This window comes from Hypanus sabinus, unplaced genomic scaffold, assembly GCF_030144855.1.
Source record: "Hypanus sabinus isolate sHypSab1 unplaced genomic scaffold, sHypSab1.hap1 H_10, whole genome shotgun sequence".
Classification (NCBI taxonomy): Eukaryota; Metazoa; Chordata; class Chondrichthyes; order Myliobatiformes; family Dasyatidae; genus Hypanus; species Hypanus sabinus.
Window position 1 is genome coordinate 180,831 of NW_026779041.1, and position 71,777 is coordinate 252,607.

Sequence of the window (71,777 nt, forward strand, 5' to 3'; positions counted from 1 at the left end):
CTCCGGGCTGACCTGGCACACAGAGACTGCCCACCCTGTCCCACAGCTCCGGGCTGGCCTGGCACACAGAGACTGGCCACCCTGTCCCACAGCTCCGGGCTGGCATGGCACACAGAGTCCAAATGGGCCACCCTGTCCCACAGCTCCGGGCTGGCCTGGCACACAGAGACTGGCCACCCCGTCCCACAGCTCCGGGCTGGCCTGGCACGCAGAGACTGGCCACTCTGTCCCACAGCTCCAGGCTGGCCTGGCACGCAGAGACTGGCCACCCTGTCCCACAGCTCCGGGCCGGCCTGGCACGCAGACACTGGCCACCCTGTCCCACAACTCCGGGCTGGCATGGCCCACAGAGACTGGTCACCCTGTCCCGCAACTCCAGGCTGGCCTGGCACGCAGAGTCCAAACGGGACACCCCGTCCCACAGCTCCGGGCTGGCCTGGCACACAGAGACTGGCCACCCCGTCCCACAGCTCCGGGCTGGCCTGCCACACAGAGTCCAAATGGGCAGCCTGTCCCACAGCTCCGGGCTGGCCTGGCACAGAGACTGGCCACCCTGTCCCACAGCTCCGCGCTGGCCTGCCACACAGAGTCCAAATGGGCAGCCTGTCCCACAGCTCCGGGCTGGCCTGGCACACAGAGACTGGCCACCCTGTCCCACAGCTCCGCACTGGCCTGCCACACAGAGTCCAAATGGGCAGCCTGTCCCACAGCTCCGGGCTGGCCTGGCACGCAGACACTGGCCACTCTGTCCCACAGCTCCGGGCTGGCATGGCCCACAGAGACTGCCCACCCTGTCCCGCAGCTCCGGGCTGGCCTGGCACGCAGAGACTGGCCACCCTGTCCCACAACTCCAGGCTGGCCTGCCACACAGAGTCCAAATGGGCAGCCTGTCCCACAGCTCCGGGCCGGCCTGGCACGCAGAGACTGGCCACCTCTGTCTCACAGCTCCGGGCCGGCCTGGCACGCAGACACTGGCCACTCTGTCCCACAGCTCCGGGCCGGCCTGGCACGCAGAGACTGGCCACCCCGTCCCACAGCTCCAGGCCGGCCTGGCACGCAGAGACTGGCCACCCTGTCCCACAACTCCGGGCTGGCCTGGCACGCAGAGTCCAAACGGGCCACCCCGTCCCACAGCTCCGGGCTGGCCTGGCACACAGAGACTGGCCACCCCGTCCCACAGCTCCGGGCTGGCCTGGCACGCAGACACTGGCCACTCTGTCCCACAGCTCCGGGCTGGCATGGCCCACAGAGACTGCCCACCCTGTCCCGCAGCTCCGGGCTGGCCTGGCACGCAGAGACTGGCCACCCTGTCCCACAACTCCAGGCTGGCCTGCCACACAGAGTCCAAATGGGCAGCCTGTCCCACAGCTCCGGGCTGGCCTGGCACACAGAGACTTGGCACACAGAGACTAGCCACCCCGTCCCACAGCTCCGGGCTGGCCTGGCACGCAGAGTCCAAACGGGACACCCTGTCCCACAGCTCCGGGCTGGCCTGGCACACAGAGACTGGCCACCCTGTCCCACAGCTCCGCGCTGGCCTGCCACACAGAGTCCAAATGGGCAGCCTGTCCCACAGCTCCGGGCTGGCCTGGCACACAGAGATTGGCCACTCTGTCCCACAGCTCCGGGCTGGCCTGGCACACAGAGACTGGCCACCCTGTGCCACAGCTCCAGGCTGGCCTGGCACGCAGAGACTGGCCACTCTGTCCCACAGCTCCGGGCTGGCCTGGCACGCAGAGACTGGCCACTCTGTCCCACAGCTCCGGGCTGGCCTGGCACGCAGAGACTGGCCACCCCGTCCCACAGCTCCGGGCTGGCCTGGCACACAGAGTCCAAACGGGACACCCTGTCCCACAGCTCCGGGCTGGCCTGGCACACAGAGACTGGCCACCCCGTCCCACAGCTCCGGGCTGACCTGGCACACAGAGACTGCCCACCCTGTCCCACAGCTCCGGGCTGGCCTGCCACACAGAGTCCAAATGGGCAGCCTGTCCCACAGCTCCGGGCTGGCCTGGCACAGAGACTGGCCACCCTGTCCCACAGCTCCGCGCTGGCCTGCCACACAGAGTCCAAATGGGCAGCCTGTCCCACAGCTCCGGGCTGGCCTGGCACACAGAGACTGGCCACCCTGTCCCACAGCTCCGCACTGGCCTGCCACACAGAGTCCAAATGGGCAGCCTGTCCCACAGCTCCGGGCTGGCCTGGCACGCAGACACTGGCCACTCTGTCCCACAGCTCCGGGCTGGCATGGCCCACAGAGACTGCCCACCCTGTCCCGCAGCTCCGGGCTGGCCTGGCACGCAGAGACTGGCCACCCTGTCCCACAACTCCAGGCTGGCCTGCCACACAGAGTCCAAATGGGCAGCCTGTCCCACAGCTCCGGGCCGGCCTGGCACGCAGAGACTGGCCACCTCTGTCTCACAGCTCCGGGCCGGCCTGGCACGCAGACACTGGCCACTCTGTCCCACAGCTCCGGGCCGGCCTGGCACGCAGAGACTGGCCACCCCGTCCCACAGCTCCAGGCCGGCCTGGCACGCAGAGACTGGCCACCCTGTCCCACAACTCCGGGCTGGCCTGGCACACAGAGACTTGGCACACAGAGACTAGCCACCCCGTCCCACAGCTCCGGGCTGGCCTGGCACGCAGAGTCCAAACGGGACACCCTGTCCCACAGCTCCGGGCTGGCCTGGCACACAGAGACTGGCCACCCTGTCCCACAGCTCCGCGCTGGCCTGCCACACAGAGTCCAAATGGGCAGCCTGTCCCACAGCTCCGGGCTGGCCTGGCACACAGAGATTGGCCACTCTGTCCCACAGCTCCGGGCTGGCCTGGCACACAGAGACTGGCCACCCTGTGCCACAGCTCCAGGCTGGCCTGGCACGCAGAGACTGGCCACTCTGTCCCACAGCTCCGGGCTGGCCTGGCACGCAGAGACTGCCCACCCTGTCCCACAGCTCCGGGCTGGCCTGGCACACAGAGACTGGCCACCCTGTCCCACAGCTCCGGGCTGGCATGGCACACAGAGTCCAAATGGGCCACCCTGTCCCACAGCTCCGGGCTGGCCTGGCACACAGAGACTGGCCACCCCGTCCCACAGCTCCGGGCTGGCCTGGCACGCAGAGACTGGCCACTCTGTCCCACAGCTCCAGGCTGGCCTGGCACGCAGAGACTGGCCACCCTGTCCCACAGCTCCGGGCCGGCCTGGCACGCAGACACTGGCCACCCTGTCCCACAACTCCGGGCTGGCATGGCCCACAGAGACTGGTCACCCTGTCCCGCAACTCCAGGCTGGCCTGGCACGCAGAGTCCAAACGGGACACCCCGTCCCACAGCTCCGGGCTGGCCTGGCACACAGAGACTGGCCACCCCGTCCCACAGCTCCGGGCTGGCCTGCCACACAGAGTCCAAATGGGCAGCCTGTCCCACAGCTCCGGGCTGGCCTGGCACAGAGACTGGCCACCCTGTCCCACAGCTCCGCGCTGGCCTGCCACACAGAGTCCAAATGGGCAGCCTGTCCCACAGCTCCGGGCTGGCCTGGCACACAGAGACTGGCCACCCTGTCCCACAGCTCCGCACTGGCCTGCCACACAGAGTCCAAATGGGCAGCCTGTCCCACAGCTCCGGGCTGGCCTGGCACGCAGACACTGGCCACTCTGTCCCACAGCTCCGGGCTGGCATGGCCCACAGAGACTGCCCACCCTGTCCCGCAGCTCCGGGCTGGCCTGGCACGCAGAGACTGGCCACCCTGTCCCACAACTCCAGGCTGGCCTGCCACACAGAGTCCAAATGGGCAGCCTGTCCCACAGCTCCGGGCCGGCCTGGCACGCAGAGACTGGCCACCTCTGTCTCACAGCTCCGGGCCGGCCTGGCACGCAGACACTGGCCACTCTGTCCCACAGCTCCGGGCCGGCCTGGCACGCAGGGACTGGCCACCCCGTCCCACAGCTCCAGGCCGGCCTGGCACGCAGAGACTGGCCACCCTGTCCCACAACTCCGGGCTGGCCTGGCACGCAGAGTCCAAACGGGCCACCCCGTCCCACAGCTCCGGGCTGGCCTGGCACACAGAGACTGGCCACCCCGTCCCACAGCTCCGGGCTGGCCTGCCACACAGAGTCCAAATGGGCAGCCTGTCCCACAGCTCCGGGCTGGCCTGGCACACAGAGACTTGGCACACAGAGACTGGCCACTCTGTCCCACAGCTCCGGGCTGGCCTGGCACACAGAGACTGGCCACCCTGTCCCACAGCTCAGCGCTGGCCTGCCACACAGAGTCCAAATGGGCAGCCTGTCCCACAGCTCCGGGCTGGCCTGGCACACAGAGACTGGCCACCCTGTCCCACAGCTCCAGGCTGGCCTGGCACACAGAGTCCAAATGGGCAGCCTGTCCCACAGCTCCGGGCTGGCCTGGCACGCAGACACTGGCCACTCTGTCCCACAGCTCCGGGCCGGCCTGGCACGCAGAGACTGGCCACCTCTGTCTCACAGCTCCGGGCCAGCCTGGCACGCAGAGACTGGCCACTCTGTCCCACAGCTCCGGGCCGGCCTGGCACGCAGAGACTGGCCACCCTGTCCCACAGCTCCGGGCCGGCCTGGCACACAGAGACTGGCCACCCCGTCCCACAGCTCCGGGCTGGCCTGCCACACAGAGTCCAAATGGGCAGCCTGTCCCACAGCTCCGGGCTGGCCTGGCACACAGAGACTTGGCACACAGAGACTGGCCACTCTGTCCCACAGCTCCGGGCTGGCCTGGCACACAGAGACTGGCCACCCTGTCCCACAACTCCGGGCTGGCATGGCCCACAGAGACTGCCCACCCTGTCCCGCAGCTCCGGGCTGGCATGGCCCACAGAGACTGGCCACCATGTCCCACAGCTCCGCGCTGGCCTGGCACACAGAGTCCAAATGGGCAGCCTGTCCCACAGCTGCGGGCTGGCCTGGCACGCAGAGACTGGCCACCCTGTCCCACAACTCCGGGCTGGCATGGCCCACAGAGACTGGTCACCCTGTCCCACAGCTCCAGGCTGGCCTGGCACGCAGAGTCCAAACGGGCCACCCCGTCCCACAGCTCCGGGCTGGCCTGGAACACAGAGACTGCCCACCCTGTCCCACAGCTCCGGGCTGGCCTGGCACGCAGAGTCCAAACGGGACACCCTGTCCCACAGCTCCGGGCTGGCCTGGCACACAGAGACTTGGCACACAGAGACTAGCCACCCCGTCCCACAGCTCCGGGCTGGCCTGGCACGCAGAGTCCAAACGGGACACCCTGTCCCACAGCTCCGGGCTGGCCTGGCACACAGAGACTGGCCACCCTGTCCCACAGCTCCGCGCTGGCCTGCCACACAGAGTCCAAATGGGCAGCCTGTCCCACAGCTCCGGGCTGGCCTGGCACACAGAGATTGGCCACTCTGTCCCACAGCTCCGGGCTGGCCTGGCACACAGAGACTGGCCACCCTGTGCCACAGCTCCAGGCTGGCCTGGCACGCAGACACTGGCCACTCTGTCCCACAGCTCCGGGCCGGCCTGGCACGCAGAGACTGGCCACCCCGTCCCACAGCTCCGGGCTGGCCTGGCACGCAGAGACTGGCCACTCTGTCCCACAGCTCCGGGCCGGCCTGGCACGCAGAGACTGGCCACCTCTGTCTCACAGCTCCGGGCCGGCCTGGCACGCAGACACTGGCCACTCTGTCCCACAGCTCCGGGCCGGCCTGGCACGCAGAGACTGGCCACCCCGTCCCACAGCTCCAGGCCGGCCTGGCACGCAGAGACTGGCCACCCTGTCCCACAACTCCGGGCTGGCCTGGCACGCAGAGTCCAAACGGGCCACCCCGTCCCACAGCTCCGGGCTGGCCTGGCACACAGAGACTGGCCACCCCGTCCCACAGCTCCGGGCTGGCCTGCCACACAGAGTCCAAATGGGCAGCCTGTCCCACAGCTCCGGGCTGGCCTGGCACACAGAGACTTGGCACACAGAGACTGGCCACTCTGTCCCACAGCTCCGGGCTGGCCTGGCAACAGAGACTGGCCACCCTGTCCCACAGCTCAGCGCTGGCCTGCCACACAGAGTCCAAATGGGCAGCCTGTCCCACAGCTCCGGGCTGGCCTGGCACACAGAGACTGGCCACCCTGTCCCACAGCTCCAGGCTGGCCTGGCACACAGAGTCCAAATGGGCAGCCTGTCCCACAGCTCCGGGCTGGCCTGGCACGCAGACACTGGCCACTCTGTCCCACAGCTCCGGGCCGGCCTGGCACGCAGAGACTGGCCACCTCTGTCTCACAGCTCCGGGCCAGCCTGGCACGCAGAGACTGGCCACTCTGTCCCACAGCTCCGGGCCGGCCTGGCACGCAGAGACTGGCCACCCTGTCCCACAGCTCCGGGCCGGCCTGGCACACAGAGACTGGCCACCCCGTCCCACAGCTCCGGGCTGGCCTGCCACACAGAGTCCAAATGGGCAGCCTGTCCCACAGCTCCGGGCTGGCCTGGCACACAGAGACTTGGCACACAGAGACTGGCCACTCTGTCCCACAGCTCCGGGCTGGCCTGGCACACAGAGACTGGCCACCCTGTCCCACAACTCCGGGCTGGCATGGCCCACAGAGACTGCCCACCCTGTCCCGCAGCTCCGGGCTGGCATGGCCCACAGAGACTGGCCACCATGTCCCACAGCTCCGCGCTGGCCTGGCACACAGAGTCCAAATGGGCAGCCTGTCCCACAGCTGCGGGCTGGCCTGGCACGCAGAGACTGGCCACCCTGTCCCACAACTCCGGGCTGGCATGGCCCACAGAGACTGGTCACCCTGTCCCACAGCTCCAGGCTGGCCTGGCACGCAGAGTCCAAACGGGCCACCCCGTCCCACAGCTCCGGGCTGGCCTGGAACACAGAGACTGCCCACCCTGTCCCACAGCTCCGGGCTGGCCTGGCACGCAGAGTCCAAACGGGACACCCTGTCCCACAGCTCCGGGCTGGCCTGGCACACAGAGACTTGGCACACAGAGACTAGCCACCCCGTCCCACAGCTCCGGGCTGGCCTGGCACGCAGAGTCCAAACGGGACACCCTGTCCCACAGCTCCGGGCTGGCCTGGCACACAGAGACTGGCCACCCTGTCCCACAGCTCCGCGCTGGCCTGCCACACAGAGTCCAAATGGGCAGCCTGTCCCACAGCTCCGGGCTGGCCTGGCACACAGAGATTGGCCACTCTGTCCCACAGCTCCGGGCTGGCCTGGCACACAGAGACTGGCCACCCTGTGCCACAGCTCCAGGCTGGCCTGGCACGCAGACACTGGCCACTCTGTCCCACAGCTCCGGGCCGGCCTGGCACGCAGAGACTGGCCACCCCGTCCCACAGCTCCGGGCTGGCCTGGCACGCAGAGACTGGCCACTCTGTCCCACAGCTCCGGGCCGGCCTGGCACGCAGAGACTGGCCACCTCTGTCTCACAGCTCCGGGCCAGCCTGGCACGCAGAGACTGGCCACTCTGTCCCACAGCTCCGGGCCGGCCTGGCACGCAGAGACTGGCCACCCTGTCCCACAGCTCCGGGCCGGCCTGGCACACAGAGACTGGCCACCCCGTCCCACAGCTCCGGGCTGGCCTGCCACACAGAGTCCAAATGGGCAGCCTGTCCCACAGCTCCGGGCTGGCCTGGCACACAGAGACTTGGCACACAGAGACTGGCCACTCTGTCCCACAGCTCCGGGCTGGCCTGGCACACAGAGACTGGCCACCCTGTCCCACAACTCCGGGCTGGCATGGCCCACAGAGACTGCCCACCCTGTCCCGCAGCTCCGGGCTGGCATGGCCCACAGAGACTGGCCACCATGTCCCACAGCTCCGCGCTGGCCTGGCACACAGAGTCCAAACGGGCCACCCCGTCCCACAGCTCCGGGCTGGCCTGGAACACAGAGACTGCCCACCCTGTCCCACAGCTCCGGGCTGGCCTGGCACGCAGAGTCCAAACGGGACACCCTGTCCCACAGCTCCGGGCTGGCCTGGCACACAGAGACTTGGCACACAGAGACTAGCCACCCCGTCCCACAGCTCCGGGCTGGCCTGGCACGCAGAGTCCAAACGGGACACCCTGTCCCACAGCTCCGGGCTGGCCTGGCACACAGAGACTGGCCACCCTGTCCCACAGCTCCGCGCTGGCCTGCCACACAGAGTCCAAATGGGCAGCCTGTCCCACAGCTCCGGGCTGGCCTGGCACACAGAGATTGGCCACTCTGTCCCACAGCTCCGGGCTGGCCTGGCACACAGAGACTGGCCACCCTGTGCCACAGCTCCAGGCTGGCCTGGCACGCAGAGACTGGCCACTCTGTCCCACAGCTCCGGGCTGGCCTGGCACGCAGAGACTGGCCACTCTGTCCCACAGCTCCGGGCTGGCCTGGCACGCAGAGACTGGCCACCCCGTCCCACAGCTCCGGGCTGGCCTGGCACACAGAGTCCAAACGGGACACCCTGTCCCACAGCTCCGGGCTGGCCTGGCACACAGAGACTGGCCACCCCGTCCCACAGCTCCGGGCTGACCTGGCACACAGAGACTGCCCACCCTGTCCCACAGCTCCGGGCTGGCCTGGCACACAGAGACTGGCCACCCTGTCCCACAGCTCCGGGCTGGCATGGCACACAGAGTCCAAATGGGCCACCCTGTCCCACAGCTCCGGGCTGGCCTGGCACACAGAGACTGGCCACCCCGTCCCACAGCTCCGGGCTGGCCTGGCACGCAGAGACTGGCCACTCTGTCCCACAGCTCCAGGCTGGCCTGGCACGCAGAGACTGGCCACCCTGTCCCACAGCTCCGGGCCGGCCTGGCACGCAGACACTGGCCACCCTGTCCCACAACTCCGGGCTGGCATGGCCCACAGAGACTGGTCACCCTGTCCCGCAACTCCAGGCTGGCCTGGCACGCAGAGTCCAAACGGGACACCCCGTCCCACAGCTCCGGGCTGGCCTGGCACACAGAGACTGGCCACCCCGTCCCACAGCTCCGGGCTGGCCTGCCACACAGAGTCCAAATGGGCAGCCTGTCCCACAGCTCCGGGCTGGCCTGGCACAGAGACTGGCCACCCTGTCCCACAGCTCCGCGCTGGCCTGCCACACAGAGTCCAAATGGGCAGCCTGTCCCACAGCTCCGGGCTGGCCTGGCACACAGAGACTGGCCACCCTGTCCCACAGCTCCGCACTGGCCTGCCACACAGAGTCCAAATGGGCAGCCTGTCCCACAGCTCCGGGCTGGCCTGGCACGCAGACACTGGCCACTCTGTCCCACAGCTCCGGGCTGGCATGGCCCACAGAGACTGCCCACCCTGTCCCGCAGCTCCGGGCTGGCCTGGCACGCAGAGACTGGCCACCCTGTCCCACAACTCCAGGCTGGCCTGCCACACAGAGTCCAAATGGGCAGCCTGTCCCACAGCTCCGGGCCGGCCTGGCACGCAGAGACTGGCCACCTCTGTCTCACAGCTCCGGGCCGGCCTGGCACGCAGACACTGGCCACTCTGTCCCACAGCTCCGGGCCGGCCTGGCACGCAGAGACTGGCCACCCCGTCCCACAGCTCCAGGCCGGCCTGGCACGCAGAGACTGGCCACCCTGTCCCACAACTCCGGGCTGGCCTGGCACGCAGAGTCCAAACGGGCCACCCCGTCCCACAGCTCCGGGCTGGCCTGGCACACAGAGACTTGGCACACAGAGACTGGCCACTCTGTCCCACAGCTCCGGGCTGGCCTGGCACACAGAGACTGGCCACCCTGTCCCACAGCTCCGCGCTGGCCTGCCACACAGAGTCCAAATGGGCAGCCTGTCCCACAGCTCCGGGCTGGCCTGGCACACAGAGACTGGCCACCCTGTCCCACAGCTCCGCACTGGCCTGCCACACAGAGTCCAAATGGGCAGCCTGTCCCACAGCTCCGGGCTGGCCTGGCACGCAGACACTGGCCACTCTGTCCCACAGCTCCGGGCTGGCATGGCCCACAGAGACTGCCCACCCTGTCCCGCAGCTCCGGGCTGGCCTGGCACGCAGAGACTGGCCACCCTGTCCCACAACTCCAGGCTGGCCTGCCACACAGAGTCCAAATGGGCAGCCTGTCCCACAGCTCCGGGCTGGCCTGGCACACAGAGACTTGGCACACAGAGACTAGCCACCCCGTCCCACAGCTCCGGGCTGGCCTGGCACGCAGAGTCCAAACGGGACACCCTGTCCCACAGCTCCGGGCTGGCCTGGCACACAGAGACTGGCCACCCTGTCCCACAGCTCCGCGCTGGCCTGCCACACAGAGTCCAAATGGGCAGCCTGTCCCACAGCTCCGGGCTGGCCTGGCACACAGAGACTGGCCACCCTGTCCCACAGCTCCAGGCTGGCCTGGCACACAGAGTCCAAATGGGCAGCCTGTCCCACAGCTCCGGGCTGGCCTGGCACGCAGACACTGGCCACTCTGTCCCACAGCTCCGGGCCGGCCTGGCACGCAGAGACTGGCCACCTCTGTCCCACAGCTCCGGGCCGGCCTGGCACACAGAGACTGGCCACCCCGTCCCACAGCTCCGGGCTGGCCTGCCACACAGAGTCCAAATGGGCAGCCTGTCCCACAGCTCCGGGCTGGCCTGGCACACAGAGACTTGGCACACAGAGACTGGCCACTCTGTCCCACAGCTCCGGGCTGGCCTGGCACACAGAGACTGGCCACCCTGTCCCACAGCTCCGCGCTGGCCTGCCACACAGAGTCCAAATGGGCAGCCTGTCCCACAGCTCCGGGCTGGCCTGGCACGCAGAGACTGGCCACCCTGTCCCACAGCTCCGGGCCGGCCTGGCACGCACAGTTCAGAGGGCAGGGGGCAGTTCCACTGACCATCCTTCACTCGAGAATTTCAAAAGGTTCTGCCAGTACAGTTACAACGGCATTGCTCAGTCTCTGCATCGGTTCCTTTAAGTTGTTAAAGCCTGTGGGGGTGGTAGTGGGGTTAAGCTCCCACTACCTATTAAATGTTTCTAACGGCGTGAACCTCAGATAACCCCTGACAACCAATCCCAGCTCCCGGCCTTCACGTGTGATTTAGCTACTAAGCCTGGCGGAACTGTTTCTACCGACAGGAGAAGGGACAAAGGCGGATTACTGACGCCTGAAAAACAATCGTTCTGAGCAGATGGGGCCCGTCAGTCATGGTTGGCAGCTCATCTAGAAGGAAAACCCCAATCACGAGCCTCCACTGCCTTGGGGCTCTACCCACTCACAGGGAAGGCCTCGAGAGAGAAGAATCCAGAGCTGGAGTCCCTGAGGCAGTCCCACGTCGACTGGAAACTCCTGCGACACCGCTGGTGCCAAACTGTACCGGTCTCGGCTGTTCCCTTGGGTTCGTCAGCTGCGTGGAGAGGGGGAGCTTGCTACTTGGGCGACAGCTTGTCTCCATATTGTACTCCCCTGACGCACGCGTCTAAACAGTCAGGAAGCAACATCTATCTATGGTCAACTCTGACCAATGGGGGCATCACCTGCACAGAGACCTACAGTGCAAAAACGGGCCATTCAGCCCATTGAATCCACTCTGCCAAACTTACAGAACCTGCCCCCACATTTCCATCAATGGCACCCCCATGTTTTAATCACTCACCTTCACGTGAGGTGGCAGGGATGGGGATACGTCTCTACCAAGGGAGGTGTAAGGTGCTCCTTCCCTCCGCTAAGCCTGCAGGTCACCCCTGCGCAAGGGGGTAGCACCTCCCCTGAACAGGGACATCTGAGCTGAAAGGTCGGAGTTCAACCTCCGCTGCTAAACGCCAGGAGTCGGTCCCTTCTACCCGTGACCGTGTGGGTTTCATCCGGGTGCTCCGGTTTCCGATCACAGTCTAAAAAAGGTGTGAGGGTTGCCAGCTGCCCCAGTGTCCGACCGTAGGAAGGACAGGTTGGATTCCGGCCCCTGCACGCTGCCGAGAACTGCACCGTCAATCCGTGGGACGTGTCACTCAGGGACTTGGGCTATATATAACGTGGGGTTTTCTCGCTCGCTGTTCTGATTCATGTGCTGTGTACGTTTTGCACCTTGGTCCTGGGCAAACACTGTTTCGTTTGGCTGTGTTCCCTTTTGAATCTGGGTTAGGCTGCGTGCATCCTACGTCGGTACCGGAGGCGTGGTGACACTCGTGAGAAGCCTTCAACACACCCCTGGACTGTGTTGGTCGTCGATGCAAACGACGTAGTGCACTGTACAGTTCGATCGGTAAAGGCTGTTCTTTCAACTTTTAATCTCTAGACCTCACACTCCCTCTGTGTGGGGAAAAACCTCACCCTCAGACCACCTTCCGCTCACCTCAAACCTCTGTCCTGTCCTCCTGTTTCCGATCACCCCGCCACGGTCGGTCCCAAGCACGGCTGCGAGAGGAGGAGGAGGGGGGTTGGGCATGGGGCTAGCAATCCCGTCCCATAAAAAACCCACAGTTACAGAAACGCCGAAGACCTCGTCCCTGGGAGGAGAAGGATCTTCAAAGACGGGCCACACCTGCTAACAACGTGAAAGGGCGGCCCAGGACAGAGGGGTCTGCTGTCGGTGCCCCACTTTCTTTCAGACTCACCACTGAGGAAAAGACCATGTTCTCTCCAGTATCTATCTCCTCCAATAGGACATGCGTCAGCCTCTTCCCCTCCAGGGAGAACTAACCCAGATAACCCTGTCTCCTATTAACCTCTGTACTCCAATCCAGGAAATCCCTTGGTGAATCACCTCTGCAGCACATCACCAGGTTCAGGAACAGCTACCACCCTGCAGCCATCAGGCTCCCGAACCAGTGTGGATAAGACTGTAAGATATAGGAGCAAAATCAGGCCATTTGGCCCATCGTCTGTTCTATCATTTCACCATGGCTGATCCATCATCCCCCTCAGCCCCAATCTCCTACCTTCTCCCCGTATCCCTTCACACCCTGCTCAATCAATATTCAACCTCTGCCTTAAAGACTTGGCCTCCTCAGCCGCCTGTGACAACAAATTCCACAGATTCATCACCCTCTGGCTGAAGAAATTCCTCCTCATCTCCGTTCTAAGTGGACACCCCTCTATTCTGAGGCTGTGTCCTCTGGTCCTAGACTCCCCCCGCCCCCACCCCCAGAGGAAACGTCAATCACCGTGACTCTGAGTTGACTCTTCACCCACCAGACTCACTTTCAACGACTCGTTACACAGTTCATGGTCTCAGTGTTATTTTTTTTAATTTGCATAACTTGACTTCTTTTGTGTGTCGGTTGTTTGTCAGTTTATATATAGTTTCTGTACAATTCCATTGTATTTTTTCCCTACCCTGCGGTACTTTGATAATACGTTTACCTTGAACCCTCTCCAGCACAATCAAATCCTTCCTATTGTGTGACAACCACAACTGTACACAACTCCAAGAGGACCACAACCTTGTTGTAGGGCTTGGAGGCTTGTGTACCTCAATGCCCTGGAGAGCTATGCTGGCCGGAGTCAGGGCTTTACGCTTCGGTCGGGTCACCCGTGACAAACCTCAAAGGGTCGAGGCCAGACTAGGAGTGTCCACCGGTCCTCCAGGTTCAGAGATTCAGCTCAGGGTTAACAACCCTGACTGGTAAAACAAGACTGTTATGGAAACAGCAATGAAAAGTCCTTCTACATCCGAGTGTGACGGTATTCCTGAGTCTCCACCCGGGACTTTCATGACTGACTGTAGTGAAAATTGAGAGGAAGTTACTGACAGGATGAAAGAAGGCCTGAACACCGCCAGAGATGGAGGGCCTTCGTTTCTGCCCTAAACGCCAGCAACGTTAACGGGCAGTAGGGAGAGAACTGTCCTCAGGTGTAGCTAGAACGTTGGCACTCATTTCAAGAGGGCTAAAACATAAAAGCAAGAACGTGATGCAAGGGTTTTATAAGAAACTGCTCAGACTGCACTTGGAGTATTGTGAGCAGTTTACGGTCCCTTTTCTCAGAAAGGATGTGTCAACGTTGGTAAAAGATCCAGAGGACCCTCACGAGAAAGATCCTGGGAATGAAAGGGTTAATGTACGAGTTTGTCCTTGGAAAGCCAAACTCCAAGGCAGAGTACAAAGTAAATGGCAGGATACTTGGTAGTGTGGAGGAGCAGAGGGATCTGGGGATACGTGTCCAGAGAGCCCTGAAAGTTGCCTCACAGGTAGATAGGGTAGTTAAGAAAGCTTATGGGGTGTTAGCATTCATAAGTCGAGGGATAGAGTTTAAGAGACCCGATGTAATGATGCAGCTCTATAAAACTCTAGTTAGGCCACACTTGGAGTACTGTGTCCAGTTCTGGTCGCCTCACTATAGGAAGGATGTGGAAGCATTGGAAAGGGTACAGAGGAGATTTACCAGGATGCTGCCTGGTTTAGAGAGTATGGATTATGATCAGAGATTAAGGGAGCTAGGGTTTTACTCTTTGGAGAGAAGGAGGATGAGAGGAGACATGATAGAGGTGTACAAGATATTAAAAGGAATAGACAGAGTGGACATCCAGCGCCTCTTCCCCAGGGCACCACTGCTCAGTGCAAGGGGACATGGCTTTAAGGTAAGGGGAGGGAAGTTCAAGGGGGATATTAGAGGAAGGTTTTTCACTCAGAGAGTGGTTGGTGTGTGGAATATACTGCCTGAGTCAGTGGTGGAGGCAGATGCACTATGAAGTTTAAGAGACTACTAGACAGGTATATGGAGAAATTTAAGGTGGGGGGTTATATGGGAGGCAGGGTTTGAGGGTCGGCACAACATTGTGGGCCGAAGGGCCTGTAATGTGTTGTAATATGTTCTATATTGAAAGGCCTGGATGGAGAGGATGTTTTCAACAGTCTAGGACCGGAGGCCATAGCCTCAGCACACACAGACATTCCCAACCTGGGGCCCACAGACCCCTCGGTTATGGGTAGGCATCCAGAACTCCTGCTTCAGGTCAAAGGTGAGGAGGAAGTTCTGTCACCAGTGGGTGATGAATCTGTGGAGTTCATCACCACAGACAGCTGTAGAGGCCAAGTCATACTTAATGCAGATGTTGATAGGTTCTTGATGAGTCAGGGCTTTGGGGAGAAGGCAGGAGAATGGGGTTGAGAGGGAAAGTAAATCAGCCATGATGGAATGATGGAGCACTCGATGGGCTGAATGGCCTGATTCAATCTTAAACAGTGTTTCTATTCAGCTTTAACGTGAGGTACCAGTGCTGATATTACATGTCCCAGCTACTGAAAGCAAGGATTCTCCTATAAACTTCTCCATCACCTTATCCATTAACCCATCATATTCACAGGATCACCCATATTAATCCCAGATCTCTAATCACTTTCTAGGCGATTCAAGCACTCGTTTGGAAACTTTCTGAACACTGTCCGTATATCTGTTTCCATCGCCCTCTCGGGCACTGGGTTCCAGGTGCCCCCCACACCCTCACACATCTCTGGGTGAAAGAAATTCCCCTCAGACCCCCTCAAAATTAGAATTTATCTACTTATTTTATTAATGGAGATACAGCACGGAATAGACCCTTCTGGTCCTTTGAGTCAGGCCTCCCAGCAATCCTGATTTAACCCTAGCCTAATCACGGGAGAATTTACAATGCCCAATTAAACTACCAACCAGCACGTCTTTGGGCTGTGGGAGGAAACTCACGCGGTCACGGGGACAACCTCCTTACAGGCAGTGGCAGGAATTGAACTCGGGTTGCTGGCACTGTGAACCGTTGTGCTAACCACTACACTACCGTGCCGCCATGTTACTGTCACATGTACTGAGATACAGTGACAAGCTTGTCTTGGATAGCGTTCGTACAGATCAATGCACCGAGGTGGAACAAGGGAAAACAGTGACCACGCAGAATAAAGTGTAACAGCTACAGGGAAAGTGCAGGGCAGGTAGATGGGAAGATCATAACGTGGTAGATTGTGAGGTCAGGAGTCCATCTTGTCATTCTAGGAAACTATTTAACAGCAACACACATGTACTGCGTATGTTAATCAAAATGGCGTCTTTGTTAAAAGTAAAACTGCTTCTTTGTTTTGCTAACTGGAGAGAGAGTGTTGTCCCGCAGAGCACTCTCAAAGCTTCTTGCAGCCTGTTTAGGTTTAGAATTGCTGATAGCGGGGATTGTATTCATTTGTTAACCAGTGGGGTTGGGTGTCATTTTTTTCTTGTGGGTCTGGGAGCCGGGGTTTCGTTGTCTTTTCGAGAGTCGGGGAGGAAGGCGCCGGAGAAGGTGGACATCTGCCGCACTGCTCGGTCGACCACTTCAGGTGGTTCCGGGTGCGAGGTCGTGGAGGTCAGAGGAGGGCCAGGGTGGTCGAACAGTTCGATGGCTGAGCGTCAACGATGCGCACTAAATTGACTGAACTCTGATAAGTTTTGGCACCTTTATTTTCTTTTCCTTCATATATACTGTATCGTTAGTATTCACTTAGTTCTAGTAAAATCTTTAAAGTATATTCCATAACGGTATCTGGTGTGAGTTTGATATTGTGTGTGCGACGCTGCGTTAACTTGTTTTCCACAGCACCTGCGTATACGGGAGGCGAGTGGCTGGAATTCTTCCCCGAGACAGTCGCATAAGCGCTACACACACAAAACGCTGGAGGAACTCAGCCTCTACGGGAGAGAGTAAACTGTCGACGTTTCGGGCCGAGAGCCTTCTTCAGGATTGGAATGAACGAGAAGTCAGGATAAGAAGGGGAGGAGGAGGCACAGGGTGGCAAATGATAGGCGAGACCGGGAGAGGAGACGTGGGGTGAAGTAAAGAGTTTGGATGTTCATACGTGGGAGAGATACGAGGCCGGAGAAGGGGGAATCTGATAGGGGAAGGACAGAAGACCATGGAAGGAGGGGAAGGGAGAGGAGCACCAGAGGGAGGCGATGGGCAGGCAGGTGAGAGAGGGAAATGGGAATAGGGAATGGCGAAGGAGGCAGGGCAGTTACTGGGAGTTCGAGAAATCGATGTTCATGCCGTCAGGTTGGAGGCTGCCCAGATGTTGCTCCTCCAACTATTTAATAGCCTTATTACAGCGGACTAGAGCCTGGTGGGACATGCTTTCAGGTTTTTGAGAGGGGAGAAGAGAAAGTGTGAGGGGTGGGTGACTTTTTTTTAAACTGAGGCAGCGAAGGACCTTCCCTTAAACCCAGTTTTTATCTACCTTTGTTAAGGGGGAACTGTACTACCCTTTCCATACCCCTCTTTATGTAATCGATCTCCCAACCTCGGGCAGCATCTTTGCTGCTGCAGTTGCATTTGACGGTTTCTTCGTCGAGGCCGAGTCACCAGCTCAACGCTCAACCCAGCGTGCACGGAGTCGGCCGGATTCGAACTCGGGACCGCTCGCCACGAAGTCCGGTGCTGACACCGCTACACCACCAGCTCTTCCCCTCCATATCAAGCAGGTGAAAGGCTCTTGATCACTCAGGGCATGAAAGGTTACGGGGCAAATGGGGGTTGAGGGGGATGATAAACCAGCCATGATGGAGATGACCGATGGGCTGAATGGCCTAAATCTGTGCCTATGTTGCATGCTCCCTCCTCGTAACCGAGACATTCCATTCCAGGCCACATTGTGAATTCCTCTCCATCCTCACCAGAAAATTATTTATTATTTATAAATTAATTATTTCAGAAGATGACTACCCAAGTCCAGCCTGGGCCCCAGTTTGGCGCATGTTCCTTTTGCTTCTGCACGCGGAAAACCTCGAGGTTGCTGCAGCCCAGTAGCCCCCAAACCGCACCCCACCCAACCCCAACGTCGCCATCTCACTCACCACACCCCCCACCAGCTCCCTCCCAATTACCTGGTGGCGAACGCGGGCTTCACTTCATGGGGGTTTCGGCGGTCAGACCAGAAGATGAGTAACCTGTCGAATAAAGGCTCAATGTTGGCAACCTCCGATCGATTCTCCGGGAATATCTGCAGCAGGCCGCCATGGACCTGGGGGAAACAAAAGGGAAGAGGTGGGTGGTGAACGGTGGTGCCAACACCGCGGAGTGAGAGTAGATGGTTCGCTTGACAGGTACATGGAGCTTAGAAAATTGAGCGTTATGCGCTAGGGAAATTCTAGGCAGCTCCTAGAGTAGGTCACATGGTCAGCACAACATTGTGGGCCGAAGGGCCTGTAATGTGCTGTAGGTTTCTATGCTCTATGTTTAAGAATAACTGTAACAGCTCATTTATTGAACACCGAAACCTGAACACGAAGCCTGGCGACCGAACCTCGTGTAGTTACACCGTCACGTCAGACCAGCCCCTTAAATTGAAACGCAACTCAACGTCGGTGCTTGTGAATTCTGCACATTTCCACTGACTGGATTACCCCGCAAAACCATTCCATCCAAATGCATCAAGTCTCGTTAAGGCCGCTGCTCCAAACACGGCCACAGGAGACTGCAGGGTTGTGGACACAGTCTGGCACATCACGGAAACCAGCCTCCTCTCCGTGGACTCTCACTGCCTCGGTGTCATCAAAGACCCTAACCTACACACAACGTTCTCTCTTCCTCCCCCCCTCCCGTCAGGCAGAAGATACAAGGCGACCCACACAGAGTGCTGGAGGAACTCGGCAAGTCAGGCAGCATCTATGGAAATGGATAAACAGTCAACGTTTCGGGTGAGACCCTTCTCCGGGACTGGAAAGGAAGGGGGAAGACGCCAGAATAAAGAGTTGGTGGGGGGGGGGGAAGGGGAAGGAGGATAGCCAGAAGGTACTATGTGAAGCCAGGCGGGTCGGAAAGGTCAGGGGCCGGCCCAGACAGACTGGAAAGGCAGGGCGTCGGGACCAGAGGCAGAAGTCTGGCCGATTTCACCAGCTCTCCTCCAACTTTCACTCCTCTCCTCACGACACTGAGGCTGTGAGACTGCCCAGGCTGCTGTGCTTCGTGTCTGCGAGCTTTGTGGGGATTTGTGATGAACTGAGGCCGAGGCTTTGGGCCTAGTCCAGGCTGCTCCAGGGATTCAGATCTAAGGACTCAATTTGGCTCGCAATGCTGACGTGCGCTTCTACTGTTTGCATGATTTGTTTTTTTCCCTCTTTCTCGGCCCATTCTCTTTTTTAAAAAATTGGTTTCTTTCGTGTTTCTTGCTCTGCGGCTCTGCAAGCAGACAAATCTCAAGGTGCATCATTTATATCGACTTTGATAATAAATGTATTTTGAAGTAGGAATCTGATAGGAGAGGGGGAGGTGATAGGCAGGTGAGAGGAGGTAAAATGCCAGAATGGGGAATAAAAGTAGAGGGAAGTGGGGGGGGGAAAGGATATTTTTTTACCAGAAGGAAAATTGATATTCATGCCATCAGGTTGGAGGCTACCCATCAGAATATAAAGTGTTGCTCCTCCACCCTGAGGGTGGCCTCATCCTAGCACGAGAGGAGGCCACAGACCGACATGTCACAACGGGGAACGGGAACTGAAACACTTGGCCAGCAGGAAACCCTGCTTTTGGCGGATGAAGCAGAGGTGCTGGACACAGCAGCCCCCCCCCCCCCCCCCCAGTCTGTGACAGGTCTCACGAATGTGGAAAGGGGCCACATCGGGAGCACCGGACACGATACAGAACTCCAGAAGGCCAGCAGCTGAAGCTGCTGCTAAAAAGAGGTGGTGGGTGGGGGGGGAGGGGAAGGAGGATAGCCAGAAGGTACTATGTGAAGCCAGGCGGGTCGGAAAGATCACCTGGAAGGGCTGTTTGGGGCCCCCGAATGGAGATGAGGGAGGAGGTGAAGGACTGGGGCCGCTTGCAGACAGAGCTGAGCGCACGTCCCACCAGACTTGAGAACAGCTTCTACCCCACTGTTATAAAACTAATGAACCTCTGCACAAAATACAGTTCCAACTGAGTTCTGAAAAGCCAGACCGGAGGTGCAGAGGATGTTTCCAATAGAAGGAGCAGCTTTCCGGAATCTATCTTTACGACTTGTTAATTTATTTGTGGTAATATTACTTTATGTGTTGTGTAGATGTGTGAGTTGTGTGGGAGCGTGGCCAAGTGGTTAAGGCGTTCGTCCAGTGATCTGAAGGTCACTGGTTCGAGCCTCAGCTGAGGCAGCGTGTTGTGTCCTTGAGCAAGGCACTTAACCACACATTGCTCCGCGAGGACACCGGTGCCAAGCCGTATCGGCCCTTCCGTTCCCTTGGACAACATCGATGGCATGGAGAGGAGTGACTTGGTAACTGCCGGTCTCCCATACAACCCTGCCCAGGCCTGCGCCCTGGAAACTTTCCAAGGCGCAAATCCATGGTCTCTCGAGACTAATGGATGCCTATATGTGTGTGAGTCATATGTACTGTGTTGTGCACCTTGGTCCAGAAGAATGTTGTTTCATGTGAATGGCTGAATGACAAAAAAAACTTGAAACTGAACTTAAACTCAGAATACAAGGATGTCCCTTTGGACCCAGAGAGGAGGAGGAATTTCTTTAGCCAGTAGGTGGTGAATCTGAGGAATTTTATTGCCACAGACGGCTGTGCAGGCCAGATCATTGGGGATATTTAAAGTGGAGGTGGATAGGCTTTTGATAAGTGAGGCCGTCAAAAGAGAAGGCAGAGGAGGCCATCCGGCCTATCGAGCCTGCCCTGCCATTCAATAAGATCATGGCTGATCTGTCCGTAAACTCAGCTCCATCTGCCTGCCTTTTCCCCATAACCCTTAATTCCACTACTATGTAAAAACCTTTCTAACTATTTCTTAAATATATTTAGTGAGGAAGCCTCAACTGCTTCCCTGGGCAGAGAATTCCACAGATTCACCACTCACTGAGAAAAACAGTTTCTCCTCATCTCCGTCCTAAATCTTCTCCCCTAAATCTTGAAGCAATGTCCCCTAGTTCTAGTCTCACCTACCAATGGAAACAACTTTCCCTACTTCTATCTTATCTATCCCTTGCAAAATTTCGTATGTTTCTGTAAGATCCCCTCTCAGTCTTCTGAACTCCAGAGAGTATAGTCCCAGGCGACTCAATCTCTCCTCATGGGTTAACCCCTTCATCCCTGGAATCAACCTGGTGAACCTCCTCTGCACTGCCTCCAAAGCCAGTATATCCTTCCTCAAGTATGGAGACCAGAACTGTACACAGTACTCTGGGTGCAGCCTCACCAGTACCCTGGTCTTATAAACATGGACTCTTAATCTCACAATCTACCTTTTCATGGTCATTGCACCTCACTGTCTACCTGCACTGTGCTTTCTTTGAGGTGGTAACATTGTATTCTGCATCCTGCTTTTCTTTATACTGCCCTGAGACTCTTGTGTATGGAATGGTCTGTGCAAACGGCACAAGTTTTTGTAAGGGTGTTCATTGTATCTCAGTACACAGGGTAATAATTCCAATTCTTTCTTCAGAGCAATGCCTCAGAAAGGTGGCAGGGAGGAGGTACAAGAGCCTGAAGACACACACTCAATGATTCAGGAACAGCTTCTTCCCCTCTGTCATCTGATTTCTGAATGGACATCAAACCTATGAATGAACACTACCTTAATATACAGACACACACGCCCCCCCCCCCCAATTATCTATACCCATATAAAGATCTATCCATCTGCATTATATTATATTATATATGTACTGTATATCTGGGTGGCAGAGTGAAGATACATCTCTACCAAGTGAGGTGTAAGGTGCTCCTTCCCTCCGCTAGCCTGCAGGTCACCCTTGGGCAAGGTGTAGCACCTGCTTAGCCCCCTGATCAGGGTCATGTGAACCCATGGGAGCAGGTGGTGGATGGTCGTACGAGCAGCCGGTGCAGATCACAAGTCCTGATTATGTGACCACTGACCCCAGGCAGACAATCTCTGAGGAGTATTGATAATGGCTGGGGGTCACCCATCCTGTAAAGACACTGCCCAGAATAATCCAATGGCAAACCACTTCTGTAGCAAAAGATCATGGCCATGGAAAGACCATGGTCACCCACTTCATCACCATGATGATGATGGTGATGTTGAGAACATAGAACAGTACAGCACAGTGAGGCCCTTCAGCCCACAATGTTGTGGCAACCCTTTAACTGACTTCAAGATTAATCTAACCCAACCCTCCCAGACATTTTTCTCTCATTCACGTCCCAGCGAATTACCTCAGTAGCAGTTCCCACATTCCTCGACACTGTCCAAACCTGCCAACCCACATCGAGAGTCCTGCTGGGACTGGACTCCCGTCACACCGCTGAGAGCCGATCGCAGGGGCTTGCTGGTGACACTTATTCCAGTGACAGCCAGCAAACCAGGGGGCTGGCCGTACCACTACTTACACTGACGTCCCAGTCCCTGTTCAGGTAGTAAATGCAGGTGACGCAGCGCCCGTCTCCGTTTGGATTGTCGATATGGCGAACGTATCCCGTCCCGTGTCCGGGGTAACAAGCTACCATGGCCTGTAGAGAGGAAAGAGTGTTAACCGCAAGGCCGAACCATCCACAGCAAAGCAAGAGTACAACGCAGTGGCGTCGAACGACAGCACGGTTAGCACAACTCTTTATAGCAACGACGACTCGGGTTCGGTAAGGCACTTGTACGTTTTCCCCGTGACCGCGTGGGTTAGGGTGAGTGAGTCGCCGGCACTCTGGCACGGGAAGTACGGCAAGACCCGGGGGCAGGAACCCTTTCCCTATTTGAACGGACAAGGACCCTGCACAGCTACCCAGCGATTGTAGTGTTTAACCCTTTCCCTACGAGATGAAGTGACTCTGCAGTTACTCAGTAACTAACCTTCACCAAGCTGAATCAACATGGTGCAGTGTTTAACCCTTACCCTGCTGAATGGCCCTGCAGTTATACAGATTAACCCTTTCTCTACCAAATTAACAATGTGCAGTTTCAGCGTTTAACCCTTAGCCTGATGAATGGCTCTGGTTATACAGATTAACCATTTCTGTACTAAATGAATGATTGCGCATAGTGTTTAACCCTTACCCTGCTGAATGGCTCCGTAATTATACAGATTAAATATTTCTTTACTAAGTGAGCAATGACTGTGCACAGTGTTTGACCCTTACCCTGCTGAACAGTTCTGGTGTCATACAGATTATCCCTTCCTCTACCAAATTACCAATAACAGTGTACAGGTACCCTGTGGTTAACCCTTTCCCTGCTGAATGCCTGCATAGTTATACATATTAACCCTTTCTCTACTAAATCTATAAAATAACTCTGTATTGTTACCCAGTGTTTCATCTTCTGCTGCTGAATGGCTGTGTAGTTATACAGATCAACCCTTTCTCTACTAAACGAGCAATGACTGTGCACAGTTACAGTGTCTAACTCTACAGTTCTATACTGTCGATTAACCCTTTCCCACTAAAAGAGCAATATTTGTGCATACATAGTAGTTAACCCTTATCCTGTTGAATAAGCAGACAATGTATAATTTAACATAGGGAAGCAGTCTGTGCTCCCTAGTCAGTCCCCCCTACCTCATCCATCTCATCTCTGGCAGACCCCTCCCCTGCAATTTCCTCATGCACAGTTCAACTGTCTGTTGAAACAAGTTGGCTGCTTGTGTCTCCAATGTGCCACCTTCTTGAATCTGAATTGAACTGAATTTCGGTTTATTGTCATTTAGAAACCACAACTGCAATGCAGTTTAAAAATGAGACAACGTTCCCCCGGAATGATATCACACAAGCACACGACAAAACGGACTACACCATAAAATCCACGTAACGTTTGGCAATCCCCAAATCCAGAGTCCGGAGAGGTCAGTAATCTGCCGGTAATTGGCCGGAATTCACGCTCCCTTCCCCATCGGGCAGGTACCAACTCCAGCCAAGAGAAGCGAGCTGCCACAGTGCCAGAGATGCAGTCAGCAGATACACTTCAGTCGGGGGGGGGGGGGGGGGTGATGGACAGCGTTCGAGGCACCTAGCGCGCCGTGGAAACAAAACTCGTCCCACGCATCCCCTTCTCAGCTTAAAGCTATGCCCTCTTGGTGTCTGACATTCCAACCTTAGGGAAAAGGATTCTGAGGGAAATAGGATTCTAGCCTAACGAAGCCTCTCACAATATTCTACATCTCTCAGTCCAGAGGAAATATCCCAGGTTTGTCCAACCCCCTCATATACCCAGGCGGCAGTTTGAAAAACGACTCCAGCACCCTCCACGCGCTCCCTGTAAAGAGACGAGCGGAAATGCATACAATGTGCTGAGTGAGGGGTGGTGGGGTGCAGACAGACCTCCCCTCCAGGGAAGATGTGCTGAAAACAAGAGGGCACACGACTAAGATCAGGGACAAGAGATTTAAACTGGACAGCGGGGGCTCCTTCACACACAGGGGCCGGCCATATTTTGAACTGCCTTACACAGTTGTTATGAAATGTGGGTTACGGACCAAGTAAAAGATGGCTGCAGTCACTCAGCACTTCCGCGCAAGGGTTTATTCAAAAAAAAATCAGTAACAGCTCCAGAGTGAACTCCTGTCCGTCCCGATCCCTCTCTCCCTCTGACGTTTTTATTTAGGCACCACGAGATACAATCTTTAACTACCCACAAAGTTAACTAAGACTGCACACGAATCGGAGTTTACTATCTGCAGTGATGGCCTGGAAGACGTGCACCCTTCGGGAGCGGCCCAGTCCCTCGCTGATTTTGCCGAATGACGCGTCACGGGAGACTGAAACGGCCTGCTTTCGGAAGAGGCCGTCCTTCTCCCTGTTTTTTGAGGGGGAGAGCCCGTCGGACCCCAAGACGGAGGGCTCGGAGAAGCGACGCGGAAAATCGGAAGACTGGAACAGCGAATCTTCGGTCTCGGCATCCGTCGCAGGAGCGACGTCTCTCTCCCTCGGTGGGGGTAGAGAGCGGTCTGAGATACCAAAGTGCTGGGTTACGGACTTTGCATCAAGGTCCCCTTGTGGGGGGGCTTTGCTATTGCGTGCATGGTGAGTGGGGGGGGTGTCAGTGCTTCACCTGGTGCAAGTGGGGGGGGGGAGGGAGGGAGGGTTGATGGTTCTGCTGGCACAAATGGGGTGGGGGGGGGCTTCGTGGTTCGGACATTACAAACACTCATTCTCCAGGTTTTCTTGTTTCGTGGATGTCTGTGAGGAGCAAGAAATTCAGGTTGTATGTTGTACACATGCTGCACCCCGATTACAACACAGTTGCAATCACACTACAAAATAAACAGCGACCTTAAATACACTGTACTGCTGCCACACAAAAAAACAAATTTCATGACACGTGTGAGTGATGATAAACCTGATTCTGATCTGGGTCTCTATTGTGGACTGAGAGTGGGAAGGGGGCAGGGAGAGGGGGATCATGGTTGGGAAAAGGGGAAGGGAGCGGGGAGGGAGCGGGAAGCACCAGAGAGACATTCTGTAATGATCAATAAACTGATTGTTTGGAATCAAATGACCTTAGGACTGGGTGTGTCTGCGATCACACCAACATTCCCCGACCCCCCCGCCCCGACACTCCTTCTCTGACACCCTCGTCATTCCCAACATCTTTTGTTCCCGCCAGATTTGCAAACTCACTCTCTGCTCCACATTGACAAACATAGTCCTGTGCAAAAGTCTTAGGCATCCTCGCTACATATATGTGCCTAAAACTTTTGCACACTGTATATTCTTTATTTAAGAGTTGTTTTTTTTTAAAACATATTGCATGTACTGCCGCAAAAGAACAAATTTCACAACATACGTCAGTGATGATAATTGAAGGGACCAGCTCGCTGGGCACCAAGGTTGGCAGAGACAAGTTAGGCCGAAGACTCTGTTTCTGTGTTGTACAACTTGACAACTGTCCAAGGGGCAGGGCAGGGAGAATTAATGCAGACCCAGCGAGCACTGCATCGCAAGGAAGGCCGTGGCCATTAATAATGAAGTGTTTGTCCCAGTAAGAGATGGTAAACAGCTGAATTATTCACACGACGGAATGTAAAAGGAGAAGAACAATTTTCCCCGCCTCCCAGTAAAGGCCTTGAAATCTGCCTGCACCAGCCTACAGATCTAGACTGTATCTATCAGTCTAGATACAGATCGGGACCGGCCTACCTCTAGTCTGGACACAGATCGGCACCGGCCTACCCCTAGTCTGGACACAGATCGGCACCGGCCTACCCCTAGTCTGGACACAGATCGGCACCGGCCTACCCCTAGTCTGGACACAGATCGGCACCGGCCTACCCCTAGTCTGGACACAGATCGGCACCGGCCTACCCCTAGTCTGGACACAGATCGGCACCGGCCTACCCCTAGTCTGGACACAGATCGGCACCGGCCTACCCCTAGTCTGGACACAGATCGGCACCGGCCTACCCCTAGTCTGGACACAGATCGGCACCGGCCTACCCCTAGTCTGGACACAGATCGGCACCGGCCTACCCCTAGTCTGGACACAGATCGGCACCGGCCTACCCCTAGTCTGGACACAGATCGGCACCGGCCTACCCCTAGTCTGGACACAGATCGGCACCGGCCTACCCCTAGTCTGGACACAGATCGGCACCGGCCTACCCCTAGTCTGGACACAGATCGGCACCGGCCTATCCCTAGTCTGGACACAGATCGGCACCGGCCTACCCCTAGTCTGGACACAGATCGGCACCGGCCTACCCCTAGTCTGGACACAGATCGGCACCGGCCTACCCCTAGTCCAGATGCAGATCTAGATTCAGATTGGCCTCAGAAACCAGTTCTGATTTTGGGCACCAGACTTTGCTGTTGCTACCAGCACACCCTTGAGAAAGCTCTCCCCCACAACTCCCAAGTAATACCATCAGTATCAATGGAGATCATTACTGTGAATCAAAAATGAACTGCAGACGCTGAATCCTGAAATATAAACAGAAACAGCAAGAAATGCATGAGGAGTGTATGAAGGGATCTCACGGAAACCAACCAATTATTGAACCAAGGTTCCCAACCTTTCTTATGCCGTAGACCCCTACCAGTAACCAAGGGGTCCATGGACCCCAGGTTGGGAACTTCTGGCCTGGACAAAGCGGATGTGGAGAAGATGTTTCCTATAGTTGGGGAGAGGAGGATCTAGGACCACAGTGCCCACCTAGACGTCCATCTAGAACAGAGATGAGGGTGGTGAATCTGTGAAACTCATTGCCGCAGACGGCCAAGTCAGCAGGTATATTTAAAGCAGAGGTTGATTAGTCAGGGCACTAAAGGTTACAGGGAGAAGGCAGGAGAAGGGATTGAGAGGGATAAAGCGTCAGCCATGACGGAATGGCAGAGACTCGATGGGCCGAGTGGCCTAATTCAGCTCCTCTGTCACATGGAGACACTCACAGCATCTGTGGAGAGAGGATGTGCCAATTCCAGCATCTTGGGATTCTTTTTTTACTCTGGAGATAACTATTTCGGCCGATGACAATGTAACAGGCTGCCCCTGGCTAATGAAAGGGGCCCCATTTTTAATCTCTGCTTCCTGACTTCATGGGCACTCAGGCCACTTCTGCTTTTAGGTTCTCGAGTCGGAGGGAGGTGGAGGGGGTAAATATGGAGAAGGGGTGGTCGCTGTCCCCGAGACGTGGCACGGGGACGAGAAGGGGAACAGAAACCGCGTTTGGATCAGCAGCCGTACTGCGGACCTAACGCCTCGCAGAGAGCTCGTCCTGTCCGTCTGCTGCGAGGAACCGAAATTGGACTTCTGATCGCCCCGCGCGCTGAGATGCAGGGAAGAGCTTTCCTTGCACACTGTTCAGTCAGATCAAATCAAATGCCACACAGCACTGAAGCAGAACGAGGTAAATCAATAACTATGCAGAGTAAAGTGTAACAGCTACAGAGAACATGCAGATAACCATTAAAATGCAAGATCATCGAGAGGTACTGAATTGCTCACAGCCTGCTACATCGCTGGCATTTAGGGCAGCGATGATGGTCCTCCATCTCTGGCGGTGTTCAGGGCTTCCTTCATCGTGTCAGTAGCTTCCTCTCGGTTTTCACTACTGTCAGTCACACAAGTAGAGACTCGGGAATACCGTCACACTCGGATGTGGGAGCAACCTTCACTGCTGTTTCCGTAATAATTTTTCTTTACAAGTCAGGGTTTGTTGGCCCTGAGCTGAACCCCCGAACCTGGAGGACCGGTGGGGCCACTCTTAGTCTGACCTCTACCCTTTGAACCTGCTTTTGGCATGGGCGACCCTAGCAAGAGCTATAAAGCCCTGAACCCAGCCAACATAGCTCTCCAGGTCACTGAGGCACATGACAAGGTTGTGGTCCTCTTGCAGGAGATTGTGAGGCCAAGAGTCTGTCTTAAGAATCTGATAAGAGCGGGACGGAATCTGTCCTCGAGACTGGTGGGATGTGCTTTTTCTGCCCCATGGGAGAGCGGAGAATGCCTTGTCTGGATAAAGTGTTGGTGTTCTTTGGTTTACAGTTCATCCCAAGTTACAAAAGTATAACTTCTGGACACCTCCATATATACAAACTCCCAAAATATTACTAAATTCTGAAGTCTGACATAAGCACATACATTCCTACAAACAGCAGAAATAATTTCCACCCTTGTGCTATTTTCAGTAATTGTTCTTTATCGTCAGCCTTCTGTGCTTTCAGGCCATTCGGCCCACAATGTTGTGCAGACCTTCAACTTACTCAATAAGGTACAGTTACTATCAAAGTATGTACGCAGTATATAGCCCCGAGAGTCACTTTCCTCACAGACAGCCTCAAAACAAAGAGACACCATGAGAAACATCAAACACCCAGCCTGCAAAAAGAGAATAGATCACGCAAATGGCAAAAGAAACAAGTGAAAACACACAGAACATTAAATATTGAACCACAGAGTCCTTGAAACCGTCTAGGAACGTTCAGTTTAGGTCAGTTCAGTTCAATTTAGCGCGGTGTCATTTATTGACTGCAGGCCGCAGAGCCAGTCTGCCCTGATCGAAATCGCAATTTAAAAAAGTAACCAGAAGCACATAACATGAACTACACAGTTCATGTTAGTTCATGAACAGTTCTATCCATAATCAATGCAACCCTTCCCTCCTACACAGTCCATAACCCTCCATCTTTCTAACATCCACGAGCCTGTCTCAGTCTTTTAAATACCCTGAACGTATAAGCCTCTATCACCACCCCCGGCAGCCTGTACCACGCACCCACCCCTCTCTGACATTACCCCGAGACTTTCCTTCAAGCAGCTTTAAATACCTGGGGTCCACGTACCCCTCGGTTAAAGGCATAAAAAAGGTTGGGAACCGCTGCCTTAAAATGATTTCTTCAGAGAAAGCCACTGCCACCCTGGGGCTGGCTGTCCACTCCATGTTCCTGTCTTACACATCTCCCTCACTCCCAAGAGGAAAGCCCTAGATCACTCAAAGTTTCCTCAAAAAAAAAGAGGGACAAGGTAGTGATCTGATAGAGGGGTATAAGATGATGAGGGGCATTGATTTTGTGGGTAGCCAGAGGCTTTTTCCCAGGGCTGAAATGGCTAACATGAGGGGGCACAGTTTCAAGGTGCTTGGAATAGGTACAGAGGGGATGTCAGGGGTAAGTTTTTCACATGGAGAGGGGTGGGTGCGTGGAATGCACTGCTGGTGGTGGAGGTGGGTACAATAGGGTTTTTTAAGAGCCTCTTAGACAGGTAGATGGAGTTTAGAACAATAGAGGGCTGTGCAGTAGGGAAATTCAAGGCAGTTTCTAGACTAGGTTAGATGGTCCGCACAACGTTGTGGGCCGAAGGGCCTGGAATGTGCTGTAGATTTCTATTATCTATGTTTTATGTAGTGTTGCAGTTCGCTGTGACAATGCCAGCGACCTGGATTCAATTCTGCCACTGTCTTTGCGTGGTTTGTATGTCCCGTCACTGTGAGGTTCCTCCCGAGTGCTCCACATTCCACCCACAATCCAAGGGTAGTCAGCTGATTGGTCACATGGGTGAACTGGGCTGGGACAGTCCGGTCAGTTACTGCGGCCAAAACGGGGGGGGGGGGGGGGGGCGCACTTTACAGTGTTCAGAGGACTCTAGAGAGTGGTGGGTGCGTGGAGCACGCTACTGTGGGAGAGGCAGTTACGCTGGGGACATTTAAGAGGCTCTTACATTGGTACATCAATGAAAGAAAAATGGAAGGGAAGGATTAGATTTTTCTTAGAGTTGGTTAAAAGGACCCCATCATCCAGGTTATGCCTTGTTCTCATTGTTACCATCAGGGAGGAGGTAAAGGAGCCTGAAGGTACACACTTAACGATGCAGGAACAGCTTCTTCCCCTCTGCCATCCCATTCCTGAATGAACATTGAACCCATGAACACTACCTCAGTACTTATTTAACAATATCAATAATAAGATTCGCATTTTATTTTCTCTTATGTGTGGTACTGCTGCTACAAAGTTAGCAAACTTCACAACATGTGCCCCTGACATTAAACCTGACTCTGATTCAATATCACAGTATAACATTATGGGCCGAAGGGCCTCTACCGTTCTACGTTCTATAGTGCGTCCCTCCTCCGCTACCTAGTAACAGATTAAGACACAAGAGGCTACAGAGTCAAAGTCGTTCACTCAAGGTCTACGGGGAAAGCTGCATTTTTCGGATATTTGGCACAGGAATCCAGTCACATTGACATTGCACACGCAGAAAATCAAAGGACGACGTACGGGGATGGGTAAGGTTGATCTTAAGAGTAGGTTAAAGGGTCTGCACAACATCCTGGGCTGTGCTGTTCTACGTTCTGTAAGTACTATGGTCACTTTGCACTGAAATGTACTTCTTGTAATTGGCAAGAGGGCAAAGGTCGTTAACAGCATTGCTGAGCAGGGAGATCTTGGGATCCAAGTTCATAACACCATGAAAGTAGCCACACAGGTCGATAGGGTGGTAAGGCTCATGGAATGCTTGCTTTTATCAGTCAAGGCATTGAGTTCAAAACTCAGGAGGTTGTGTTGCAACTTTATAAACTCTGGTTAGGCCACATCTGGAATATTGTGGACAGTTCTGGTTGCCCCACTATAGGAAGGATGTTGAGGGTTTGTAGAGGGTGCGGAAGAGGTTTAGCAGGATGCTGCCTGGTTTAGAGGACGTGTGCTGTCATGAGAGGCTGGGTAAACTTGGGCTGTTTTCTCTGGAACGCTGGAGGCTGAGGGTATTGGAGTATAAAAGTTGCATTATTTGCTGTGTAACCAAAACTATGTAGTCAGCTTGCTATGCATGTATCCAAAATGAAATCCTAGGAATGTAGAAGACAATGGTGTGTTAAAGGTAGCTAAAGAGATGTAGATTAGAACATTGGTCAGTTCTGAGTTTGCTATTTGCTATGCATGTACCCAATTTAGCAGGAGAATGAAATATTAAGAATGTAGAAGACAATGGTGTGTTAATGAAAGGTAGCTAAGAGATGTGGATTAGAACATGATTAGGTCAATGGGTAGAAACAATAGGGACAAGATGTACATGTGGTACATGTGGTACGCAACTATAGCAACTGGACCAGGAGATTGATATAAAAAATGCTGGGTCCGGGGATCAGTGGGCAATCAGCGACTAGCTCAATGATTGTCTCAGCTTTGATTTGCAAATTAAAGTTTAACCCTTCTGCGTCTGAGGCACGAAAAACCATGACAAAATTGGCGACCGCGACAGGACCAGAAAGAGACCCACGGAAAGGAAACGGCAAATTGGGGACGCTTCCCAGTCCTCTAGGGATCCCACAAGGCTAACAGAACAAAGGGTGCACTCAAACAAACGGTAAGCGCTTTTTGCGATAATTTAGACTACGAATTCTGTTGGCTTTGGGGAGGTCTTGGAGTCTCAGAAGTGTGGAACCACTGCCGAACGGTCTCTCCGGTCCAAAGAATCTGGCAGAATTGGGGGTTAACAGAGGAGGCTCAGAGGATTGATCAAGAACACTGCAGAGAGGGTAAGTACAAATAAGTTAATAAGAAATTAAGTTAAGAAGAAGTCCACGTGGTGTTGGTAAATCCCTGTGGGTACTGCTTCGTATGAAACAAAGGGCTGAACGGGCAGGGAAAGGAAAATAGAATAGAATTAGAGTAGAAAATCCTCGTGGATACCGCCTTAAGAGATAAGGGTCTGAACAGGCGGGGTGCAAAGAGAAAATCCCTGTGGGTACCGCTCTGGTTAGAGGTCTGCACGGGCAGAACAGAATAGGAAACAAGGAAAGTCCAAAATATAGTTTAAAGCGCTGGTAGATAGACAATAGACTAGGCATAGAATTAGAGTAAATAATATTATCCAGTAAACGAACTGTGAATCTCTGAAATACCTTAAAAAGAGAGAATAACATGACAGGTAGAGGAACGGCTGTAGAGATTCTGAGCAAAAAATTCCCGTTAGTTAAATATGAGATCACAAAAACTTCAGAAAAATGGGAAAAAGAACCAATAACCTGGTCACAAAGTGGCCAAGAGAAGGAACATTTGAAGTAAGTTTGTGCGAAGAAATGGAGGGACTAATTAAAAATTACAAACCAAAAGATAAATCTAAGAAGAGGGCAAAAAAGAGAACGAGAAATGGAAGTGCTAAAACTCTTCAGAACGGAGGGAGAAAGGCTGAGGAGGACAGGTAGAATATTAATTACAAGCGAGGAAGACACTCAGGTGCTGGAGAAACAGCCTGTTAGAGAGAGAGGAAGGTACAGTGAGAAGCTGGCTTCTGCTCTGTACCCGGATGCGAAAGAAACAGGAAAAACCCCCTCCCTATAATGAGGAAGGAACCCCTAAGCAATGCCCCTACTGACGGGGACAGTAAACATGCAGGGAGAAGTCCAAGTTTGGGATAATGAGGAGGGAAAAAACAATACGAGAAGGAAAAAGCAGCGATATGGAAGGAGATACAGGCAGAAAAGATGAAGATAGAACAGGCACAGAGAGAAATGGAAGAAGGGATTGAACGGATGAAATACTTGAGAGAGGAAAAGGAATATGAGGAGTATCGGTTATACTATAGAAATAAACAGACTAGAAAAGAAGGTGACTCATTGGAGGAGCAAGAGTTAAGTGGAGAGAGAGAGGATGTGAGAATTTGTGGGGAAGAGATGAGGCATTCAAGAAGAAGTGGAAAGAAAATAGGAGATGAGAGTCTTGGAGAAACACAAGAGAGAAGGGAATCAAGCACGAGTATGGATCATGAGGAGTCCCTGCCACAGGTGTACAGACACGGACAGGAAGAAATTAGAGGAGCAAGAGTTAAGTGGAGAGAGAGAGGATGCGAGAGTTTGTGGGGAAGAGATAGGAGGCAGAAGCCTAAAAGAGCAGAAGGAGGTGGTAGAGGAGCGACTTGCAGAAGTAGAGAGAGAGCCGGGTAAGTTACTGAGAGGGGATTGCCAGAAGAGATGCGAAAAATACTACAGGGGCCAAACAAGTATTGAATTAAGACAGAAAGGAAGGACTCCACAAGGAGACCGAGGGAAGAAGAGAACCCCGGAGACATTTGTGTGGGAGGCAGTAAAGACATACCCTGAGACAGATGGGGAGTCAGGTGAGGAGGAGAGCCAGGGCAGGTGGGAAGAAGGAGGAAGAATGATGCCGTTGTTGGTTAAAGGATCAGGACAAGTGCAGTATATCCCTTGGGGATCCCAGGACCAAGAAAGGCTGAAAAACACTCTGTCCAATCTACATGAAGGAGCAGGGAAATGGATTAGAGCCTTTGAAGAAGAAACCGCGGGACGATTATTGGCTATGGGAGATTTGAAGGCACTATTGATAAGGTTGATGGGAACCTCCAAGTTTAACGAACTAATGGAAATGGCTGGCATAGTAAACTCGAACGACCCGAGAACTGATGGAGACGGGTTTGACAGAGTGAGGCAGAGGGTATGGCAGGCCCTCAGGAAGCTTTATCCACCCAAAGTGGACCCCAAAGCCTTAAAAGGGGATCCACTGGGAGACACTGAAAACCCAGCAGCCTATGTAGAAAACCAGTTGAAAAGGTGGAGACTGGAGACTGAGCAAGAGGTGGAGAATAGCTTATTTATGACCTCAATGTTCCGACATAGCATTTTGGATGCAATGCCTCCACAAGTAAAATCCAAACTGGAGGAAGTAGTTGGGCTAAAGTCAAAGACCCCACAAGAATTTAGAGACCACGTAGTCCATGCGGTTGAGAAATACCGGAAAGACAAACAAAGCTTGGCTGAGCAGCAGGAAGAGGTACAAAGAAAGTTAATACAAATGCAGCTCGAAGAGCTCAAAAAGAAGGAAAAAGAGAAAAGCAAAAAGATGCTGCCAGCAACCACCGGTCCGAGTACAGCCATCGAACTGGATGAAGCACCGCTATATGGAGGAACCGATCATACTGTAAGACAAGGGCTGGAAAACCCAATGCCAATAATCGTCTTTGGGGGAGCATTCCCACAAATGCCCTATCAGGAACAGACTAAATTCAAACAGCCCAGACAGGACTGTAAGTTCCAAGGAGGGGGACAGAGAAGCTATGGGCAGAGGGGACCAGTGAGGAAACAGGGGGAAAGAGAGGTTGAGAGATTGTGCTGGGGATGTAATCAGCCAGGTCACATGAAAAGAGATTGTCTGCTTACACCATGGCCTGACACACACCAGCAGGAACCGATAAGAAGGGAACTAAAGTTTAGCCAAGGACCAGCCCCCACAGGCCCAAGCGGACCTGTGAACCCCTATGAAAGGTATTAGGGGTGCCCCGAGAACTCGAGTGGGAAGGGACATTACCCAATAACAAGGGAGGCAGATGAGGAACCCATTATGTTAGAAGGGCAACTGACACCAATGATGATAGATACTGGAGCCACGTACACGTACAGCCACAGTATGCCATTCACCTTCCCATGTCAGGAAAGTTTATTAAGATGGTAGGGTTCTCGGGGAAAACACAGTTGACACAGTGCACGGCTCCAGTGCGGTTGAGAATGGGAAATAAAGGAATTGTTTTGCCGGTGCTAGTATTTAAAGGAACTCCGATTAATTTGTTAGGCAGAGATGCCTTATTGAAACTGGAATTAAAATTAGAATGCACCAGAAATGGGCTGAATGTGGAAAGAGCAGGGGCTCAATTGATAGTGCGAGAAGACAAGAAGGCTAATGTCTTTTGGATAGGGGACATCGCAGATCAGATTCAGGAAACCTGGGAAAAATGGAAAAAGGGCGTGCAGGCTATATTACCCAGGGCGGTAATGCCCAAATCTGAGCTACATTGTACAGTGATTTTTGACGAGACTCAGAACAGGGAGTTAGAGGAGAGATGGCACCTGGAGGCATGTACCCAGCAGCACCTGGAAGGGGAGACTGTGATAATTGAAAAGCAAGGGGCAGCTTTACAAGTTGAGTGGAACACCTTTTTAGAAAAATGGTACAGGATACTGGAGGCTGTGCCCCATGTAACGTTGTTGGTAAACAAGGGCTATCAGTCTAAAGACTTGGGACCCTTAGTTAAGAGCGTTGAAACCGTGACAGTGTGGAGGAAAATCATGCCAGAGGTGTGGATATCAGAAGATAACAATTGCATTAAAACAATGGTAAGTGTAGATATGGTAGGGACAGTGAGAGAGGTTGAAATAACTCCCCAACCACACCTGCCCTTGCTGGGAAAGGAAAGAGGCCAGCAGAAAGAAAGGTTAGATGAGTTGCCATCTATTCTGTGGTCACAGCATGACACAGACGTAGGGAAAATAAAAACAGCTAGTCCGGTGGAAATAAGGCTGAAAAGGGGAGCAATTCCACCCAGGAGACCACAATACCCTCTAAGACCAGAAGCAGAAGAGGGAATAGCATCGACAGTGCAGGGGTTGCTTGAAATAGGAGTGCTTAAAAGAACAAGCAGTCCGTGCAATATCTCTTTGCTGCCGGTCTTATAAGCAGATAAATCTAAGTGGAGGTTGGTGCATGATTTGCGAGCGGTAAATGATGTGGTAGAGGACTGGCCAGCGGTAGTTCCCAACCCACACACGCTTTTGACTGACGTTCCGCCAGAAACAAGTTACTTTTCAGTGATTGATTTGTGTTCGGTTTTCATCAGCACTCCTCTAGTCTCGCCGACCAGTGTCAGTATCTGTTTGCATTTACTTACAGAGGTGCCGCAAGGATTTAAACATTCACTACACGTTTTTAATCAGGTGTTGAAGGCAGACCTAGAGGGCATACCATTGGAAAGTACATTGTTACAGTATGTGGATAACCTGTTGATTTGCTCCCACAGTAAGGAACAGTGTGAGCAGGACACTATAACTCTGTTAGAGAAGCTGGTGCACGGAGGACATAAAGTATCCAAAAAGAAATTGCAATTTTGCACGCAGCAAGTGGAATACTTAGGCAGGGTAATATCCAAGGGAGTGAAGGCGATAGCACCAGATCAGATTGAGGCAATAACTAAGGCCCCCAAACCCCAGACTGTAGGGCAGATGATGACGTTTTTGGGAATGGCAGGGTACAGCTTAGATTGGATAGGAGAATATGCTGAGATTGTGGCACCTTTGAGAAAGATAATGAAAGAAGCAGGACGTACAAATTTGAAGAACGGCTTACAGTGGAATGGAGAGGCGGAAATAGCTTTCAGTACTATTAAGCAGGAATTGCAGTCAGCACCAGCATTAGCTTTGCCTGACTACGAGAAGGTTTTTCATTTGTATGTATCTAACTGACAGGAGGGTTATGTCACAACGGTTCTAACACAGGAGACAGGCACAGGAAAAGCAAAGCAGCCGATAGCATACTACAGTACGAGACTAGATGAGGTGGCTCAGGGGTATCCACCCTGTTATCAGGGATTGGCGCCGCTGTACTATGCATATGAAAAGGCATCATCTGTAACCCTGGGCTATCCTGTGACTCTGTACACACACCACAAAGTAGCAGAATTGCTGGAAAGAGGTAAATTTGTGTTGACGCCAGCCAGGATAGCAGCGTATCAGATGCTATTGACATTTCCAGATATAACTATACAGAGATGCACTACCAGTAATATAGCCGATTTTGTCCCTTTAGGCTATGAAGGAGAACTCCATGATTGTGTAGGGAAGACGATGGCATTTGCCAAATTGAGATCAGATTTACGGTCAGAACCACTAGAGGTTGCAGATAAAAAGGTTCTGTTCGTAGATGGCTCTTGTTACAGGGATTATGATGGAAATCATGCAGGGTTCCCAGTAGTGCAGCAGGATCAGTCGAGCTATAAGATTATTAGGATGGAGTCCTGTCCCCAACCATGTTCCGCCCAACTAGTGGAAATCAAAGCCCTGACAGCTGCGTGTGAAACGATGGAAGGTGAGAAAGTAGACATCTATACTGATTCGGCATATGCCCATGGAGTATGCCATTTGTTCGGGGCAGTGTGGAAGCAGAGGGGTTTTAAAGAAAGTAATGGAGATCCCATACAACATTGTCAGCAAATTCTAGACTTAATAAAAGCCATAATGAAACCTAAAGCATTGGCTATAGTAAAATGTCAGGCACATAAATAGGGAAATGATGTAATAACAAAGGGAAATCAAGCTGTGGACGAGGCAGCCAGAAAAGCGTCTGGATTTACATCAGCTGTCATTGCCCCCCCCAGGTAAGCCTAACTCCAGAACCTGTGGTAGAGGACCTAATTGAAATACAAGGTAAGGCAACTTTGGCAGAACAGACAATGTGGAGATGAAGGGGGGCCAAGCAGAACCCAGAAGGCTTGTGGAGCATGGAAGACGGTTTGTTGGTAGCGCCCACCCCTCTCCTGACGTTTCTGATTTCAGAAGCGCATGGGATGGACCATTGTGCAAGGGGGGAAGTGATAAAGAAAATAAAGAAGGATGGTTTTTGGTCACCTTATTTACAGGCTTCAGTGGACTTTGTCTTGTCACAGTGCGAGGTATGCACACAGAATAATGTTCGAAAGGGAATTACAACCCCAATAGGCCACATTCCTGTACCTGAAGGACCATTTAAACATCTAGTGATCAATTACGTAGACATGGTAAAGACAGTGAGAGGGAAAAGATACATGCTGGTAGTAATTGATCGATTTAGCAGATGGGTGGAGGCGGTACCTTCAAGAGATCAAGGGGCAAAGACAGTGGTAAAATTTCTGACAAATGAAGTGATCCCAAGATTTGGAATACATACAGAAGTTAGCTCAGACAATGGTTCAGCTTTTATCCAGAAAGTGGTCAAAGTGGTACTACAGGCGCTGAGGATACCACCCTCATTTGGATGTGTATACCACCCTCAGTCGCAGGGCATGGTAGAGAGAATTAATGGAACCCTGAAAGCCAAACTAAACAGAATTTGTGCAGACACTAAACTTAATTGGGTCGATGCTTTACCGTTAGCATTGATGAGTTACCGCATGCAAACTAATCGAATAGCATGCCTGACACCGCATGAGATTGCTGCAGGCTGGGAAGCTATCATACCTGTGATAGGGGTAAGCAAAAATGTTGAATGGATAAACTATGTATACTACAATCAACAGAGATTCATCAACTACACCGATGATGCACTGGAGGCCTTAGGGCAACAGCTGGATGCAACTAGCAGGATGGCGTGGCAAAACAGACAGGTACTGGATTGGCTTTTGGCAGACAAATGGGGTGTGTGTGTAATGTTTGGAGAACAATGCAGCACTTTCATACCTAACAATACTAGCCCAGAAGGGTCTTTCACCAGAGCAATGAATAAATTAAAGAATCTGCGGACGGAGGTCAAACAGAATGCAGGGTTTGGACATCAGTTCTTTGATTGGTTGGAAAGTAGACTCGGAGGATGGGGAGCATGGCTGACTAAAATAGCAATAACTGTCAGTATTGTATTGTTGAGCTGTGCGCTTGTGCTGTGCTGTTTTCTTCCTTGTCTCAAATCTCTTGTAGTGCGTGCTGCAACCAAACAATTTCCGATGCTCGTGGCAATTACTGAAGCAAGCTTAGTGGAGAAAGAAACACCGAAAATGTATCGTTACAGCCTACAACACCTGCAGGATGAGCAAGAGCAAAACGACAGTGTGGGAGTAGATTGTAAGGGCTTCTGAGTCTTTTTCCCTGTCTCAGGTACAGAGGGACAGGTTTTTGGCTCAGCAGCCCAGGGTAACAGGGAGAGAATGCTTTGAGGTCTTGGTGCAGAAAATTATAGTTTAACCCGAGATTTGGGAATAAGTGCTTGAGTTTATTGGGGCTTTTGTGCACGGACTCTTAGTTTTCTTTCTCTGTGTGAGACCCTCTGAGTCTCAAAGGAGGGATATATTGGAGTGTAAAAGTTGCATTATTTGCTGTGTAACCAAAACTATGTAGTCAGCTTGCTATGCATGTATCCAAAATGAAATCCTAGGAATGTAGAAGACAATGGTGTGTTAAAGGTAGCTAAAGAGATGTAGATTAGAACATTGGTCAGTTCTGAGTTTGCTATTTGCTATGCATGTACCCAATTTAGCAGGAGAATGAAATATTAAGAATGTAGAAGACAATGGTGTGTTAATGAAAGGTAGCTAAGAGATGTGGATTAGAACATGATTAAGTCAATGGGTAGAAACAATAGTGTGTGATACACAACTATAGACCGATTGCATATGCTAATGCAACTAAACTAGGAGATTGCTATAAAACATGCTGTGTCCAAGGATCGGTGGGCAATCAGCGACTAGCTCAATGACTGTCTCAGCTTTGATTTGCAAATTAAAGTTTAACCCTTCTTGAAGAATCTTCTGCGTCTCCTGGTCATTTGTGAGGCACGAAAAACCACGACAAGGGGAGATCTGATCGAGGTTTACAAGAATATGACAGGCTCAGGTAGAGTAGGCAGTGAGTATCTGTTTCCCAGGGTTGAAATGTCTAATGCCAGAGGACATGCATTGAAGGTGAGAGGAGGTAGGTTCAAGGGAGATGTGAGGGGTGAGTTGCGGGTTGCACTGCCTGGTGTGGTGGCAAAGGCAAATACATCAGAGGCTTTTAAGAGATGTTTGGACAGGGACATGGATGTGAGGAAGATGGAGGGATATGGACATGGTGTAGGTAGGAGCGGTTTGATTTTGGGGTTTTTGTGATTTACTTTTTAAACTGGTTCAGCACAACACTGCGGGCCAAATGGCCTGCCCCTGTGCTGTACTCTCTGCTCTACAGTACATTAATTCTAATTGTGCTCTCTCGTTCACAAATCGTGCATAATGTATGTTTAACCTCTGTGAATAGGAGCGGAGGGGCCGTCGTTCTATCAGACGGTCGGAGGGCTGGACAAGAAGTTAACTTAGCGCCCGTCTTCCCTTCAGTACAAGTCTCGGAGTCTCTGAGCTCTGCAATGCCGTGCCACTGCAGGTTCGTTTTTCACTGCACCTGTGCCCACGCGTTCTTGTGCAGATGACAATAAACTTGACTTTGACCTTGCTCCTTCTGTTACCCATTTCACTGAGCAACAAGCTACATAGTTCTCTGCCACAATAATCGCTTGCTTGACCTGAGCAGGGGCCCTTTCTGACTCGTGCTCTGGAATGGCCCAAAATCCCTGCAGTTCGCTCCTCTGCAACCTCTCAAAACTTCTGACATTACCTCGATTCCTCCTCCTGTCAAACCGGACAACTCCACAGAAATTATACTCCTTTTGACGGATCTTTGCCCCTTCACTTAACCCAGGGGTCGGCAACGTTTACCACTGAAAGAGCCAATATGGACCCATTTCCCACAGAAAAGAAAACACTGGGAGCCACAAAATGAAATAACACTGCATACAACGGGTTTTTTTTGCCTTTATGCTATGTATAAACAAACTATAATGTGTTGCATTTATGAAATTGATGAACTCCTGCAGAGAAAACGAAATTACATTTCTGCATGCAACAAAAACATTTTGAACTCCGAAAAAAAGACGTTGGGTTGAAGGTTACTCCATAGGTAGCCTACCTTGGATCGAAGAATTAAAAGAATGCGCGCACTGGCGGGTGTCAGGCATTGGCAGTTGTGATGTATATTAATAGCGATAAAAAGCACGTTGTAGCAGTGTAGCGCTACACGCAGCGCTAAAATAAAGACTGCAGTCAAAGGTAACTTTATTCGAACTAAACAGCCTTGCTTTAAAGCCTCTCTCAACCCGTCCCCGTGGGCGCGGATGCTCCAAAAGACACGTACTCACAAACCCCCGTAGGCTATCTCCCTTAGTCGGAACGGTGGCTAATTGTGAGCCGGTTCGGATGTGCCAGGAAACGGTGTCTCCGCAAAGTTTTCATATTGTACAAGATCACCATAATCTTCAAATTTTGAATTACATTTCAAAAGCTAACAAGCCACGGGGAGCCGCATCACAGAGATCAAAGAGCCGCATGTGGCTCTGGAGCCGCAGGTTGCCGACCTCTGACTTAACCAATCCATATCCTCCTGTGCACTCCCCCCCCCCCCCCCCACATCCTCCTAGCGACCACACTGCCAGGGCCTTCACCCACTCCACATATAAAGTGCAGCACATAACACTGTAAGACACAGGAGCAAGAAGCAGGCCATTCAGGCCATCCTCTCTGCTCCACCATTCCATCATGGCTGACTTATTTCTCTCTCAACGATATTCCCTTGCCTTCTCCACCCATAACCTTTGATGCCCTGACTAATCAAGAACACGTCAACCTCTGCTTTAAATATAACTGAGGACCTGGCAACGAACTGCACATTCTCACCACCCTCTGGCTAACGGAGTTCATCCCCGTCCAGTCTAAAGGGACACGTTTGCACTCTGAGGCTGTGCACGCTGGTCCTAGACTCTACCAGCATTGGAGACATCCTCTCCACGTCCACTCTATCTAGTCCTTTCAACTAGATAGACTCCTGGATAGAAAAATAGGTTTTCTGTGTTTCTGACACTGCCAGAGGACTTTCATTGTTGCTTTAATGCCAGCGGCGGAACGGGAAACAAGTACTCGGACCAGAGGACACGGCCTCTGAATAGAGGAACGTCCACTTAGAACAGAGACGGGGAGGAATTCCTTTAGGCAGATGTGTTGAATCTGTGGAATTCATTGCCGCAGGCGGCTGTGGAGGTCAAATCATTGGGTATATTTAAGGCAGAGGTTGACAGTTTCTTGACTGGTCAGGGCATGAAGGGATACGGGGAGAAGGCAGGAGATCGGGGCTGAGAGAGAAAATGGATCAGCCATAATGGGATAGCAGAACAGACTTGACAGGCAGACTGACCCGAATCTCCTATGTCTTAAGGGACCAACGTGAAACATCAATGAAACCCGGCATGGGGACTATTGACAGACCAGTTCCCTCCGCAGGCGGTGAAGGCTGAGCGGGTTGGCACTTGGCCACATTTAACCCTGCGCTGTTCCACTGACCATCCACTACGAACTCTGACCTTCTGTAACACAGCGCAGTGGCACAGCAGCAACCGCATTGATTAACAGAGCCAGCAAACCCCCGACACGGGTTCAGTCCCTGCTTGGCGTGGCACCTTTGCAGCCTGCAACCAACGGATCACTTCCAGGGACTCTTTTCCCCATGTTCTCAACGTTTATTCATTATTACTATTTCTTTCCTTTTTGTACTCGCAGAGTCTGTGGTCTTTTGCGCGCTGGTTAGTCGCCGTCCGTGTGGACTTTCGATAAATCGACTGTGGTTCTTGGATTCATTGAGTGTGCCCGCAGGAACATGAAAATCTCAGGGTTGTACATGTACTTTGATGATAAAATTTACTTTGAACTTTGAAGGAGTTTGTATATTTTCCCCCCGGTACTGTGTGGGTTCCCTCCGGGAGCTCCAGTTCACCCCCGCAGTCCAAAAGGCGTACGGTTAGGGTTAGGTAAGTTGTGGGCACGCGAGGCTGCCCCAGCACACAGTTGGACTGTGTTTGTCACTGACTCAAACCACGAATTTTACTGCAACACACACAAAATGCTGGAGAAACTCAGCAGGCCAGGCAACATCAGTGGAAAACAGTTTCGTCCCGAAACAGCGACTGTTCGCTCTTTTCCCACAGGTGTTCCTCCAGCAATTTTGTGTGTCGTTGGGATTTCCAGCACGCAGATTTTCACTCACTTGTGGTAAATCTCACTGTATGCTTCAATCTACATGTGACTAATAAAGCTCATCTTTAAGATTTCTTTTAATCTTACGAATTAGGAAAATATTTACATTTCTAAGGGCACTTTGCAGACAATGCAATAACAGGAGAAAATCTGTTCTCGTCAGCAGGAAAGGGCAGGCAGAGATAAAATTTCAGGCACACGATATGAGTAAGCGATCTGGGGAGAAGTTTCCTTCTTACACAGAGAGGGACAATGATCGGCAGTGCAGTAGTGGCTGGTGTGGGGGGGGGGGGGGGAAGGCCTCGTTCTTGTGCAGAGGGAAGATTATCAGCAGTGCGAGGCCTGGTGTAGCGTCAGTCAGAGAACCCACTTCCAGAAGAACCAGGGGTGACCTCACTGAAACCTATCCAAGGCTGAAAGGCCTCGGCAGAGTGGGTGTGGAGAAGACGTTTCCTCTATGGTGGGGGGGGAAGTCCAGGACCAGAGGCCAAAGACTCAGCAAAGAGGGCCGCCCTTTCAGAATAGAGATGAGGGGTAATTCCTTTAGACAGAGAGTGGTGAATCTGTGGAATTCGTTACCACAGATGGATACGGAGGCCAAGTCCAGAGGTTGACAGATTCTTCATTGGTCAGGGCATGAAGGGATAAGGGGATAGGGGCTGAGAGGAAAATGGATCAGGCATGTTGAAAGGATGGAGCAGACTCGATGGGCCAAATGGCCTAATTCTGCCCCTATATCTTGTCTGAAACAGATGGGGACCAGAGGGCAGACAACGTACAGAGCTGTGGGGATTGACCGAGAGAATGTGAGATCGGGAGCCGCAATGGACTTGACAGTCCTTCCTCACCGCGTTTTTAAACTAAAAGCACAGTTCCTATCATAGGATGGGAAATTCCAGCGCCAATGTATGAACAGCAATAAGCACAGATGACAAACATGCCGGTCTGTGTCAGGAACATGAGGGAATATTATTGTCCCACGGGATACCTGGCCTCCAAGAGGGTCACAACCGTGTTGGAGGGTTTGGAGGCTTGTGAGCCTCAATGACCCAGAGAGTGACGTTGGCTGGAGTCAGGGCCTTGTGCTTTGGCTCTTGATAGGGTCACCCATGCCCAACAGGTCAAAGGGTAGAGGCCAGACCGAGAGTAGTCCAGCCAGGTTCGGGGGTTCGGCTCAGGGCCAACAACCCCGACTGGTCAAACAAATCCTGCTCGGAAACAGCAGTGAAGAATCCTCCATCTGTGTGTAACGGGATGCACAGAGAGAGATGGGAGACCTTCACTGCTGCCCTCAACGCCAGCGGTGTGACAGGACATAAGCAGAGAACGTCTGTTTCCCCCCTACCGGTGTTGGGGGCGGGGCAGACCTCGAGGAGGGGGACGCAGCCTAATCTGGAGTGGAATCTGACAGCTTGGCACTCCCTCCATACGACACTGACAATACATCCACGCTCGAGGAACAGCAGAGGTGGGCAGGGGCAGGCAGGGTGAGCATCTCAATACACACAACTATTAAGACTGGATAAGAAACACAACTGGGGTGGGGGTGGGAGGCCACTCAGCCCTTCTAGAGTGCCCTCCCTTTCAGTAGGCTCATGGGCAATTTATGCTGAGCTCAGCTCCCCCCCAGCCCTCGTTCCCTGACCTTCCACCTTAAATACATAACGTTCAACAGTCCATGACAGATGCAGGCCATTCGGCCCACAAGGCTGGTGCTGAGTACAATGCAGAGCTAAACCCATCCTAGCCTGCCACACCAGCCCATCAGCAGCAAAACTGAGCGTCCACCTAACAAGAATCGGAATTGCATCTGTGTCCGCCATTAACACTGGCACCCACAACCTGGGGGGGGAGAGAGGGGGGGAGAGAGGGGGGGGGAGAGGGGGGGGGAGAGGGGGGGGGAGAGGGGGGGGGAGAGGGGGGGGGAGAGGGGGGGGGAGAGAGGGGGGGAGAGAGGGGGGGAGAGAGGGGGGGAGAGAGGGGGGGAGAGAGGGGGGGAGAGAGGGGGGGGAGAGGGAATTAAAGATGCAGAGAGAGTGCGGGGTTGAGTGTGGAATTGAGACAGGAATGATCCCATTTCCATTGCCCTGCCTGTGAGGAGTTTGTACGCTCTCCCTTTGACTGTGTGGGTTTCCTCCCACAGTCCAAAGACGTATTGGCTAGTAGGTTAAATGTTGTAAATTGTTCCGTAATTAGTCAGGGGTTAAATCGGGGGGGGGGGGGGGGGAGAGCATGGTCAAAGGGCCTGATTCACACTATATCCTGATGGATAACGGGGAGTGGGGGGGGGGGGGAAGAGACTCACCTTTGTCCGCCCGTTGATCCCGTAATTGCCCAGCCGCCCGGAGCTGTAGATGATCAGCTCATCGATCCTGGCCATCAGCTCCCCGATGCTCGTGCAGTCGGGCTCCGTGCCCTCCACCCAGGCAATCTTGTCGCCCCGGATGCTGCGGGTGGGCACGCTGAGGGGACTGACCACCCGGCCGTCCATCAGGGTCCCGTTGCGGTGCAGGGAGAGCACCTCCAGTAGGACTTTACCCCCCAGCACTGCCCCCAGGAAGTTGTCCTTGACGCAGATGCCGTAGCTGTTCATGCAGGGCACGACGTACTTGTTGACCAGCTCCAGGGTCTGCCACCGTAGCCGCGCCCCCTCATCCTGGCCCTCCAGCAGCCCCTCCGCCTTCCTCCTCTTGCAGGCCGCCACGGCGTCGCTGTGCCCGTTCGCCAGCCTGCCGCTGCCCCCGCCTTCCCCGTTCTCCAGCCTCCTCCGCTTGAGCTGGGCGCCCGCCTCCCCCTGCCAGGGGGCAGGCACCGGGCCAGGGGTCTCCCCACCGCCCGAGGCCTGCCGGGTAGGAGGGAGGGTGCCCAGCGGGTCCAGGGTGAGCAGGAGGTCGCCGGGCAGGTAGCAGTCCGGGTGGCACCTCCTCGAACCTCCGCTGCCAGGCGCAGTGCCCACTGTCGGTGAGTCCTGGGATGCGACCAACTGGAAGGCAGCTGATGCAGCAAACCGATTGCCAAGCGATACTGAAGCCAATCGGGCGCCAGATGTAACCAACTGGGTGTCAGCAGATGTAACCAGCTGTGTGCCAGGCGATACTGTAACCAGCTGGGTGCCAGGCGATACCATAACCAACTGGGTGTCAGCAGATGTAACCAGCTGGGTGCCAGGCGATACTGTAGCCAGCTGGGCGGATACAATGTCTCTGCCCGCTTCGCTCCTCTTGCCACCCTCCGCCGGGCACAGCAGCTGGCAGGGCGGGCTGCAGCCAGCCACCGGCTCGCCTCCGAAGCCCTCCAGCCCCATGCGGGCACCTTGCGGGGCGGCCGATCCCCGGAGCGGGGGCGGCGGCGGGCGGCGAGCGGGGCGAGGGGCGCCGGCGTGCGCCGACCTCAGGCACTGGCACGGCGGATCCGCCATCTCGGCTCACGTCCCCGGGCCATGACTCGCCACGGTCCCGATCGCCCCGAGGCGGCCGCGCCTCCTCATTCCCCCAAACTTGGCCCGCCGCGCTGTATCATTTCCTGCCGAGAAACAAACGCACTCAAGCGAAACGCCAGCGGAGCGAGAAGGAGAGAGACTTCCCGGCGAATTGCAAACGTCCGCGATCTCCCGGGCGCTGCATTTAACTGGATGCATAGACGCCGAGTTGCATTGAGCGCAGGACAAGCCCAGGAACCCGCCACCTTTTCTCCATCAGCCCTTGTGTCAATTACACGTGCACACCCGCACCACGTGACCCGGTAAACACACCGAGCCCCGGCACCACCGCGGCGCCGCCGGCAGAGGGCGGCAGCGGGCGCTCCCTTAAAGGCGCAGGCACCACTCACACAGACGCCCGCCGGCAGCGGGCGCTCCCTTAAAGGCGCAGGCACCACTCACACAGACGCCCGCCGGCAGCGGGCGCTCCCTTAAAGGCGCAGGCACCACTCACACAGACGCCCGCCGGCAGAGGGCGGCAGCGGGCGCTCCCTTAAAGGCGCAGGCACCACTCACACAGACGCCCGCCGGCAGCGGGCGCTCCCTTAAAGGCGCAGGCACCACTCACACAGACGCCCGCCGGCAGTGGGCGGCAGCGGGCGCTCCCTTAAAGGCGCAGGCACCACTCACACAGACGCCCGCCGGCAGAGGGCGGCAGCGGGCGCTCCCTTAAAGGCGCAGGCACCACTCACACAGACGCCCGCCGGCAGAGGGCGGCAGCGGGCGCTCCCTTAAAGGCGCAGGCACCACTCACACAGACGCCCGCCGGCAGAGGGCGGCAGCGGGCGCTCCCTTAAAGGCGCAGGCACCACTCACACAGACGCCCGCCGGCAGCGGGCGCTCCCTTAAAGGCGCAGGCACCTCTCACACAGACGCCCGCCGGCAGCGGGCGCTCCCTTAAAGGCGCAGGCACCACTCACACAGACGCCCGCCGGCAGCGGGCGCTCCCTTAAAGGCGCAGGCACCACTCACACTGACGCCCGCCGGCAGAGGGCGGCAGCGGGCGTTCTCTTAAAGGCACAGGCACCACTCACACAGACGCCCGCCAGCAGAGGGCGGCAGCGGGCGTTCTCTTAAAGGCGCAGGCACCACTCACAGAGACACCCGCCGGCATGGAGAGTAGATTAGATTCAACTTTGTCATTGTATCAGAAGGCAGTGAAGGCCAATTCTCTGGATGCTTTCAAGAGTTAGAGCTCTTAAAGACAGTGGAGTCAAGGGATATGGGGAGAAGGCAGGAATGGGGTACTGATTATGATGGTTATAGATAGACTGAATGCAAGCAGGCTTTTCCACTGAGGTTAGGGGAGAGGACATGGGTTAAGGGTGAAGGGGGAGAAGTTTAAAGGGAACATTGGGGGGGCTTCTTCACACAAAGAGTGGTGGGAGTGTGGAATGAGCTGCCAGATGAAGTTGTAAATATGGGCTCACTTTTAACACTTTTAAACTTGGACAGGCACATGGTTGAGAGGTGTATGGAGGGATATGGGCCAGTTGCAGGTCAGTGGGACTAGGCCAGGGGTCAGCAACCTTTACCACTGAAAGAGCCACTTGGACCCGTTTCCCACAGAAAAGAAAACACTGGGAGCCGCAAAACCCGTTTGACATTTAAAATGAAATAACACTGCATACAACGTTTTGTTTTGCCTTTATGCTATGTATAAATAAACTACAATGTGTTGCATTTATGAAATTGATGAACTCCTGCAGAGAAAACGAAATTACATTTCTGCATGCAACAAAAACATTTTGAACTCCGAAAAAAAGACGTTGGGTTGAAGGTTACTTTTAAGTAAAATACTCAACGTCTATTTGAGTCCTTCTTGTATTTATGAAAAACGCCAAACTTAAATTTGCCGCCAGCAGCAAACCAAAAATAACGTCAGCCAGCTGTCAACCTGAAAAATAAAAGGACTATTTCACTGAACAATGAAAACATATGAATATACGTAAAATAATACGCAATTAAAATATTTATCATACTTCTTCAGGTTGACTCACACCTGACAATGCAGTCGTATTCAGTAGGGATGGATCGATGCTTAGGGGAGTGACCGGGAAGGATAATGTGTTTTTTTCCTCTCTGAACTCACAGAAGCGTTTCCCAGACGATGTTTGCATTGCGATGATTGCAGAATGTAAATACTCCGAATTTATCATGTCGTGACATTGTTTGAACTCTCTCAAATTGGGGAAGTGAGACAATGTGCCTTTCTGTAAATCTCTGGCAAGCAACGTCAACTTGCGCTCGAATGCAAAACATCCTCCAACATGTGCAGGGCTGTACGTCCTTACCCCGTTGAAGAGCTGTGTTCAGCGTGTTCAGGTGCGCTGTCATGTCTACCATGAAGTGTAGCTTTTCCAGCCACTCTGGCTGTTCCAGCTCAGGAAAGTTGAGCCCTTTGCTGCCCAGGAAAGTTTTCACTTCTTCCAGACGCGCGACAAAGCGTTTCAGCACCTCCCCTCTGGACAGCCAGCGATAAAAACACGTTGTAGCGGTTGCTACACGCAGTCAGTAAACTGCAGTCAAAGATAGCTTTATTCGAACTAAACAGCCTTGCTTTTAAGCCTCCCTCAACCCGCCCCCCATGGGCGCGGATGCTGCAAAAGACACGTACTCACAAACCCCCGTAGGCTATCTCCCTTAGCCTGAACGCTGGCTAATTGTGAGCCGGTTCGGATGTGTCAGGAAATGGGTCGCCACAACGTCTTATTTAGATTGTACAAGATCACCATAATCTTCAAATTTAGATTTACATTTCAAAAACTAACAAACTAACATAAAATACATATTAATTAAATACTGACCATGTAGCGGTGTGCTACACGCAGCGCTAAAATTACGACACGGAGTCGGTAACTGCAGTCGAAGGAAAAAAACTTTATTCGAAATCTTCAGCCTCACTTTTAAGCCTCCCTCAACCTGCCCCCCCCCCATGGCGCAGAGGCTCCAAAGCTCTGTGCTCGCAAACCCCCGTAGGCTATCTTATTGTGAGTCGGTTCAGATGTGCCAGGAAATGGGTCGCCACAACCAATTATTTCCCAAAGCAACAGGGAGCCGCAGCACAGACGTAAAAGAGCCACATGTGGCTCCGGAGCCGCGGGTTGCCGACCCCCGGACTAGGCAGAAAAATGGTTCGGCACAGCCAAGAAGGCCTGTTTCTGTGCCATAATGTCCCATGGTTCTATGGGTGCAATACTGTTTAGTGCTGTGATGTGAGGTTCAGCAGAGTCACAGCCTCAGGGAAGAAGCTCTTCCTGAGCCTGTTGGTGCAGGAGCGGAGGCTCCTGTAGCGCCTACCGGATGGGAGAGAGTAAAAAGTCCATGGTTAGGGTGAGTTGCATCCTTGATAATGCTTTTCGCCCTGCCCAGGCAGTGTTTATGGTAGATGTTCTCAATGGTGGGCAATTGGGTGCCGATAATCTGCCAGGCAAGTTTTCACCACCTGCTGGAATGCTTTGCGGTCGGATACGGAACAATTGCCATACCACACTGAGATGCAGTTGGTGAGTATGCTCTCAATGGTACAGCGGTAAAAGTCCGTCAGTATCCTGGGACAGAGGTGACTCTTGATGCTCTGCAGGAAATAAAGGTGCTGTTGATCGGGATGGAGGAGTTCCGTTTCAGGTAACATTCGGTTCAAAAGTGCAGAAGGGTCCCAGCATCGCCCTCAATCCATTCTCTTCTCCCGCTGCTGCCGTCAGGCAGAAAGTGAGCCTCGGAACTCCCACCAGCCCGTTCAAGACCAGTTACTACCCCTCAACCATCAAGCTCTTGAGCAAAAGGGGATGACTACCCTCATCTATTGAGGTGTCCCCACAACTAATGACCTCACTTTAAGGACTTTTTATCTTGTTATTTCATGTTCTTGTTAATTATTGCTATTTATTTATATTTGCATTTGCACGGTCTTCAAGTCAAGTCAAGTCAAGTCACTTTTATTGTCATTTCGACCGTACCTGCTGGTACAGTACATAGTAAAAATGAGACAACGTTTTTCAGGACCATGGTGTTACATGACACAGTACAAAAACTAGACTGAAATACGTAAAAAACAACACAGAGAAAGCTACACTAGACTACAGACCTACACAGGACTGCGTAAAGTCCATAAAAACAGTGCAGGCATTACAATAAATAATAAACAGGACAATAGGGCAGTAAGTTGGTGTCAGTCCAGGCTCTGGGTATTGAGGAGTCTGATAACTTGGGGGAAGAAACTGTTACATGGTCTGATTGGGAGAGCCCGAATGCTTTAGTGCCTTTTCCCAGACGGCAGGAGGGAGAAGAGATTATATGAGGGGTGCGTGGGGTCCTTCATAATGCTGTTTGCTTTATGGGTGCAGCGTGTGGTGTAAATGTCTGTAATGGCGGGATGAGAGACCCTGATGATCTTCTCAGCTGACCTCACTATCCGCTGCAGGGTCTTGCGATCCGAGATGGTGCAATTTCCGAACCGGGCAGTGATGCAGCTGCTCAGGATGCTCTCGATACAACCCCTGTAGGATGTGATGAGGATGGGGGGGGTGGGAGATGGACTTTCCTCGGCCTTCGCAGAAAGTAGAGACGCTGCTGGGCTTTCTTTCTGCACTCTGGTTGATCTTTCATTGATCCTATTGTATCGATTTGCAGAGTATGCCCACAGGAAAGAGACTCTCAGGTTTAAAAAGGATCAAGTGCTTTTCCGGAGTGTCCGACGAATAAACGCTTCTCGGGCTTCCAGCCGGGTACAGATATCGATTTTAACCGATGTTTCGATGACAAGCTCTGACATTTGATTGGAGAGGACGGAAGACCATGGAAGACAGGGAAGGGGGAGGTGCACCAGGGAGAGATGATGGACAGGTAAGAAAATAAGGTATGAAAGGGGAACAGAAATAGGGAATGGTGAAGGGGGGGGGAGTGATTGTCGGAAGTTCAAGAAATCAACATTTATGCCAGACTGGAGGCTACCCGGGGGAATATTCCAGATGCCCCCCAACAGACTCACAAGTCTGGAAGGACTACTTGGGGCCCTGAATGGTAGTGGGGGAGGAGGAGGAGTGGCACTTGTCCTGATTCAGGAGCCCCGTAGTTACAGGCCACAACCTCCATTCCGCACAGAGTTCAGTAAACCTCACAGAATCATTTCATTGTGGTTCTGTGCCAGGACAATCCCATAATAGACAACACAATAGCGTCCAGCAATTCACAAGACAATAGTGCAAACAGCCATGAGTAAGCAACAATTAGCAGAACAGTCACATGCGCAAACCTCAATAATGAAGCTTAAATAAGTGTGAAACTTGTCTCCGTTTTGTACAGTGCTGCTGCTGCTGCTGTCCAAGGCCCAACTTTCGTCAGGTTTACAGCCAGGTACAAGCATTCAAGTTCATGTTTCCACGTATACCACCACAAGGAACAACGTACCTCTGGACCAAGGTGCGCGGCACAGCTCATATAACTCTCACACAACACATGACTATTGCCACAAATTGTATAGCGGGGTGGAGATATGTCTCTACCAAATGAGGTGTAAGGTGCTCCTTCCCTCCGCTAGCCTGCGGGTCACCCTTGGGCAAGGTGTAGCATGTGCTTAGCCCCCGATCAGGGTCACGTGAACCCATGGGAGCCGGTGGTGGACGGTTGTACGAGCAGCTGGTGCAGATCACAAGTCCTGGTTATATGACCACTGACACCAGACAGACAATCTCTGAAGGGTATTGACAATGGCTGGGGTCACCCGTCTTGTAAAGACACTGCCCAGAAGAAGGCAATGGCAAACCACTTCTGTGGGAAAATTTGGCAAGAAATTTGGTCTTGGATAAAGACCATGATTGCCCATGTTACATGACAGGGCACATAATGATGACGTCATACAACATGGCACATAATGATGATGTCATACGACACGGAACATGATGAACAGATAAACCACAAATAAATTAACGAACAATAAGGTGTGTTTACAACACAAGCTGAGAAGTAAACAGTCCAACGCTACTGGTGCTTCACGCGTGATGAGACCTGGGTGGTGGCAGGGAGCCCATTGGTCTCACGGCCTGGGGGAAGAAGCTGTTCCCCATCCTAATTGTTCTTGTCCTGATGCTACGGTACCTCCCCCCGTGACGGTAGAGGGTCGGAGAGATTGCTGGACCATGGGAGGGATCAATGCTAAGGGCCCAGTGTATGCAGCGTTCCCGATAAATATTTCAGATGCGTGGAAAGGGATGACACTCTCTGAAATCCCCACGACCCGTTGTAGGGTCTTGCGGTTGGAGGTCGTGCAACTCCCGCACCAGCCAGTGACGCAGTTGGTCAGCGCACTTTCAATGGTGCTCCGATTTTTACAGGCCTCGCTTGCCTCACCCTTCCCGGGGAGTGGAGACGCTGCTGTGCCTTCTTGCAGCACGACAGTAATAAACCTGAGCTCGGACACTAATGGAAGCAGCTCGACGCGTAGCGGAGTGGCTAGCGTGACGTTACTACGGCTCGGGCCGTTCCGGAGTTCGGAGTTCGGCCCCGCCGCCATTCAGTGAGGGGCCTCTGCATGTCCTCCCCGTGGAATGCGTGGGTCCCCCCCCCCCCCCCCGGGAGACCTGGTTTCCTCACAGCCCAAAGATGAACTGGGAAGGTTTAACGGTCATTGTAAATTTTCCTGTGATCAGGTCATGTTAATTGGGTTTGTTGGGGTTGCTGGGGCAACGCAGCCCAAAGGACTGAAGGGGGCCTGCTCCACGCTGCATCGCCAAGCACAGTAAAATATCTACGTTACGTCCTTTGAGGCTTTTATAAATTTCATTCAGATTAGCCCACGCTCTCCTACGCTCACAAAACGATAGATCTAATTGCACGTATAATGAGAGGGCGAGATTAGCCGAGAGAATCGCTGTTTGGATTGTGGGAGCGCCTTCACCGAACAGGAGAATCGGCAGTCTCACATCCCAACAGTGGAAGAAAAACTGCACGAAACACAAGGGGGCCTGCAGGTGCTGGAATTCCTGTGCCACACGCGCATAAAGCTGGAACGAACTCAGCAGGTCAGGCAGCATCTATGGAGGAGAATGAACTGTTGATGTCTTGGGGCTGAGATACGTCGAAGTTCAAACAACACACGCACACACAGAATGCTGGATGGACGGGTGGGATCGTTGTTAATACTAAGGGCCCTGCGTACGCAGCACTCCTGGTAAATGTCTCCTATGGATGGTCCTACGATCCTCTCGGCCGATCTCACAGTCCTTTGTCGGGAGTTCCGGTCCGATGCTCGGCTGCTCCCAGACAGACATACTTTATTGATCCCGAGGGAAATTGGGTTTCGTTACAGCCGCACCAACCAAGAATAGTGAAGAAATACAGCAATATAAAACCATAAATGATTAAATAATAAGTTAATCATGCCAAGTGGAAGTATGTCCAGGACCAGCCTACTGGCTCAGGGTGTCTGACACTCCGAGGGAGGAGTTGTAAAGTTTGATGGCCACAGGCAGGAATGACTTCCTATGACGCTCAGTGTTACATCTCGGTGGAATGAGTCTCTGGCTGAATGTACACCTGTGCCCCAGGGGTCAGCAACCTTTACCACTGAAAGAGCCACTTGGACCCGTTTCCCACAGAAAAGAAAACACTGGGAGCCGCAAAACCCGTTTGACATTTAAAATGAAATAACACTGCATACAACGTTTTGTTTTGCCTTTATGCTATGTATAAACAAACTATAATGTGTTGCATTTATGAAATTGATGAACTCCTGCAGAGAAAACGAAATTACATTTCTGCATGCAACAAAAACATTTTGAACTCTGAAAAAAAAGACGTTGGGTTGAAGGTTACTTTTAAGTAAAATACTCAACGTCTATTTGAGTCCTTCTTGTATTTATGAAAAACGCCAAACTTGAATTTGCCGCCAGCAGCAAACCAAAAATAACGTCAGCCAGCTGTCAACCTGAAAAATAAAAGGACTATTTCACTGAACAATGAAAACATATGAATATACGTAAAATAATAGGCAATTAAAATATTTATCATACTTGTTCAGGTTGACTCACACCTGACAATGCAGTCGTATTCAGTAGGGATGGATCGATGCTTAGGGGAGTGACCGGGAAGGATAATGTGTTTTTTTCCTCTCTGAACTCACAGAAGCGTTTCCCAAACGATGTTTGCATTGCGATGATTGCAGAATGTAAATACTCCGAATTTATCATGTCGTGACCTTGTTTGAACTCTCTCAAATTGGGGAAGTGAGACAATGTGCCTTTCTGTAAATCTCTGGCAAGCAACGTCAACTTGCACTCGAATGCCAAAACATCCTCCAACATGTGCAGGGCTGTACGTCCTTACCCCGTTGAAGAGCTGTGTTCAGCGTGTTCAGGTGCGCTGTCATGTCTACCATGAAGTGTAGCTTTTCCAGCCACTCTGGCTGTTCCAGCTCAGGAAAGTTGAGCCCTTTGCTGCCCAGGAAAGTTTTCACTTCTTCCAGACGCGCGACAAAGCGTTTCAGCACCTCCCCTCTGGACAGCCAGCGATAAAAACACGTTGTAGCGGTTGCTACACGCAGTCAGTAAACTGCAGTCAAAGATAGCTTTATTCGAACTAAACAGCCTTGCTTTTAAGCCTCCCTCAACCCGCCCCCCATGGGCGCGGATGCTGCAAAAGACACGTACTCACAAACCCCCGTAGGCTATCTCCCTTAGCCTGAACGCTGGCTAATTGTGAGCCGGTTCGGATGTGTCAGGAAATGGGTTGCCACAACGTCTTATTTAGATTGTACAAGATCACCATAATCTTCAAATTTAGAATTACATTTCAAAAACTAACAAACTAACATAAAATACATTTTAATTAAATACTGACCATGTAGCGGTGTGCTACACGCAGCGCTAAAATTACGACACGGAGTCGGTAACTGCAGTCGAAGGAAAAAACTTTATTCGAAATCTTCAGCCTCACTTTTAAGCCTCCCTCAACCTGCCCCCCATGGCGCAGAGGCTCCAAAGCTCTGTGCTCGCAAACCCCCGTAGGCTATCTAATAGTGAGTCGGTTCGGATGTGCCAGGAAAAGGGTCGCCACAACCAATTATTTCCCAAAGCAACAGGGAGCCGCAGCACAGACGTAAAAGAGCCACATGTGGCTCCGGAGCCGCGGGTTGCCGACCCCCGGCCTAACCAGTACATTATGGAGTGGATGGGAGTCATTGTCCAAGATGGCATGCAACTTGGACAGCATCCTCTTTTCAGACACCACCGTCAGAGAGTCCAGTTCCACCCCCACAACATCACTGGCCTTACGAATGAGTTTGTTGATTCTGTTGGTGTCTGCTACCCTCAGCCTGCTGCGCCAGCACACAACAGCAAACATGACAGCACTGGCCACCACTGACTCGTAGAACCAGATGGAGATGCAGCTCATCAGGACGCTCTCAATGGTGCTCTGCTGTAAGATCCAGTTAAGGTGGGGGTGGGGGGGAATTCCCACTTTCCTCAAGCTCGTTAAGTGAAATTATGAAGAAAGCACAACAGCGCCTCGACCTCCTTAAATTTTCTCTGCACGCTTTCAAGCATGTTGGTAGGTAGTTAAGCAGAACTACACACAATGCTCTGAATATGGATTCACCGACCGGTACCAACTTCAACCTAACATCCCAGCTCCAGGATTACAAAGACCAAAAGGCCAAAAACACTCACTTTGATTCTACCTACCCATGACACCATTTTCTCCCCCTTTTTGTTTTCATCTCTCTCTTATAGAGATCAATAATTCCTTGAAAGTGGCGGGAATCACGGATCTAATTACCAATTTACTTCTCGTGCCACTCGGACTATTGATCTCAAACTCCTGATAGTTGGACTGACGCAGGGACAGGTTTAGAAAACCCACTGAGTTCTAGCAATCTGGGTAATCTAATCAGTGAAGTGGAACGTACTGGTTTCATATTTTAATATTCCTCTATTCTCCACTCTGACCTTTCACTTCTCACATACCTATCACTTCCCCCCAGGTCCCCTCCTCCTCCGCTCTCCTTTCAGATTCCCTCCTCTCCGGCCCTTTACCTTTCCCGTCCACCTGGCCCCACCCATCACCTTCCAGCCAGCCTCCTTCCCCTCCCCCACCTTTTTTTATTCTGGCATTTTCCCCCTTCCTTCTCAGTCCTGACGAAGGGTTTCAACCCGAAGTGTTGGCTGTTCATCCATTCCCATAGATGCTGCCTGGCTTGCTGAGTTCCTCCAGTGAGTGTGTGTGTTTATGTTTATGTGTATGTGCGTGCGCATGTGTGTGTACTGTTAGTGTGAGTATGTGTGTGAGTGTGTGTGTATATGTCTGTGTATGTCTGTGTCTGTGCATGTGTGTCTGTGTGTGAGTGTGTGTGCGCGTGTGTGTGTGCGTGTGTGCGTGTGTGTGTGTGTGAGTGGTGTGTGTGTGTGTATGTGTGTGTATATGTGTGTGTGTGTGTGTGTGTGTGAGTGGTGTGTGTGTGTGCGTGTGTGTGTGCGTGTGTGTGTGGTGTGTGTGTGTGCATGTGTGTGTGTGCGTGTGTGTGTGTGTGGTGTGTGTGTGTGTATGTGTGTGTGTGGTGTGTGCGTGTGTGTTTGCGTGTGTGTGTGTGTATGTGCGCGCGCGTGTGAGTGGTGTGTGTGTGTGTGCGTGTGTGTGTGTGGTGTGTGTGTCTGAGTGGTGTGTGTGTGTGTGCATGTGTGTGTGTGTGCGCGTGTGTGTGTGGTGTGTGTGTGTGCATGTGTGTGTGTGCGTGTGTGTGTGTGTGGTGTGTGTGTGTATGTGTGTGTGTGGTGTGTGCGTGTGTGTTTGCGTGTGTGTGTGTGTATGTGCGCGCGCGTGTGTGTGTGAGTGGTGTGTGTGTGTGTGCGTGTGTGTGTGTGGTGTGTGTGTCTGAGTGGTGTGTGTGTGTGTGCGTGTGTGTGTGTGTGGTGTGTGTGTGTGCGTGTGTGTGTGTACATGTGTGTGTACGTGTATGTGTGTGTGTGTGAGTGGTGTGTGTGTGCGTGTGTGTGTGTGAGTGGTGTGTGTGTGCGCGTGTGTGAGTGCGTGTGTGTGTGCGTGCGTGTGTGTGTGTGTGTGTGTGAGTGGTGTGTGTGTGTGCATGTGTGTGTGTGAGTGGTGTGTGTGTGTGCGTGCGTGTGTGTGTATGAATGGTGTGTGTGTGCGTGTGTGTGAGTGGTGTGTGTGTGCGTGGTGTGTGTGTGTGCGTGTATGAGTCTGTATGTGTGTGCGTGCGTGCGTGTGCGTGTGTGCGTGTGCCTGTGTGTGTGCGTGTGTGTGTGAGTGGTGTGTGTGTGCGTGTGTGTGTGAGTGGTGTGTGTGTGTGTGTGTGTGCGTGTGTGTGTGTGTGTGTGTGTATGTGTGTGTGTGTGTGTGTGTGTGTGTGTGTGTGTGAGTGGTGTGTGTGTGTGTGTGTGTGAGTGGTGTGTGTGTGTGCGTGTGTGTGTGTGCGTGTGTGTGTGTGTGTGTGCGTGTATGAGTGTGTATGTGTGTATGTGTCAGTGGTGTGTGTGTGTGTGTGTGTGTGCGTGTGTGTGTGAGTGGTGTGTGTGTGTGTGCGTGTGTGTGTGAGTGGTGTGTGTGTGTGTGTGCGTGTGTGTGTGTGCGCGTGTGTGCGTGTGCATGTGTGCGTGTGCCTGTGTGTGTGCGTGCGTGCGTGCGTGCGTGTGTGTGTGTGTGTGTGTGTGTGTGTGTGGTGTGTGTGTGTGTGTGTGTGTGCGTGCGTGTGTGTGTGTGTGCGTGTGTGTGCGTGCGTGTGTGTGTGCATGTATGTGTGTGTGTATGTGTGTGTGTGTGTGTGAGTGGTGTGTGTGTGTGTGTGTGAGTGGTGTGTGTGTGTGCGTGTGCATGTGTGTGTGCGTGTGCATGTGTGTGTGCGTGTGTGTGCGTGTGTGCGTGAGTGGTGTGTGTGTGTGCGTATGTGTGTGTGTGTGTGTGTGTGTGTGTATGTGTGTGTGTGTGTGTATGTATGTGTGTGTGTGTGTGTGTGTGTGTTGCTGTGGATTTCCAGCATCTGCAGAGCTTCTCTTGCTTATCGCCAGTGGGAGTTTGTTCTGCACAATCTGACCGCCACACCATGACAGAGAAAACAGCACTCACATTGTGGCGGGGCCTGCCACGTCCCCAGCAGTTGTCCATGTGAGAAGCGGGATTTCTGGAACAGCAGAGGAGGTGGATATGATGGGAATTACTAAGGAAAATTCCCAGGGCCTTTTGGAAAGGAGAGGAATTGCAGAGTTACGAGGAACTATGAAAAAACATGTTCCCTCAAATGCCTCAGCGGTGACATAAATTTCTCTGAATTATTTCTTCCAGCTATCTGTTGTGCAAGTTGTTTTCTTCTCTTCCAGTCAGTAATTTCACAATAGTGGCCTCATTGTTTTTTCACACACCATCTCCAGTTAATGGCGTGCCTTCTCAGCCCGTGGGTTCGGAGCTGTTTTATGCACGTTGCTAAGCAACCGTCTCCTTTACATTTCCCACAAAGGGATTCATTAATTTGCGGGGATTGGTTGGAACTTTCGGTGGACGCCGTCAGAAAAGGGGGGACATATATCCCCCCCACCCCCATCTGCCCTGAGGGGGGAGCAAAGAGCCACCCACCATGGTGGGTCTGGAGGCCCAGACGGGGTAAGGGCAACAGAGTGATAAATGAGTCAGTTATGTCCAGAAACCAAGCTTGATTATAGCAAATTTTCAATACACAAGTGGTTTGTGGAATGGCCCCCTGCAGTCAGTGGAATGAGGCCTGGTCACACCCTTTCTCTATCGCTATCTTTATGGGTGGACTGGCTCTGCGGTCGACAGTCAACGAACGACGCCGTGCTAAATGGAACTGAACGGAACGGCACATTCCTGGGCTGTTTCAAGGACTTTGCGGTTTGATGTTCTATATTCTGTGTTTTTGCCTCGCCTCTTTGGCGTCTGTGCGATTTCTTCTTTTGTTTTTGCACTTCGGGTGTTGGATGCTGATGCACCATCAATAACTCTCTCTGAGACGTGAGGCGAGATATCGGCTTTTATTGACTGGAAGAAAGAACAAGCAGAAATTGACCACCATACTACATCCTGGAGACTGAGGGCAGGGCTCAGGCCCCAATCACCTTTATACCGGGGTCCGTGGGAGGAGCCACAGGAGCAGTCAGCAGAGGGGCATGTCCAGACAGGTATATGTAGTTCACCACATTCACCCCCCCTGCAGGCGCCAGGTCACGGATGGAGACCGTGTCCTCCCGCCCATCAGGTAAGACCACGTAAGCATACTGGGGGTTCGCATGTAGAAGGTGAACCCTCTCGACCAGCAGGGAGTATTTATTGCTCCTCACATGTTTCCAGAGCAGCACTGGCCCTGGGGACGTCAGCCAAGCCGGTAGGGTGGTCCCAGTGACAGACTTCCTGGGAAAAGAGAATAGGCGCTCGTGAGGGGTGGCATTGGTGGACGTACATAACAGGGAGCGGATAGAGTGGAGTGCCTCAGGGAGGACCTCCTGCCATCGAGAGACCGGCAACCCTTTTGACTTAAGGGCTAAAAGTGTGGCCTTCCACACTGTGGCATTCTCCCTCTCCACCTGTCCATTTCCCCGGGGATTATAACTCGTGGCCCCTAGCCAGCAGGTACCGGTGCAGCTCGTCACTCATACAGGAGGACCCTCTATTGCTGTGGATATAGCAGGGATATCCGAACAGAGTGAAGAGCTGGCGCAGGGCTTTTATGACGGACATGGCAGTGGTGTCGGGGCAGGGGATGGCAAAGGGGAACCGTGAGTACTCGTCGATTATGTTGAGAAAGTAGACATTGCGGTCGGTGGAGGGAAGGGGGCCCTTAAAGTCAACACTCAGTTGCTCAAAGGGGCGGGTGGTCTTGATAAGTTGTGCCTTTTCAGGACGGTAGAAGTGCGGTTTGCACTCAGTGCAGACTTGGCAGTCCTTGGTCATCGTCCTGATGTCCTCAAGGGAGTATGGCAGGTTCCGGGCTTTCACGAAATGGTAAAATCGGGTGGCCTCTGGGTGGCAAAGATGCGCATGGAGGGCGTATAGCTGGTTGAGCTGTGCGCTGGCAAACGCTCCCCGGGATAGGGTATCAGGGGGCTCATTGAGCCTTCCAGGCCGGTACAGGATATCATAGGTGTAGGTGGAGCGTTCTATTCTCCACCGCAAAATTTTATCATTTTTGATTTTGCCCCGCTGTTGGTTGCTGAACATGAACGTAACCGAGCGCTGGTCGGTCAGCAAGGTGAACCTTTTGCCGGCGAGATAGTGCCTCCAGTGCCTAATAGCTTCCACTATGGCCTGGGCTTCTTTCTCCACCGCAGAGTGCCGAATTTCAGGGCCTTGAAGGGTACGAGAAAAAGGTACTGGCCTGCCTTCCTGATTGAGGGTAGCAGCCAGCGCGAAGTCGGAGGCATCACTCTCTACTTGGAAGGGAATGGTCTCGTCCACCGCATGCATCGTTGCTTTGACAATGTCCCCTTTAATGTGGCTGAAGGCCGCGCGGGCCTCGGCAGAGAGGGGAAATGTGGTAGACTTGACCAGGGGGTGGGCCTTGTCTGCGTAGTGAGGGACCCATTGGGTGTAATAGGAAAAGAAGCCCAGGCACTGTCTGAGGGCTCTGAGGGTGGTGGGAAGAGGGAGTTCCAACAGGGGGCGCATACGGTCGGGATCAGGGCCAATGACCCCGTTCTCCACGACATACCCAAGGATAGTGAGTCGGGTGGTTCCGAACACACACTTGTCCCTGTTATAAGTAATGTTCAGGGCTTTGGCCATTTGGAAAAATCGTTGGAGGTTGGCGTTGTGATCCAGCCAGTTGTGACCACAGATGGTGATATTATCCAGATAGGGAAATGTGGCCTTCAGTTGGCACTGGTCCACCATCCGGTCCATTTCCCTCTGGAAGACAGAGACACCATTCGTGACACCAAAGGGGACGCGCAGGAAGTGATAGAGCCTGCCGCCCGCCTCGAAGGCGGTGTAGGGGCGGTCCTCTGGGTGGATGGGGAGCTGGTGGGAGGGGCCTGTCATATGCCATAGTCACACTTTCGAGGTGGCTCTGGAAGTCCAGCCCCAATAGCACAGGCACGCACAGTTGAGGCATGACCAGTAGTGCAAAGTTCCGATATTCTGTGCCCTGCACCACCAGTGTCGCTACACAACCCACCCGGATGTCTATGGAATGCCACCCAGAAGCCATAGTGACCCTCTGGCTTACCGGCCGTGTCACGAGTCCACAGCGTTGCACCGTGTCTGGGTCAATAAAACTCTCAGTGCTGCCCGTGTCAAACAGGCAGCTAGTCCTGTGCCCCTCCACCAGGATGTCCATCATTGACCTTGCAAGCTGGTGTGGGGCGCTTTGGTTGAAGGTTACAGAGGCCAGAGTTGAACCGCCGTCTTGGTGCCCGGTAAGCACCGGTGGGTCGGAGGCGGGGCGAGGTGGCGCCGACAAAGATGGCCGCCCCCATCCGGGCAGGCAAGATGGCGGCCCCCATGTCTCACACGCAGCGCTGCCTGACCCCGTTCGTGGTTCAGACTTACAGACCTCGGCAAAATGGCCCTTCTTCCCACAGCTGGAGCAGGTCGCTTCTCGGGCCAGGCAGCGTTTTCAGGGGTGCTTTTCGAGTCTGCAGAAGTAACACTGTGTGGGCTTGCGACTGGCAGCAGCTGTGGTCGGTTTCGGGGAGTTCGTGGACTCGCGACTGGCAGCGGCGGGTGGCGGGGTCTGCAGTGTCCACGGAACCGGCGGGGGATCGCGCGGCTGGACAGCGTCAGCGTTGTGCAGAGCAGCCTCCAGCGTGTCGGCTGTCTCAATCACCGAGCGTAAGGTAAGGTCGGCATTTTCCAGCAGCCGCTGGCGCACGTACACTGACCTGATCCCCGTAACGAAGGCGTCTCGTACTAGCAGCTCCGCAAGTTGTTCCGTCGTCAGTCGTTTGCAGTCGCAAGTTTGCATGAGTGTCTGTAGGGCTCGGAGAAACACGGCGCTTGTCTCGTCGGGTCACTACCGCCGCGTCGCTAAGCGATGTCTTGCGTAGGCAGCGTTCACCGGCCGCAGGTACTGTCTTTTGAGGGCATCCAGTGCCCCTTGGTAGGTCGGCGGGTCCCTGATAAGGGAGAATACTTTCGGGGTAACCCTCGAAGGGAGAATTCTGTGCATACTAGCGGGCTCAGTCGCACGAACCTCCTCGAAGTATGATTGGAAGCATGCAATCCAGAGTTCAAAGGCAAGAGCTGCTTCTGAGTTTTGAGGGTCCAAGTTCAATTTTTCCGGATGTAAAATACTTCCCATGTTTTAAAACTTCCAGTCAATAAAATTGATGCACCATCAATAACTCTCTGAGACGTGAGGCGAGGTATAGGCTTTTATTCGTTGACCACCACACTACATCCTGGCGACTGAGGACAGGGCTCAGGCCCCAATCGCTTTTATACCGGGGTCTGTGGGAGGAGCCACAGGAGCAGTCAGCGGGGGGGCATGTCAGACAGGTATATGTAGTTTACCTCAGATGCCTTCTGTCTCGTGGTGTTCCCTCGTTTCGTGGCTGTCTGTGAGAAGACGCGTCTCAGGGTTGTGCGTACTGCGTCCACGCCTCGATAACAAATGTACTTTGAACCTTTGAATTGTTGAGTGTAAAGGAGTGTGAACCGATTCTCACTTTGGATCCAATGCAACACAAAAAAAACACAAGCAAAAAAAAAACCCCACAATAAACATAAAATAACACAATTATTCTAAATGTAAAGAGACGGGAGCAGTTTCAAGTTCCCGGGTGTCAACATCTCTGAGGACCAATCCTGGTCCCAACATACCGATGCAGCTTCAAAGAAGGCATGACAGAGGCAAACTCATTAGGAGTTTGAGGAGATTTGGTTTGTCACCAAAGATCCTAGCTGAATCACCGTCTGGTATGGGGGATGGTGGAGAGGAACTACTACACAGGATCGAAATAAGCTGCAGAGAATTGTAAACTCAGTCAGCTCCATCATGGGCTCTAGCCTCCATAGTATCCAGGACATCTTCAAAGAGTGATGCCTCAAAATTCCATCATTATGGACCCCCACCACCCAGGACATGCCCTCTTCTCATTGCTACCATCAGGGAGGAGATACAGAAGCCTGAAGACACACACTCAGCGATTCAGGAACAGCTTCTTCCCCTCTGCCATCCGATTTCTGAACGGACACTCAACCCATGAACTTTTTTTTCTCTTTTTCGGTCCACAATGTCTGTACCAATCATGATAAACTATTCAGCTGTCTAATTGGAGGCCCCCGTCAGTCAGGGTTGACCATGGATGTTGTGTCCCAGCTGTCTCGATACAAGCCAGGGCAGTACGATACGGAGAGCAAGCTGTTGCCCACGTAGCAAGCTCCCCCTCTCCACGCAGCTGATGAACCCAAAGGAACGGCCGAGACCGGTACAGTTTGGTACCAGTGGCGTCGCAGAAGTTTCCAGTCAGCGTTGAACTCAACATAGGGCAACCTTAGAGACTCCAGCTCTGATTTTTCCCTGGACCTTCCCGATGAGTGGGCGTATCCACAAGGCAGCGGAGGTTTGAGATCAGAGTTTTCCTTCTCCTGGATGAGCCGCCAACCGCGGCTGACGGGCCCCATCTGCCCGAAGCGACTGGTTTTACGGTGCCAGTAACCCGCCTTTGCCCCTCATCCTGTTCCACCAGGCCGAGCAGCTAAATCAGACGTGAGCGCCAGGATATTATAGCCAGGGGGTGGTAATGGAGACAGTCTCCCCCCGACCTATTAAATGCTGCCAATGGCGTGCATGCATTTAAATATAATCAAAGATTATTTATTTACTTAGAACCGGAATCAAAATCAGAACCACTTCATTGCCAGCCTGTGGAACGTCCCAGAATTGATTGTGGTTCAGTGCCAAGCGTAAAACACATATCAGACAACACAATAGCGACCAACGATTTACAAGACAATAGTGCAAACATCCATCAGCAATTGTCACAAGTGCAAAGGTCAATAATCAAACTTAAATGGACATGAACATATAAATAGACTCAACAATTATCAACAGAACAAGGAGATCAGGAAAGACCATTTAATGGATGTTAGAAACATAGAAAACCTACAGCACAATACAGGCCCTTCGGCCCACAATGCTATGCTGAACATGTACTTACTTTAGAAATTACCTCCGGTTACCCATAGCCCTCTGTTTTTCTAAGCTCCATGTACCTATCCAGGAGTCTCTTAAAAGAGTTAGGGGATTACACCTGAGTGAGTTTTGTTGAGAAGCGGGGTAACTACAGGTGGCGATGGGCTTGTGTCGTCTCCTGATGACAGTTTGGTGAACAGGTGACTGGCAGAGTGGGTGGAGCTGGCGGCAACTTTTCCCAGCTCGTATCTTCACTCTGGTGAACAAGTCGGTCAATGTCAGTGGCTGACAGCCGTTGATCTTCTCCGCTGGCCGAGCCTCTCACTGCGACCTGGACTTGGCGAGGAAGGACGAACGGACAAGGGAGTCACGTTGGGAGCGATCCCTACGGAAAGTGGAAAGTGCGGCGGGGAGACGTCCTCGGTTGGAGATGGCAGAAGTTACGGAGAGTTATGTGCTGGACGTGGAGGGGTGGTAGGTGAGGACGCGAGGGACCCTACCCCTGGTGGGGGTGGCGGGAGGATAGGGTGAGGGCGGACGTGCGCGAGATGGAAGAGATGCGGGTGAGGGCGGCGTTGATGGTGGAGGAAGGAAAGCCCCTTTCTTTGAAGAAGTGGGGTTGTGCTCGACGACTTTGAACTTACCTTGAACTTAAAAGTCCTGCAGTGAGAAGAGACTGGAGCCAGTGACCTTTGCTGCTGACCTGACAGTTCGCTGTAGTTTTTGTGCATTACGAGTGGGCGTTGCACCAAACCAGACAGTCATGGCTGACGTGAAAATGCTCTGTGATGTTTGCTCTCCGCTCTGGGAAGCCCCATTGGGTCACATTTTCTTCCCGAATCCAAGGCCCAAGCGCAAATGTTCAGGATTCTGGACGGATTGCCTGAGTTGTCAGAGTTCATCGCATTTCCAGTAAGCGAGTGAACAGCTGGCCAAGTTGGGGCCTGCTTGATAACCTGCTTGTGCAATGTTTGCTCTTTTTAGTGAGGGACAAGAAGGGTTCTGAGAAACGGACAGTGTAACTGTGTGCGACGGCCCCAGGGCGAGTTCTGAGAGCGAGCACAGGCCTCCAGTGTCAGTGGGGTCCTCCTCCTCTGTATCCGAGAGGACACGGGCCCGCAGAAAATACTGGAGGGACTCAGCAGGCCGGGCAGCACCCATGAAGGGGAATGAACTGTCGGCAGTTTGGGCTGAGATCCTTCGACAGGACCGGAAAGAAAGGGTTGGGAGTCGGAAGCCGGAGTAAGAAGGAGGGGAAGGAATACAAGCTGGCAGGTCAGGGTGGGTACCTGGGATGAAGTAAGAAGCTGGGAGGTGATTGGTGGATGAGGCAAAGGGCTTAAGATGAAGGACTCTGAGAGTGGACCATGGGAGACAGGGAAGGACCAGAGGGAGGTGAACGATAGGTGAGGAGAAGAGGAGGGGTAGGAGGGGAGTCAGAATGAGAGAAGGGGGGTGGAGGCACAGAGAGAAATCGCCAGAAGTTCGAGACATTACCCATCAGGTTTTAACCAATCAAAACATGATATACTGCCCTCACCCTCATCTTCTCCATTTCCCAAGCATCCACACTCACCTCATCTTCCTGCCGCCTCAATGCAGATAGAGCGTCTCTTGACCTCATCTACCAGCCCACTAGCCATTGTTCTCCCCAACTTCTCTGAAGGGATCCTACCTTCTCCCAGTTCCCCGCTCTCCGCAGGGGATCTCTCCTTCTGCAATTCCCTGTCCATTCGTCCCTCCCCACCAATCTCCCTCTCCGCACCTACCCCTGTAAGTGGCCAAAGTGCTATCCTCTGCCCATACACCTCCATTTAGTACCCCAGACAGTCCTTCCCAATGTGGTGAACTACGTGTGCCTGCCTGGACACGCCCCTCTGCTGACTGCTCTTGTGGCTCCTCCCACAGACCCCTGTATAAAGGCGATTGAGGCCTGAGCCCGGCCTCTCAGTCTCCAGGATGTAGTATGGTGGTCACTCACTGCTGGTTCCTTCTTCCAGTCAATAAAAGCCGATATCTCGCCTTTACGTCTCAGAGTGAGTTATTGATGGTGCATCACCCTTCACCTGCAAATTTGCTGGGGTTGTCTATTGCACCCGGTTGCTCCCGATTTGGCCTCGCCTACGTTGGTGAGACCTGTCAGGAACTGGGGGACCGCTTCATCGAGCGCCTCCACACCACCCGCCAAAGGCTGGACTTCCCTGTGGCCAAACATTTTAATTCCCATTCCCGTCCCCCTTCCGACATGTCGGTCCGGGGCCTCCTCCTGTGCCTAGATGAGGCCACCCTCAGCGCGGAGGAGAAAAATCATCTCTTCTCACCTGCCTATCACCTCCCTCTGGGTCCCCTCCTCCTTCCCTTTCTCCTTTGGTCTCCTACCTCCTTCTCCAGCCTTCTCTCTACCTTTCCTACCCACCCGGCTTCCCCTTCCATTCCAGCTTCTTCCCCCTTCCTTTCCAGTCCTGAAGAAGGGTGCAGGCCCAGAACATCGACTGTTTATTCACTTCCATGTAGCACCATGGTCCTGGAGGAGCATTGTTTTGTTTTTACTGTGTACTGTTCCAGTAGTTTATGGTCGAAATGGGACCGGACCGGACCGCACCAGACTGGAACTTATTTTATGTTATATTATCACTCTATAAAACTTTAAGCAAGTCTACAGGGAGTTTGGCCTCATCACGTAGGACATCAACAGAGTAGCTCCTTAGCAGCTAGCCAGCTTGTTTAAATAGTGTTAGCTATGCTAATGAACGAATGACACCCGTTAAACTCACCTCAACACGTCTTTTACATTTTAACCCACCATGGGCAATAGAAAAGTCACGGTTGCTAACAGTGCAGCGGGCAACACTGTCATTGTTTTTGACCCCTATTTGGCAGGGGTACACTTTAGCGTAGTCTGGGGTGAAGTATGTTTTACATTTTCTTTTTTTTTTGAACACTCTGCCATGTTGCTGCACTAAACTGAACTGATGGACAATGAAAGAGAGAGAGAGGTCGACTGTAAAGCCCGCCCACAGAGAAAACTGATAGGTCTACTTAGCACGAAGAGAGACCAATCAGGAAGCTCTCTCCCTCCCCCTCTGATTTATAAAGGCCAGCATACCAAAAGCTTTCTTCGCCACCCTATCCACATGAGATTCCACCTTCAGGGAACTACACTCCATTATTCCTAGGTCACTCTGTTGTACTGCATTCCTCAATGCCCTACCATTTACCATGTATGTCCTATTTTGATTAGTCCTACCAAAATGTAGCACCTCACACTTATCAGCATTAAAATCCATCTGCAACTTTCAGCCCACTCTTCTAACTGGCCTAAATCTCTCTGCAAGCTTTGAAAACCTACTTCATTATCCACAACGTCACCTATCTCAGTATCATCTGCATACTTACTAATCTAATTTACGCTATTTATCGCAGCGACCTACACAAAGTGCTGGAGGGACTGGACCGGACCAGACTAGATAGGGTGGATGTAGAGAGGATGTTTCTTATGGTTGGGGTATCCAGAACTAGAGGGCACAGCCTCAAAATTGACGGGTGACCCTTTAGAACAGGGTTAAGGGGGAATTTTTTTTAGCCTGAGTGTAGTGAATCTGTGGAATGCTCTGCCACAGACTGCAGTGGAGGCCAAGTCCGTGGGTACATTTAAGATAGAAGTTGATCATTTCCTAATCGGTCATGGCATCAAATCGGTGTATGGGGTTGAATGGGATCGGGATCAGCCATGCCGGAATGCTGGGGCAGAATCGATGGGCCGAATGGCCTCATTCCGCTCCTATGGATAACATGCCAGACAAACCGGGAGATTCATACTCTGCTAGATGCGTGGCATTGAAGACCAGTGATACAGAACCACACGAGAAGTGCAGGTGTGACGCGGGGAAGGTCAGAACAATTCCGAATGAGAAGGAATCAGGGCTGCACGTCAACTCTGGCGGAGTTTGCAGGCCGCTACTCCCTACGAAGTGAAACTTTACGTCATGAATGGCAGGGATGCTTCACTCCCAGGTGAGCTCAACGTCTTTTATGCTCGCTTTGAAAGGGAGAATAAAACTACTCCTGTGCGAATCCCTGCAGCATCCGGTGACCCCGACATCTCTGCCATGGAGGCCAATGTCAGCACATCTTTTAAGAGGGTGTCAGACCCTGAAGGTATCAAGACCTGGTTGGAGTGTTCAAGGACATCTTCAATCTTGCACTGTTGCATTCGGTGTTGCTGGGGACGAACCCAAGTGCAGGACGCAGGCACGGAGATGGCGTCGTGAGGCGTTAAGCGCCGACGCGAATGTGGAACAGGTATCCGAGAGAGTCTTTACACGGAGACAAGGTTTACGTAGAATATCCAGGAAACGATGCGGAGCTGAGAACCGACGGTCCTGAGGAATCAGGAAACCAGGTTTACTCACACTAGAGTCGACCAACGAACTGGCAGCCCATTGCTGTGACTCCAGGGTTTTTATCCCGCATTCCCTGATGGAAAGCAGGTGTGCTGTAATTAATGGAACTGGGAACAATTGGAAATCAGACGAAGTCCCAGTCAAGGAGATAATAACAAGATGGGGGATTGCCAGACGGGACCATGACAATCGGAGGTGCCCACCTGCTTCAAAAGGGCAAGAGTGCCCAAGAAGAGCCGGGTGAGCTGCCTCAATGACGGCACTCACATCTACGGTGAAGTTCTTTGAGGGGTTGGTCATGCCTAGAGTGAACTCCTGCCTCAGCAAGGACCTGGAGCAACTGCAATTTGCCTCTTGCCACAGTAGCAAACTCACAGGCTCTCCACTCTCTACAGCAGATCAGAAATCACGTATCATCCTCGCCGACGATCATCACTGGCGCTCCTCAGGGGCATGTGCTTAGCCCACTGCTCTACTCTATACACCACGGCCGTGTGCCTAGGCACAGCTCAAACGGCATCTATAAATTGCAGCAGTGTGTACTATCTACAAGATGTACTGTAACAACACGCCAAAGTTCCTAAGGCAGCACCTTCCAGACCCACCACCACCGTCTAGAAGGACGAGAACAGCAGATACCTGGGAACACCACCACTTGGAAATCCCCCTCCAAGTCACTCACCAGCCTGACTTAGAAACATATCGCCGTTCCTTCTTTGTCGTGGGTCAAAATGATGGAATTCCCCCCCCCCCCATCAGCACTGTGAACACCTCAGGGACTGCAGTGGTTCAAGAAGGCAGCTCCTTCTCAAGGGCAACTAGGGATGGGCAATAAATGCCGGCTTAGATGCCCACATCCATAAATGAATAAATTTTTTAAATTGCCAGTGACAGGACTGTTGGCAGAGTTTCGGATGGTGTACGGGAGCGAGACAGCGAGATCAGCTGGTTGAGCGGTGTCACAACAACAACCTGGCACTCAGCGTCAGTAAGACCAAAGAATTGAATGTGGACTTCAGGAAGGGGAAGATGAAGGAACACACACCAGTCCTCATCGAGGGATCAGCAGTGGAGAGAGTGAGCAGTTTCAAGTTCCTGGGTGTCAACATCTCTGAGGATCTATCCTGGGCCCAATATTTTGAAGCAATTACAAAGAAGGCAGACAGCGGCTTTATTTCGTTAAGGGGTTTGCGGAGATTTGGTGTGTCACCAAAGACACTCGCGAACGTCTACAGATGTACCGTGGAGGGCGTTCTAACTGGCTGCATCACCGACTGGCATGGAAGGGCCACTGCACAGGATCGAAAACAGCTGCAGGAAGTTGTAAACTCAGCCAGCACCAGCATGGCCACTCGTCTCCCCAGCGTTGAGGGCACCTTCAGAAGGTGATGCCCGAAGAATATCCTCTAACTCATCACCCAGGACATGCCCTCTTTACTCCCAGCAACTCGCGCCGGTGTTAATAATCCTGGTTCTGATTCTTGTCTTTGTTACCATCGAGAAGGAGGTCCAGGAGCCTGAAGACACACACCCAACGATTCAGATTTCTGAATGGACAATGAAACCACGTGCACTACCTCAATATTTTTGCTCTCTTCTTCCACTGCTTACTTAATATAATTTATATATATATATATTTCTTATTGTCATTAATAATATATTATAGACGCAGACGATATACGCAGACGCAGGAATAGTCAGCACCGCCATTCAATGTGATCATGGCTGATCATCCACAATCAGTATCCCGTTCCTGCCTTCTCCCCATATCCCTTGACCCCGCTATCTTTAAGAGCTCTATCTAACTCTTTCTTGAAAGCATCCAGAGAATTGGCCTCCACTGCCTTCTGAGGCAGAGCATTCCACAGATCCGCAACTCTCTGGGTGAAAAAGTTTTTCCTCAACTCCGTTCTAAATGTCCTACCCCTTATTCTTAAAATTGTGGCCTCTGGTTCTGGACTCCCCCAACACCGGGAACACGTTTCCTGCCTCTAGCATGTGCAATCCCTTAATAATCGCAATATTATTATTGCAATATACCACAATATGTATTGTGGTAGTGCAGCCACAAAACAACGAATTTCAGGACATACACCAGTGACATTAAACCTGATGCTGACTCTGACACTAACACACATACACACAGTGCTGTACACAGACAAAGAAACTGCCAGCAGCACTGCATTGTGGGTAGGCCAGGGCCGCAGCTGTAAACAGTGACGGACTTGGCTCGGCTTTCTTTAGCCACCTCAGCTGCTGACATGAAGGGAAACTCCACAAAGACACACACACACACACGCACACAGAGACCAGCTCCCATGAATCTAGAGACTTCCCCAGCAAAGCCGCGCCCTCCCCCTTCAGCCAGCGGGGATCCTGTCTCACACACACACACTCATTTCCACAGTGACTGCCTCCCTTCGAACTGAGTGTTAGAGCGGGGCTTTCCGAATTCTTATGAAAAACCCCACCCTTTGTCCCAGGGCTGAAGCTGGCTCCCTCAATCCATCCCTTCTGTGGGGGCAGCTTCCTCTCAGTCCTGGGGTGACTTCTTGAGATGGAATGGGCCCCTCTGGCCCTTCGAGCTGCAACAACCCCCCCCCCCCCAGTAATCCCCCGATTTAACCCTAGCCTCATCACAGGACAGTTCACAATGACAGACATCCCAGCCTGCAAAAACTCATTTCAAGGAGGTAGCACCACCACCCCGCCCTCCGCAACCACACATCGCCCCCCTCGTTCGACCCCCAAGGGTGTATGTACACAGGACATTTGATTACGAAAGAACAGAACAATTTATTTGATCAGGTATTGAAATGATTTACACACACACACACACACACACATATTCTTTGTTGAGTATTTTGTTGGCAGTCTCTATGCTAATAGCTAAATGCTAATGCAAATAGCTTTTCTATTTCTTTTGCTAACTCTCCCTGTACTGTGACGAGGCTTGCTTGGCAGATCTGAGCATTTTGCCGGAACCCT

At 52.9% G+C, this 71,777-nt stretch overlaps 1 protein-coding gene across 1 annotated transcript; it reads right to left on the minus strand.

Annotated features, from left to right (window-relative positions):
• Nucleotides 1-17,753: 17,753 nt before the first annotated feature.
• Nucleotides 17,754-46,531, minus strand: LOC132386053 (prolyl hydroxylase EGLN2-like). The gene is made up of 3 exons (XM_059958343.1): nt 45,120-46,531; nt 22,204-22,323; nt 17,754-17,894 (listed from the first exon to the last, which is right to left on the minus strand). Exons 1-3 carry the CDS (start codon nt 46,230-46,232, stop codon nt 17,754-17,756), a joined length of 1,374 nt encoding a protein of 457 aa, XP_059814326.1. The 5' UTR covers nt 46,233-46,531.
• Nucleotides 46,532-71,777: the final 25,246 nt, after the last annotated feature.

Excerpts from the sequence above, each read along its gene's own strand:
- LOC132386053 (XM_059958343.1), bottom strand. The coding sequence starts at position 46,232 with ATGGCGGATCCGCCGTGCCAGTGCCTGAGGTCGGCGCACGCCGGCGCC. Across the intron at positions 22,324-45,119 it reads GGATCAACGGGCGGACAAAG|GCCATGGTAGCTTGTTACCC; the intron begins GTGAGTCTCTTC and ends TCCTCTCTACAG. Across the intron at positions 17,895-22,203 it reads ACAGGGACTGGGACGTCAGT|GTCCATGGCGGCCTGCTGCA; the intron begins GTAAGTAGTGGT and ends TGTTTCCCCCAG.